This window comes from Heteronotia binoei, chromosome 21 (genome assembly GCF_032191835.1).
Source record: "Heteronotia binoei isolate CCM8104 ecotype False Entrance Well chromosome 21, APGP_CSIRO_Hbin_v1, whole genome shotgun sequence".
Taxonomy (NCBI): Eukaryota; Metazoa; Chordata; class Lepidosauria; order Squamata; family Gekkonidae; genus Heteronotia; species Heteronotia binoei.
In genome coordinates this window covers 14,626,776-14,697,702 of record NC_083243.1, presented here as the reverse complement: position 1 = coordinate 14,697,702, position 70,927 = coordinate 14,626,776, and the positions used below count along the sequence as shown (strand labels likewise).

Genomic DNA, 70,927 nt, shown 5'->3' with positions numbered 1-70,927 from the left:
CGGTAACTGGTAGGGAAACCACCAAGGAAGACTCTGCAGAGGAAGACAATGGAAAACCATGTCTGCTTCTCGCTTACTTTGGAAGTCCTTGCTGGAATCATTTATTTATTTACATTCTATTTCTGTCCCCGTGAAGAGCCCCGTGGCGCAGAGTGTTAAAGCTGCAGTACTGCAGTCCTAAGCTCTGCTCACGACCTGAGTTCCCCCGGAGGAAGCTGGGTTTTCAGGTAGCTGACTCCAGGTTGACTCAGCTTTCCATCCTTTCAAGGTCGGTCAAATGAGTACCCAGCTTGCTGGGGGGAAAGTGGAGAGCCAGTTTGGTGTAGTGGTTAAGTGTGTGGACTCTTATCTGGGAGAACTGGGTTTGATTCCCCCACTCCTCCACTTGCACCTGCTAGCGTGGCCTTTGGTCAGCCATAGCTCTGGCAGAGGTTGTCCTTGAAAGGGCAGCTGCTGTGAGAGCCCTCTCCAGTCCCACCCACCTCACAGGGTGTCTGTTGTGGGGGAGGAAGGGGAAGGAGATTGTGAGCCGCTCTGAGACTCTTCTGAGTGGAGGGCGGGATATAAATCCAATATCATCATCTTCTTCTTCTTCTTCTTCTTCTTCTTCTTCTTCTTCTTCTTCTTCTTCTTCTTCTTCTTCTTCATGACTAGGGAAGGCAATGGCAAACCACCCCGTTAAAAGTCTGCTGTGTAAACGTTGTGAAAGCAACGTCACCCCAGAGTCGGAAACGACTGGTGCTTGCACAGGGGACCTTTCCCCACTCCTCCACTTGCACCTGCTGGAATGGCCTTGGGTCAGTCATAGCTCTCGCAAGAGTTGTCCTTGAAAGGGCAGCTGCTATGAGAGCCCTCTCCAGACCCACCCACCTCACAGGGTGTCTGTTGTGGGGGAGGAAGGGAAAGGAGTTTGTGAGACACTCTGAGACTCTGTCCTTGAAAGGGCAGCTGCTGGGAGAGCCCTCTCCAGCCCCACCCACCTCATAGGGTGTCTGTTGTGGGGGAGGAAGGTAAAGGAGATTGTAGGCCGCTCTGAGACTCCTTGGAGTGGAGGGCGGGATATAAATCCAATATCTTCATCTACCTCCCAGGGTGTCTGTTGTGTGTGTGGGGGAAGGTAAAGGAGATTGTGAGCCGCTCTGAGACTCTTCAGAGTGGAGGGCGGGATATAAATCCAATATCTTCATCTTCTTCTTCATCTTCTTCCTATTTCTATGCTGCCGATTCTATGCAGACTCAAGGTGGCTAACAGCATAAAATACACAATAAACAATAAGCAGTATTAAAACAATCAAACAATCAAATAAATTGCAATAGTGCTACTTAGGCGGATCATATAACATTTTCCTTTCTCAGCGCATACAGATCCTAGGCAGTTAGTACTAAGGCGCGATAGAGGCAGATGTGGCGGCAGCCCTCTCCCATTAGATGTTATATGCCATCTGAAACAGTTCAGTCTTACAGGCCCTGAGGAACTGCGCTAAGTCCCGCAGGGCCTTGAAGGCTTCCGGGAGGATGTTCCAAAGTATTGGGGCCACAACCGAGAAGGCGCTTGCTCTGGTGGAATTAAGCCTAGCCTCTTTTAGCCCAGGGACAGCCAAAAGATTTTGGGAGCTTGATCGCAGTGCTGTCTGGGGAACATGTGGGGCAAGGCGGTTCTGCAGACAGGTAGGTCCTAGGCCGTATAGGGCTTTGAAGGTTAATACCAGGACCTTGAAACGGATTCGGTATGCAACAGGCAGCCAGTTGCAACTTGATGGCACTTATGTAAGTACACAAGCAGGATTCTGATTGGGCAGACTGCGACGCAGCAGCTGTGATCTTGCCATTTTAAAAAACAAGAAGCAACGGGGAGGGGAAAGACCCAGAAATCAGCTTCTTACTGGGGGGACATAAAAAGGCAACAAAATCAGACTTCCTCCTGTAGGTTACAAAGGGTTTTTGGTTTGTCAAACGGACCCCAAATGAGGATGTTTTAACCGTGGAGGAAACCTGAGAGCTGTATGCGTCCATCAAACAGATTATTATAGGTGAGAGAAAGAGAGACAGGAAGAGTCGAGCAACTTTAATCAGATGGAGAATCTCTTACACCCTTGAATTAGCACTCGAGCCATCTGTCAAGATGGGGGGGGGGGCAGACGGCATGTCCAGAGATGGTGGGGAGGCCTGCCAGGGGCAGGTTCAACTCTCATTTTCTAGACATAATTAATCTAATTAGGGTCTCCTGCTGAAGTGCACCGAGCTGGAGAGAGGGTTCAACAGATGTACTCAGCAGTCGAGAACTAAAACATCTTTGCAGGCATTACAAAGATCAAACCAGCCAGTTTATGGCCCCCAAGTTCCACAAGCACTGTTTTCTATCTTTAGGAGTCTCAAAGTGGCCTATAATTACATTCCCTTCCTTTCCCCAGAAAAGGCATTTTGTGGGACAGGTGGGGCTGAGAGAATTCTGGGGAAACTGTGACTGACCCAAGATCACCCAGCTGGCTGCATGTGGAGCAGGAGTGGAGAATCAAACCCAGTTCTCCAGATTGGAGTCTGCTGCTCTTAACCATGGGTGGCCAAACTGGCTTAAGAGCCACATAGAATAAATGTCAGATGTTTGGGAGCCACAAAACAACCCCCTAACCTTTCCCTGTGCTGGTCTTATAGGGACTGTTATTCCCAGCTTTTATTTTTAAAAGCTTTTGTTTTAGCATGGTTGTGTGTTGTAAAGTGCATACATGTGTATTTTTTCTTTCTGCACACAGAAAGTATTAAGAGCTTTAATAGAAGTGTGTGTGTGGTATTTGTTCATGTCTTGTGGCTCTCAAACATAAAATAAAAGCTGGGAATAACAGTCCCTATAAGACCAGCACAGGGAAAGGTTAGGGGGTTGTTTTGTGGCTCTTATGTTAAGCAAACTTGGCCACTCCTGTTTTAGAGGGTTTCAAATCTCCTGCATTCTTTTTTTAAAAGGAATGGGATTTTCCTGCAGATCTGGGGTTTCCCCAGCTTTGCAGAAACATCTTCCTATTCCATACCTGGCCCCTTTGTGTGGATTTTTTGATCCACACTCTGGGCCAAGCCTTGAACTAGATATGTTTTTAAATAGGGAGTTACATTATCTACATACACATGAAAAATTGGTGAGGATGACTGAATGATGGTATAGACTATACATTTTTTAAGCATGTACCAATGTTATTCAACTTAAAAACTTAGCATGGATTGGGTTTGAAACACAGAGCTAATTCTGAGGGGTGAATGCTGCAAAGGGTGATGTCTAGGGTTGCCAATCCCCAGGTGGGGGCAGGGGATCCCCCAGTTTGGAGGCCCTCCCCCAGCTTCAGGGTAATCAGAAAGTGGGGGTGGGGAATGTCTGCTGGGCTCTCCATTATTTCCTATGGAGACCGGTTCCCATAGGGTATAATGGAGAATTGATCCGTGGATATCTGGCACTGGGAAGGGGACTGTTTTTTGAGGTAGAGGTACCAGATTTTCAACGGCTCCGAATCGTGGGTTTTATACCGTCATCACCTGCGACTCCTTGAGCGCTTTCATCAGCGCTGCCTTCACACCATCCTCAACATCCACTGGAGTGACTTTGTGACCAACACTGAAGTCCTCAAGCGGGCGGAGGTTACAAGCATCGAGGCATTGCCGTTGAAGACGCAGCTGCGGTGGGCAGGGCATATCTCCAGGATGGAAAACCACCGCCTTCCCAAGATTGCCCTGTATGGCGAACTTTCCACCGGCCATCGAAATAGAGGGGCACCAAAGAAGAGGTACAAGGACTCCTTGAAGAAATCCCTTGGCACCTGTTGCATTAACCATCACCAGTGGTCCGACCTAGCCTCAGATCGCAAAGCATGGAGGCACACCACCCACCAGGCTGTCTCTTCCTTTGAGAACGCACGCATAGCTGGTCTTGAGGACAAAAGGAGATTGAGGAAGAATCGCACTGCTACAGCACCAACCCCAAATCTGACTTTTCCCTGCAGCCACTGTGGCCGGACCTGCCTGTCCCGCATTGGTCTTGTCAGCCACCAGCGAGCCTGCAGCAGACGTGGACTACTGCACCTTTCTTAAATCTTCGTTCGCGAAGTCAAGCCGAGAGAGAGAGACCAGATTTTCACATAGCATCCAGTGCCTCTCATCAAAATACCCTCCAAGTTTCAAAGGAAGTGGACCAGGGGGTTCAATTCTATGAGCCCCCAAAGAAGGTGCCCCTATCCTTCATTATTCCAAATGGAGGGAAGGCATTTAAAAGGTGTGCGGTCCCTTTCAATGTGATGGCCAGAACTCCCTTTGGAGTTCAATTGTGCTTGTCACACCCTTGCTCCTGGCTCCATCCCCAATGTCGCCTGGATCTCCCCCCCCCACCCCCCAAAAAAGCCCTACTCTTCCATTCCCTTTGACGCTCTGCAGCATTTTCCCCGGATTGGAAACATCATCTCTTTGTGTGAAAGCATGCGGAAAAAAAAACCCTGCTGTAGCTGTTGGTGCAAAGAACTGGGGGGAAATCTTCAACATCTACTATACGATTATGGAACCATCTAAACTGGCAGAACCAGCGCCAAACAAGTTTACTGCTGCCAGATTTATTCTATGTAATGAATTATGTATTTTAAATATCTTAACTTAATTAACTGGTTTTTATGTTTAATTTCTTTAATTGTTAAATTTTAAAGTTTTATCCTTTGTTAAATATGTGAAATGTTGTTAGCCGCCCTGAGCCGCCTAGGCGGGGAGGGCGGGATATAAATGTAAATATAAATAAATAAAATAAATAAATTTGTATCCCGCCCTTTGCCGGAGACTCAACGCAGTTTAACAGATGCCCCGGAGGCTTAAGAAGAGGGAGATAAAAGTCAACATTGAGATCAACGACATTAGCGTGGAGCCAGGAGAGACGGCGAGCCTTCATTTCCGTCTCTCTGATGTCTTTGGCGTGTTTCTCAAGGACTCTTCAGCTAAAAGCGCCTCGGGAATCGGGTTGCCAATCCCCAGTTGAGGGCAGGGGATCACCCAGTTTGGAGGCCCTCCCCCCGCTTCAGGGTCATCAGAAAGCGGGGGGAGGGGAGGGAAATGTCTGCTGGGCACTCCGTTATTCCCTATGGAGACTTATTCTCATAGGAAATAATGGAGAATTGATCTGCGGGTATCTGGGGCTCTGGGGGGGGGGGCGTCATTTGAGGTAGAGATACCAAATTTCCAGTACAGCATCCAGTCCCTTGCCCCAAAGTACCCCCCAAGTTTCAAAACGATTGGACCAGGGGGTCCAATTTTATGAGCCCCAAAAGAAGGTGCCCCTATCCTTCATTATTTCCTATGGAAGGAAGGCATTTTAAAAGGTGTGTGGTCCCTTTCAATGCGATGGACAGAACTCCCTTTGGAGTTCAATTATGCTTGTCACACTCTTGCTCCTGGCTCCGCCCTCAAAGTCTCCTGGCTCCACCCTCAAAGTCCTCAGATATTTCTTGAATTGGACTTGGGAAAGAAACACATGCCATGAAGATTCCATCTGAGCCTCCTCCAGAAGATACTTCCAAATTAACGGGGATTTTTTTATAGCAGGGACTCGTTTGCATATTAGGCCCCACACCCCTGATGTAGCCAATCCTCCTGGAGCTTCCAGTAGGCCCTGTACTTAGAGCCCTGTAAGGAATTCTAGCAGGACCTCCTTTGCATATTAGGCCACACCCCCTGATGTAGCCAATCCTCCTGGAGCTTCCAGTAGGCCCTGTACTGAGAGCCCTGTAAGGAATTCTAGCAGGACCTCCTTTGCCTACTAGGCCCCACACGCCTGATGTAGCCAATCCTCCTGAAGCTTCCAGTAGGCCCTGTATTGAGAGCCCTGTAAGGAATTCTAGCAGGACCTCCTTTGCATATTAGGCCCCACACGCCTGATGTAGCCAATTCTTCTGGAGCTTACAGTAGGCCCTGTTCTAAAAGCCCTGTAAGCTCTTGGAGGATTGGCTACATCAGGGAGTGTGTGGCCTAATAGGCAAAGGAGCTGAAAAAACATTGAGATCGAGCAAAGGAAGGCACCAGAACAAAACTGGAGCTTGGAATCGTACTAGGGTTGCCAAGTCCGATTCAAGAAATATCTGGGGACTTTGGGGGTAGAGCCAGGAGCAAGGGTGTGACCAGCATAACTGAACTCCAAGGGAGTTCTGGCCATCACATTTAAAGGGACAGCACACCTTTTTAAATGCCTCCCTTCCGAAGGAAATAATGAAGGATAGGGGCACCTTCTTTTGGGGCTCATAAAATTGGACCCCCTGGTCCAATCATTTCAAAACGTGGGGGCTATTTTGGGGAGAGGCACTAGATGCTAAACTGAAAATTTGGTGACTCTACCACAAAAAACAGCCCCTCCAGAGCCCCAGATACTCGCAGATCAATTCCCCAATATTCCCTATGGGAATCGTCCTCCATAGGGAATAACAGAGCGCCCAGTAGACATTTCCCTCCCCCTCCACTTTCTAAAGCGGGGGGAGGGCCTCCAAACCAGGGAATCCTCTGTCCCCTCCCTCTCTTATGCACACAAACACTTACTGGGTCTGGTTCCTGCACAACTTTACTTGCTCTGAAAACGAAAGCAAAACAAACGGAGGGTCTGTTTTCTGACAAAGCTGTTACTGACCCTTCCCATTAAGCGCTTCCTGTTTCCTGCTTCCGGCTCAGCTTTAAAGGCACACATTTTAAAAACAGACCTGTTTGGAGGTTTCTAAACCTCCCAGAGGTCTAGAGGTACATGGTGACTGTGGGGGCGGGGCCTGGGGATTGGGAAGCCTAAATCATGCAAAGTGCTACAGTTCTTTAAATAAAATCCCACTCCTCCCCGACCCCCCCCCCCCCAGGCTAGGTAATTGGTTCTAGGGCTTGTATTTACTGTTATGCAGGGGTGGGATTCTAGCAGGATCTCCTTTACATATTAGACTATACCCCGCTGATGTAGCCAATCCTCCAAGAGCTTACAAGGCTCTTTTTTTGTAAGCTCTTGGAGGATTGGCTACATCAGGGGTGTGTGGCCTAATAGGCAAAGGAGCTCCTGCTAGAAGTCCACCCCCGCTGATATGTTATTTTCCCTCCCCCCCCCCCTTCCTAAAAGGAGCTCAAAGCTGCAAATACGGTTCTTGCTTCTTCACAACAATCCTGTGGAGAAGGCTTGGTTGAGAGGGGTTCACCCACAATGCATTTTTAAGCAGAGTGGAAATTTGAGTTCAGTCTTCCCAGTTCTAGTTCAAGAATGTTATTGCTATCCTACACTGGCATGTTTCTAGGCAATTTTATAAGGAATGGGTTGATCCTGTGGAACTGCTCAACAGCATCCAACCCCAATGTTTCCAAAGCAACATAAAGAATTTTTTTTTTAATTTTACTTCATTTTTATCTAACCAGTGGAGATAGATCGAGCTGTATCTGAAAAAGTGAACAGTGACTTACAAAAGCACATCTCCCCCCATAAATTTTGTTACTTTTTATAGTGATACTGGACTCTTTTCTATTTCCAGCAGAGTACTTCAAAAGGCTTGCAGAGACAGATCTATTTATTCATTTGACAACAAAAGGCAGGCCTTTTTGTATTTAAAAAATCCCAGCAGGAACTCATTTGTATATTAGGCCACCCCCCTGAAACCAAGCCAGCCGGAACTGTATTTCTGCTCAAAAAAAGCCCTGACAAAGGAATCAAGACTGAAGGCCATGTAGCCTCTAGAGGCAAGTATGGTACAAAAAACCAGCAGGAACTCATTTGCGTATTAGGCCACATCCCATGATACCAGGCCAGCTGGAACTGCGTTCTTGCTTTAAAAAAAGCCCTAGGGATGGGAGACCACCAAGGAAGTTCAGGGCTGTTATGCAGAGGCAGGCAGTGGAAAACCACCTCTGAATCTCTTTTTCCCTAACCTGGATGGCTCAGGCTAGCCTGATCTCCTCAGACCCTGAAACGAAAGCAGGGTCAGCCCAGGTTATTATTTGGATGGGAGACCACCGAGGTAGTCCAGGGTGGCAACCAGGGGTGGAATTCTAGCAGGAGCTCCTTTGCACACACCGGTGATGTAGCCAATCCTCCAGGAGCTTTCAAGGCTCTTTTTTGTAAGCTCTTGGAGGATTGGCTACATCAGGAGGGTGTGGCCTAATATGCAAAGGAGCTCCTGCTAGAATTCTACCCCTGGTGGCACTGACAACACAGCCTTGAAAACCCTGTGTGGTCACCGTAAGTTGGCTGCAAGTTCACAGCACTCTCCACCACCATCACCACCACTGCGCTAGAAGGAACCCTTCTGAGTAGGTTAGTCTTAGCTCAGAGGTGGCCAAATTTGCTTAACATAAGAGCCACGTAGAATGAACATCAGATGTTTGAGAGCTAAAAATTGTGAACATCGGGTGTTTGAGAGTCACAAGATGGAAGGAAGGAATGGAGGGAGGGAGGCAAACAACGAGGGAGGGAGAGGTGGAAAGAAAGCAACTTTTAACTTTAAATGCATTTCAAGTATCCCAGCTGTTGGCTGCCTTCACTTGGCGAAGTGATGTAAAGATCCAAATGCCTTCTCTGAGCCAGCCAATGGGGTGTTGGGGGCTTCGAGAACCACACAACATGTGTGAAAGAGCCACCTGTAGCTCCTAAACCACAGTTTGGCCACCTGTGGTGTAGCTGTTCTCCAGGGAATCCTTCTGAGGGGAGACAGCCATTACCAGTTTCTTTCCAGAGAACCCTTTGTCTAAGGGAGTTTCCCAGCCAGGAAAGGCACCGTTCCTCCCGCTTCCCTCTTCACGACAACAAAGGTTCATCTCATGTCACACGCCCGAAGGGCGTTCTCAATTTTCCCTCAGAATTACCCCTGGATTCCTGTTCTTTTGCATTGCCAACGTTGGCATCTGCTGGCACCAAAGCTTGAGAGTGTCGAGTTCTAAGGGCTCCACTCAAACATTAGCCAGGGCGTTTTTCTTGAGGGAGCATTCCACCCCTGTGAACTGTGAGGAGTCAGACACAATTAAGCGACAGATAACATCAGCAGATTTCCTCAGATATTCCAGAAATGCCAAGTCAGGGATGAGATACCTTTTGGGACTGGGGTGGTGTGATTCACCTTTCTTTTATGGTGGGAGAGACCTCGGTGCGGTTACCCAAAAGGCAATTCCAGAAGCATTCCAATTATTTCAGATTCTTCAAAAACAAACAAACCCTGCCCCAAAGTCTCAGTCATCTAAAACACAATCATGTCCCAATTAGTAGGAGCCGGCCTTCAAAAGCTGCGAACTTATCAGGTATTCAAGGACAGAAGCTCTGGGACAACGGGCGGCTTGTTTGCCCCAGGCCTCTTTAGGAGACTGAGGGGGATTTGTCTGTCTTTGTGGAAGGATTTGGTGGGACGCTAAGAAATATTTGGCCAGGGGAGGCGGCTAGCTTGGTGAAGAGATGCTAGGGCAAACTGAGCTTGCGAAAGCTGCTCTAAGTCTTTGGGAAGTTTACTTAACTTCACCTCAGGAAAGACTGGGTATAAACCAGCGCAGGAAATGGAGCAGTGCTTAAAATCTTCTTCGCCTGTGGGTAAAAGCTGGCTCAGACATCATAATTGCATTCAAGAACGGCGAGTCCATGAGGTTTAATTCGCTTTCTTAGTACGTTAATTAACTCAGGTTGAATTCGGGGCCATTCCTATGTTTTGGAGGGACCCAAAGCCTCGTTTTGGGCAGGAGCTCACAGGAGCAGAGCTCCGGAACCTCTAAATTTTATTGTGCTCTTTCTCCCCCCCCCCCAAAAAAAAAACCTTGCTTCTGGGCTCCATTGTTCAAACCCCCTGTGAGAATTTTGCTGAACTCTAAGATTTGACAAACTTTCTAATATTTTTCTCCACAAAAAAAATGGGTAAATAGCCCAAACATATAAAGGAGACAGATATAAAGCAACAAATCTTCATCATGCCACTGTGGCCACGTAGGAGAAAGTAATATTCAAAGTATGATGGGAGTAAGGCTGGGAGAGCCAGTTTGGTGTAGTGGTTAAGTGTGCGGACTCTTAACTGGGAGAACTGGGTTTGATTCCCTACTCCTCCGCTTGCACCTGCTAGCATGACCTTGGGTCAGCCATAGCTCTGGCAGAGGTTGTCCTTGAAAGGGCAGCTGCTGTGAGAGCCCTCTCAGCCCCACCCACCTCACAGGGTGTCTGTTGTGGGGGAGGGAGATAAAGGCGATTGTGATCCGCTCTGAGACTCTGTCTTTGAAAGGGCAGCTGCTGGGAGAGCCCTCTCCAGCCCCACCCACCTCACAAGGTGTCTGTTGTGGGGGAGGAAGGTAAAGGAGACTGTGAGCCGCTCTGAGACTCTTCGGAGTGGAGGGCGGGATATAAATCCAATATCTTCTTCTTGTTATTATTATTATGACAATTTTGATTTCAAGAAGCCTTTTAAGGTAGATGCTGAGCTGATAGAATTTAGTACACCTTCCAGTGATGTCGGGTGTGTGGCATACACAAATAAGTTATGCAAATGAGGTGTGCTAATGAGCTCCAGCACCTCTTTTTCTACAAAAAAAGTATTGGGGCCCACCAACCCCTAATGGGTTACCCCTCCCGGAGCCTTCATGTCTGTGCTACCCCTCCCCCCCCCACACACACACATTTCTCCAGTGAACCAGTAGGAAATCCAGTGGCAATTCGTAAGCGATGGTAGTAGCGGAAGTTGGAAAGCTGAAAAAGGTACAGAAGAGAGCAACCAAGATGATGAGGTTGGAGCTAGGGTTGCCAATCCCCAGGTGGGGGCAGGGAATCCCCCGGTTTGGAGGCCCTCCCCCCCACTTTCGGGTCATCAGAAAGTAGGAGGTGGGAGGGAAATGTCTGCTGGGCGCTCCATTATTCCCTATGGAGAACGATTCCCATAGGGTATAATGCAGAATTGATCTGCGAGTATATGGGGCTTGGGGGGGCTGTTTTTTTAGTTAGAGGCACCATATTATCAGCATATCATTCAGGGCCTCTCCCCAAAATACCCTCCAAGTTTCAAAAGGATTGGACCATGGGGCCTAACTCTATGAGCCCCAAAAGAAGGTGCCCCATCCTCCATTCTTTCCAATGGAGGAAAGGCATTGAAAAGGTGTGCTGTCCCTTTAAATGTGATGACCAGAACTCCCTTTGGAGTTCAATCATGCTTGTCACACCCTTGCTCCTGGCTCCACCCCCAGTGTCTCCTGGCTCCACCCCCAAAGTCCCTAGATATTTCTTGAATTGGACTTGGCAACCCTAGTTGGAGCACTTCTCTATGAGGAAAGGCTAAAGAGCCTGGGACTTTTCAGTTTAGAAAAGAGATAACTAAGCCGGGGACATAATAGAGCAGGGGAGGTCAAACTTGCTTAATGTAAGAGCCACATAGAATAAAGGTCAGGGCTTTGAGAGCCACAAGACATGAACATCAGATGTTTGAGAGCTGCAAGAAAGGAAGGAAAGATGGCAGGCAAATAGAGGCAGTAGATTCTGGATGGAAAAGGAAATTCTGTTTTACACAGAGAGTGATTCAAATGTGGAATTCACTGCCGGGAGATGTTGTGATGGTCACAGGAATCAATAGCTTTAAAGGAGGTGTCATGACCCTGGGCCTAGGGAGGCCTGCAGGTCCCAGGGAAGCCTGCTTAGGAGTTACTGGGAAAAGCCTACATCTCCCAGGATCCCCTCTGTCCCTCTGATTTGGTAGCAAGGGTTTGGAGGGAAATAGGCCCAGAGAGGGGTGGGGCCTGGGAGGAGAAGATAAAAGGGCCAAGCCCAGGAAGTGGGTGTTCTTTCCCTGGAAGGCTTAGCTGGAGGCGGGCTGTTGCCTGGAGAGCTGGAAGCAAGGGAAAGGCCCTTACCCAAGGGGGTAAGCGTCGGTATCAGTTAGGGACTGTATAGATAGATGCGTTAGGGCATTTGCTTATTTTCCCTTCACCTCTTTTACTGTTTTATGCCCCATGTCATATTGCACTGACCTTTTAAAATAAACCATTTTCCCCCCTTGTTGTTAACTCTGCCTGGTCTTCACGCCCATTATTTGGCCTAAGCTAAGGGAGGCCTGGAAGGGCTTGGGAGGGTACTCTGGGCCTTTTCAAGGGAGACCTTAACCCAGAGTGGTGGCAGCCATTGGTAAGACCCCCCTGAGTCATGACAGGGCGATTAGATAGATTCATGGAGGGTAAGTTTGTCAATGGCTAGTAGCCACGGTGACTGGGGGGAACCTCCACATTCAAACGCACCAAACCTCTGAACCCCAGCTCCGGGAGGCAACATCAGGTGGAGGCCTCAACTGCTATGGCCTGTTGTTGGCCTTCAGAGGAACTGGTTGGCCAGTGTGTGAGACAGGATGCTGGACTAGATGGACCCCTGGTCTGATCCAGCAGGGCTCTTCTGATATTCTAATGTAGACCTCGGCCTCTCTGCCCTGTTGTTGTCAGACCCAGAGACAAGGAAAAGACAAGCAGAGTTCTTTATTTCAGCTTCATGGACATACACACGCGTTCTGACGAGCCCGCCAGTTCTCCCAGCTTATAAACCTTTGCCCTGACCGTTGTAATTCAAGCCAAAGCGTGCCAAGCTAAAGCGGGGGTTTTGTGCAGGGTTTCTATTAAGCTCTCATCCCTACAGGTGTCGTACCAGTTCTCGGGTCGCTTCTCCTGTTGGCGGCCTTGGTTACACAGCAACTAGCCAGCTCCCAGACATACCATTCTCCCTTCAGATAAGCAACGAGCAGCGACTACATCAAAGCAGCATAGCTAGCGCAAGCATAGTATTATATAGCTGGATACATATGGCAAGAGGAACAAGATGGAGTGATTCGAGAGTTATTGGCCCTCCAGAGGAACTGCTTCGCTGCGGTGTGAGACAGGATACTGGACTAGATGGACCACTGGTCTGATCCAACAGGGCTCATCTGATGTTCTTAAAGGGGGTCAATGATTACTTTCAGCAGATATTCTGTGAGAAGGCAGCCAAGAATTAGATTCTCATACCCAGGGCTTGTTTTGTAGCGGAAACTCCTTTACATATTAGGCCACACACCCATAATGTAGCCAATCCTCCAAGAGCTTACAGGGCTCTTCGTACAGGGCCTACCGTAAGCTCCAGGAGGATTGGCTACATCATGGAGGCGTGGCCTAATATGCAAAGGAGTTTCTGCTACAAAAAGCCCCACGGCTTCTCTCTAACCTAAGGCAGGGGTGGCCAATGATAGTTCTCCAGATGTTTTTTGCCTACAAATCCCATCAGCCCCAGCCAGCATGGCCAATGGCTGGGGCTGATGGGAGTTGTAGGGGGAAAAAAACAACTGGAGAGCTACCGTTGGCCACCCCTGCCCTAAGGCATCTCAAAGTGGCTTCCCTCCTTCTCCCCATAACAGATACCTTGCGAGGAAACTGGGGCTGAGAGAGCTCTGAGAGAACTGTGACTGATCCAAAGTCACCCAGCAGGCTTCCTGTGGAGGAGTGGGGAATCAAACCCAGCTCTCCAGATTAGAGTCCACCACTTTTAACCATTATGCCGTGCTGGCTCTCTTTTGCCTGTACGGGACAGTTGATAACACTTGGGGAGACAGGGAAGAAGCCTTTTGATTTAAGACACCGCAAATGAGGAGGATGACCCTCCCTCTCCTCAGCCTGGCACCATGATTCTGATCTGTATTGGGATTTCAGGTGGCTGCCATCTTTGTTTGATAAATTCTGTTATGTATGTGAGCCAATCTATAGATATCAATGGGGTTCCTGCCTGGCTCCTTGGCGCCTGAAGGACTGAGCTTGGGAACAACGGGCGGTAGGATCCAAATCCAAACTGCCCTGCTCCAATCACAGGCCCCCTGCTGGTTTGAATGACCCAATCACGTGCTTGCGCGGGAACACAGAGTTGTATATAGTTGGCCCCGCAGGCCCAGTTCTCCAGTCTTGTTAGTGCAGCCACCTACCAAGCAGTACTCGAGAGCTTGTTATCACTACCACCTCGCCTCATCCATGCATCGAACCCACTGTATTATATTCTCAAAACACAGGGGCTGGAAAGCAAGAAGAGAGTCACACTCTACTTATGAGTTTCCGGGAGAGCCAGTTTGGTGTAGTGGTTAAGTGTGCAGACTCTTATCTGGGAGAACCAGGTTTGATTCCTCACTCCTCCACTTGCAGCTGCTGGCATGGCCTTGGGTCAGCCGTAGCTCTGGCAGAGGTTGTCCTTAAAAGGGCAGCTGCTGGGAGAGCCCTCTCAACCCCACCCACCTCACAGGGTGTCTGTTGTGGGGGAGGAAGGTAAAGGAGATTGTAGGCCACTCTGAGATTCTGTCCTTGAAAGGGCAGCTGTTGTGAGAGTCCTCTCAGCCCCACCCACCTCACAGCGTGTCTGTTGTGGGGGAGGAAAGTAAAGGAGATTGTGAGCCGCTCTGAGACTCTGTCCTTGAAAGGGCAGCTGTTGTGAGAGTCCTCTCAGCCCCACCCACCTCACAGGGTGTCTGTTGTGGGGGAGGAAGGTAAAGGAGATTATGAGCCGCTCTGAGACTCTGTCCTTGAAAGGGCAGCTGTTGTGAGAGCCCTCTCAGCCCCACCCGCCTCACAGGGTGTCTTTTGTGGGGGAGGAAGGTAAAGGAGATTGTGAGCCGCTCTGAGACTCTGTCCTTGAAAGGGCAGCTGTTGTGAGAGTCCTCTCAGCCCCACCCACCTCACAGGGTGTCTGTTGTGGGGGAGGAAGGTAAAGGAGATTATGAGCCGCTCTGAGACTCTGTCCTTGAAAGGGCACCTGTTGTGAGAGCCCTCTCAGCCCCACCTGCCTCACAGGGTGTCTTTTGTGGGGGAGGAAGGTAAAGGAGATTATGAGCCGCTCTGAGACTCTGTCCTTGAAAGGGCAGCTGTTGTGAGAGCCCTCTCAGCCCCACCCACCTCACAGGGTGTCTGTTGTGGGGGAGGAAGGTAAAGGAGATTGTGAGCCGCTCTGAGACTGTGTCCTTGAAAGGGCAGCTGTTGTGAGTCCTCTCAGCCCCACCCACCTCACAGGGTGTCTTTTGTGGGGGAGGAAGGTAAAGGAGACTATGAGCCGCTCTGAGACTCTGTCCTTGAAAGGGCAGCTGTTGTGAGAGTCCTCTCAGCCCCACCCACCTCACAGGGTGTCTGTTGTGGGGGAGGAAGGGAAAGGAGATTGTGAGCCGCTCTGAGACTCTTCGGAGTGGAGGGCGGGATATAAATCCAATACCATCTTCTTCTTCTTCATCTTCAGAACTTTCTGTTTGGTCGCTCTTCCAAATAATATTGGCTACATGCAAGATGGCCTGGCCCAGCAAGAGAAGAGAGCCAGTGTGGTGTAGTGGTTAAGTGTCGGACTAGTATCTGGGAGACTCGGGTTCGAATCTCACTCATATCACGGAAGCTTACTGGGTGACCTCACGACGGTCATACCTTCCCAGCCTAACCTTATAGGATAAAATAGAGGATACGAGAATGATGTAAGCCACTTTGTGGTCATCTTTGAGGGAGAACAGTGGGGTATTAAATAATATAACAAATAATTCTGGCCAGTGATCCCTCTAAGCGGAGTTAGTGTGAGCTAGCTCACAGTTTTTTAGTCTCTGGCTCACACATTTTTGTCTTGGCTCAGGAAAAAATGACCCCAGAGCAAAGTAATGGATGCAGTAGCTCAAAATTTTATTGCCAGTAGCTCACAGCTTTATTCCAGTAGCTCACAAAGTAGAATTTTTGCTCACAAGACTCCACAGCTTAGAGAGAATCATGCCTCTGACCAGGGCTTTTGTTGTAGCAGGAACTCATTTGCATATTAGGCCACACACCTCCTGATGTAGCCGATCTGCCTACTTTAAGCTCCAGGAGCATTGGCTACATCAGGGTTGTGTGGCCTAATATGCAAAGGAGGTCCTGCTACCCAAAAAGCCCCGATTCCAACGTTCCCAAAAGAGCAGCAGTGTGATAAACTGAGACAGCCAAATATTAAAAGACCATTGTTTATTACAGCATATCAAGGCATTATATTAATTTACAAAGCGATATGGTTTTTATATAGAGAGATAGATATAAAACACAGCTGCTTACAATGTACAAATATTGGATACCGACAAATATTAACACAGTTTGACAATCATGCTCACACCATGCATATTTGTGGATTTTTTTGTTTAAGAAATTAGACAATAAAGTCAGAAATGTTTTAAATGTTTTTTTTTCCAGAGACCAAAAGAAATCAACCCAGATGATGGCCAGTATCGGGGCTTTTTTTGTAGCTGGAACTCCATTGCATATTAGGCCACACACCCCTGATGTAGCTAATCCTCCAAGAGTTTACAAAAAAAAAGAGCCATGTAAGCTCTTGGAGGATTGGCTGCATCAGGGGTGTGTGGCCTGATATGCAAAGGAGCTCCTGCTAGAATCCCACCTTACAGGGCTCTTTTTTGTAAACTCCTGGAGGATTGGCTACATCAGGTGGGTATGGCCTAATATGCAAAGAAGCTCCTGCTAGAATTCCACCGCTAGCCTACTGGTCAAACTGAAAGCGAAGCACCAGTAAGGCTGGCTCCAGACCAGCAGTTTCGGGCGCATGGGAGGCATCCCAAATCGGGCTGGTTCAAAAAGGAGCGGCCAAAACGCATTCAGACGCTCCCCCACAAAGCGCCTGTATCTCACATGGAAGACACCTTGGCGTGGTCAGATGGTTGTTGCACACCATGCCCATAGTGCGGCTTTGGGCTTCTTCTTGTTTCCTTACATTTTTAGTGGCCATGAGCTCATGTGCCTAGGGCAGTTTGAAAAAAACAAAGTGAGCTCCTAGAGTGGATTGACGGATTCACACTGCCAATCTGTCTCACTTGCGTCCTCCTGCATTCATATGCCTGGAAAGGCAGATGTTGTGCGGCAGAAGAGTTTGCTACCACTTCCTAAGTGGTAAAGAGCCCCGTGGCGCTGAGTGTTAAAGCTGCAGTACTGAACTCCTAAGCTCTGCTCACGACCTGTGTTCAATCCCCGGCGGAAGATGGGATTTCAGGTAGCCGGCTCCAGGTTGACTCAGCCTTCCATCCTTCCAAGGTCGGTAAAATGAGTCCCCAGCTTGCTGGGGGGAAAGCGTAGATGACTGGGGAAGGCAATGGCAACCCACCCCATTAAAAAAAAGTCTGCCGTGAAAACGTTGTGAAAGCAACGTCACCCCAGAGTCGGAAATGACTTGTGCTTGCACAGGGGAACTTTCCTTTTCTTTCCTACGTGGTAGTTTCTTTAGTCGCTTCAGAAACACCAGACAGTGTGAGTATGGGAGCCGGAAAGGCAGGTGTGCGTTTGGACTTGATTTTTTAATCCATCTGTGAGCCATCCCTGTGCCCACTTGGACCCAGCCTAAGAGTGGAAGATCAAGGCCTCTTTTGTACAGAGATAGTTATGCAGAAATTAATTCCCTGCACAAAGCCCTCTCATGATTTCTCAGACTGTAACAAAAGTCCATATAGTCAAAGCGATGGTATTCCCAGTAATGTATCTCTGTGAGAGTTGGGCCATAAGGAAGGCCGAGCGCAGAAGAATAGATGCTTTCGGACTACGATGCTGGAGAAGACTCTTGAGAGTCCCTTGGACGGCAAGAAGATCCAGTCCTAAGGGAAATCAACCCTGACTGTTCCCTGGAAGGTCAGATGCTGAAGCTGAAGCTCAAATACTTTGGCCACCAAATGAGAAGGGAGAACTCCCTGGAGAAGACTCTTGAGAGTCCCTCGGACTGCAAGAAGATCCAATCAGTCAGTCCTAAGGGAAATCATCCCAGACTGTTCCCTGGAAGGTCAGGTGCTGAAGCTCAAATACTTTGGCCACCAAATGAGAAGGGAGCCCTCACTGGAGAAGACCCTGATGCTGGGAAAGACAGAAGGCAAAAGAAGAAAGGGACGGAAAAAGATGAGATGGCTGAACAGAATTACTGATGTAACTAAAATGAATTTGAGTGGATTTAGGAGGATGGTGGAAGACAGGAGGGCCTGGGGTGACTTGGTCTATGGGGTCGTAAAGAGTCGTAAAAATCTAGCACATGAAGACATGGGAGAGAGAAGGCAGAGAAAGAAGTCCTTTTCTCTTTTCTTACAATATAAGAACTCTTGGGCACTCAGTGAAATTAATTAGTAGGCTTAGAACATATAAGAAGTCCTTCACCCAAAGGGTGATTAACACGTGGGATTCACTGCCACAGGAGGTGGTGGCGGCTACAAGCACAGCCAGCTTCAAGAGGGGATTGGATAAACATCTGGAGCAGAGGTCCATCGGTGGCTATTAGCCACAAGGTATGGATAGAACACTGTCTGGGGCATTGATGTTCTGTATTCTTGTTGCCTTGGAGGGCTGGAGTGGGAGGGCTTCTGGAGTTCTGTCCCCACTGGGGGACACCTGGGTTTTGGCCACTCTGTGACAAAGTGCTTGTCCAGACGGGCCGCTAGCCTGATCCAACATAGTTTCTGTAAAATTCTTAAAATTTGAACGTGTGGATGGCACTCACAGTGGAGAGCCAGTTTGGTGTAGTGGTTAAGTGTGCGGACTCTTATCTGGGAGAACCGGGTTTGATTCTCCACTCCTCCACTTGCACCTGCTAGCATGGCCTTGGGTCAGCCATAGCTCTGGCAGAGGTTGTCCTTGAAAGGGCAGCTGCTGTGAGAGCCCTCTCCAGCCCCACCCACCTCACAGGGTGTCTGTTGTGGGGGAGGAAGGTAAAGGAGATTGTGAGCCGCTCTGAGACTCTTCGGAGTGGAGGGCGGGATATAAATCCAATATCTTCATCTACCTCACAGGGTGTCTGTTGTGGGGGAGGAAGGTAAAGGAGATTGTGAGCCGCTCTGAGACTCTTCGGAGTGGAGGGCGGGATATAAATCCAATATCTTCTTCTTCTTGAATAAGAAAACTATAGTCACAATTCCTCTTCACGCGACAGAAGCGTAGAGAATGTTAATAAGCCGCCAACAAGCCCATCAAGGCAGCTGGAATCCTGCCTGTCAAACTTGCAAAAACAAAACCATATTTTACTTAGCTTCTAAAACTGGAATATATTAAGCAAAGCTGTGGTTACTTCTGTATTTGATTCGGGCCGCAAACGAGGGGGTTTTCTTTTGGAGGGAGGAGTATTAAATGACAGAGCTCTGTAATCCGGCGTTTAAGGGGTAGAACTATGTGCTCGCAGTTCGCTATACCGACGGCAAACAAAATCCATGGTTTGCAATTCATGGGACCCACCGGGGGTTCCTGTGTGCGGCGGCACAGACTTGAAACACTGATGGAAATACAAGCCCCGAGAATCTTTTTTCCAGGAAAAAGCCTTGCAAAAAAAAAAAGAGAGAAAAGGCGTTGAATTAAAAAAAAAATGGAGGGGGAGATCTTAAAAATCTGTAAGTGAAAAATGCAGAACTTTGCAACTGAAAACATGGAACTCAAATCCCAAATTCAAAAGCTGTGTAATTTTGTTTCTGTTCTATTTTCTAGCATCTGGGAGAAACCAAGCCCACATTCGCAGGTTTTCTTCCACAACCCCAAGAATTAACAAGATCTCTAGCACTGGTACCAGGGCTTTGTTTGCAGCAGGGACTCCTTTGCATATTAGGCCACACCTCCCTGATGTAGCCAATCCTCCTGGAGCTTACAGTAGAGCCTGTAAGAAGAGCCTTGTAAGCTTTTGGAGGATTGGCTACATCAGGAGGGTGTGGCCTAATATGCAAAGGAGCTCCTGCTATAAAAAAAGCCCTGATTGGTACCTTTCTTATCCAGTAGTGCTTATTCAAGGTATACCTACACTCAGGGCTTTTTTGTAGCAAGAACTCCTTTGCATACTAGGCTCCATCCCACTGATGCAGGCCAATCCTTCAAGAGCTTACAGTAGGCCCTGTACTAAGAGCCCTTAGAGGATTGGCTACATCAGGAGGGTGTGGCCTAATATGCCAAGGAGTTCCTGCTACAAAAAAAGCCCTGCCTACACTAATAAGATTAGTGCCAGAATTGTTAACTGGCCATAGCTCTGTGGCAGAATAGAGAGAAGCCTCCCAGAATACCCAGGTACAGTTCCCACCTAAAAGAACTTCTGGGGGCACTGCTGGGGAAGACCTCCCGCGGGGACCTTGGAATGCTGGGAAAGATGGGACCAATGCCCTGGCTCAATCAAAGGCAGTTTCACATGAGATCCTTAATAAGGGCTCTTGCTTTGGTAGACCATAAAGTTGTAACAAAAACCCCCCCAATAACAGTAGAGCAGGGATCCTTAGCCTTTTTGACTCTGTTGGCACTTATGGAATTCTGATATAAACCGGTTGGCGCAATCACAAAATGGCTGATGCAGAAGGTGGAGCCAATAACAAAATGGCTGCTACAGGAGGCAGAGCCATGCAAATATAGAAGCCCAAGTGCCTTTGTGAAGGGGGTAATTTAAATATATATACTGGGGGAAGGAAGGAGAGATAATAAAACAAATACCATGGTGACCGCTGCTGCAGCAACAACTTTAATCTGAACAGCCAACTGGAATTCTGATAGAAACCGGTTGGCACAACCACAAAATGGCTGCTGCAGAAGGTGGAGCCAATGACAAAATGGCTGCCCTAGGAGGTGGGGCCATGCAAATACAGAAGCCCAAGTAGTGTTGAGAAGGGGGTAATTTAAATATATATACGGGGAGAAGGAATGAGAGATAATAAAACGAATACCATGTTGGCTGCTGCTGCAGCGACAACTTTAATCTGAACAGCCAATTGGACTTCCAGTGACCAATCAGAAGAACTCCTGGGCAAGAGCCCCACCCACTTTCTAAAACACTTGGCAGACATCAGGTGTGAGCAGGCATCATGGCTGTTCTTTTGACTCTGGAAATCGCATGTTTCTACCTCCGGGAGTCAAGGTCAGCAAAGTTTTCTGCAGCAAAGTATGGTTCAGTGTCAAAGTCCGGATGTCTTTTAAACCATCCCCAACCTAAGTTTTATTGACCCTTTCTTGCAGAAACTATTACTATATATTTGAAGTTGTCACAGGTGAAGACTGGCGGTATTATTCCTTCGCTTAAGACTAGCACAGTGGTCTCCCTTTTCCCCCACTTGAAAGGCACTAGCATTCACCCACAAATTCGGAAGTCCAAGTCAAGTTGTTTAAGCATCACGGTAAGATTTAAATATGTGCATTTTAGAAGGAGAAAAAAAAACACACCCAACAACATAGGAAATTATTTACAAGAAGCACCTTGTTTTTTTTTAAGTAAGATGTACGCACGAGCGCATACACACTTGCTCGGGGTCCTGTCTGCATGGGAGCTTGGTTTTGGCATATCAGCAGACATGTGGAAGCGAGGGAAGCAGCACCAGAAACAAGGAGAGGATCTGCATAGATCAAGGTTTTTTTGTTAACCATTCTGCAAGGCGACATCGTTCGAGCGCAGGGGTGGCCAAGCTTGCTTAATAGAAGAGCCATATAGAATAAACATCCAGGGCCGGCTCTCCCACTAGGCAAACTAGGCATTTGCAGAGGGCGCCGGCAGGTCAGGGGCGCCAAAACAGGCAAATCCCTAGTTGCCTGCCTGCTTTCCCCTCCCTCCTGCCCAATTTTCAATGCCCAGGGAACCGGTGGCAAAGCACCAGCTCCCAGAGCTCTTTCAAGTCGCCCCTCCTCCCCCACCGATCAGCTGATCGGCAGGAAAAGCTGCGGGGAGACGCCACATAGGAGATGCCAGCCTTCCCGCACTTTCAGGAGCTTCGGCACTGGGGGGGGGGGAGTGGCAGCCGCCACTGCTTCCTCCCTGGATCATGTGGAGAGGAAGTGGCGGCCGCCGCTGCCCCAGTGCTAAAGGTTCCGAGAAGGTGGGAAGGTTGCATAGGAGACGCTGACGTCCCCACAGCTTTTCCCGCCGAATAGCTGATCGGCGAGGGAGGGGGGCAACTCGAAAGCGCCCCGGGAGCTGGCGCTTCACCACCGGTTCCCTGGGTGTTAAAATTGGGAGGGTGGGAGGGAGGCATCGTGGAGGGAGGCATCGGGGTGCGGCAGGGCAGTGGGCTTCCAGGTTGCCTGGGGCGCCACACGCCCTAGGGCCGGGCCTGTAAACATCAGATGTCTGAGAGCCACAACACATGAATATTCGATGTCTGAGAGAAAGGAAGGAAGCAAGCAAGCAAGGAACTTTTAACTTTAAGACGCATTCCCCAAACCAAGCCAGCTGGCGGCTTGGAGAATGCATTTTAAGTTAAAAGCGCCTCTAATTTTTAAAGCGATTTAAAGAAATAAATGCCTACTCCAAGGCAGCGGTGGGGACTTCAAGAGCCACACAACAGTTACGAATGAGCCTCAGTTTGGCCACCCCTGCTCAAGTGGTTGCTTATGGCAAGAGAGTCGCGTCCAGGCAACTAGAATGCAGCGAGCTTTTGTAAACTGGGGAAAGGTTAGTTTTTTCCTCTCTTTGCCCCTTATCATGTCACGAGTGACAAATGTTGCCAAGCTGTGCGGTCACACAGAATAGCGGATGTACTGTGAGCTAGTAACTTTTGCAGGAGAGGCCTCAGTCGCTCAGACTAGCCCAATCTTGGCAGAACCTGGAATCTAAGCAGGGCTGACCGCGGCCAGTACTTGCATGGAGAACACCAGGGAAGACCGGGGTTGCCACGCAGAGGCAGGCAATGGCAAGCCACCTGTGCTCATCTCTTGCTCTAAAAACCCTTTGGAGTAGAACTTCACAGGGTTGACGTGAGTTGGCTACGGCTCAACAACGCATTTTATTTAACTTGTGAAAGTTATTCCCCTGCAGGGCTTTTTTCATAGCAGGAGCTCCTTTGCATATTAGGCCACACACCCCTGATGGAGCCAATCCTCCGAGAGCTTAGAGGGCTCTTAGTACAGGGCCTACTGTAAGCTCTTGGAGAATTGGCTACATCAGGGGTGTGTGGCCTAATATGCAAAGGAGCAGGCTCGGCACAAGGGTTTGTAGCGCCCCAGGCCGAATCCTGTGCCCCCGCCCCCTCCTGTGTCTTCTCACGCGAACCCTCAGCCCAGCCTCCTCCCGCTTCAAAGACAGCTGGCAAAGAGGCCGTGTCCTCCTTTCTTCACAAGAAAGAAGGATGCGGCCTCTTTGTCAGCTCCCTTTGATGTTTGCCGGGGCCAGGGATGCTCAGGTTGGCAGGGAGGGGGTGCCTGACTGTTTCCCCCATCTCAGAACAGATTTCAGGTCTACAGAGGAGGTGCAGTTCCCACTTGGCCTTAGATCAGGGGTGGCCAACGGTAGCTCTCCAGATGTTTTTTGCCTACAACATAAGAACATAAGAGAAGCCATGCTGGATCAGGCCAATGGCCCATCCAGTCCAACACTCTGTGTCATACATAAGAACCTAAGAGAAGCCATGTTGGATCAGGCCAATGGCCCATTCAGTACAACACTCTGTGTCACACTTAAGAACAGAAGAGAAGCCATGTTGGATCAGGCCAATGGCCCATCCAGTCCAACACTCTGTGTCACACAGTGGCCAATATATGTGTGTGTGTATACAACTCCCATCAGCCCCACCCAGCATGGCCAATGGCTGGGGCTAATGGGAGTTGTAGGCAAAAAACATCTGGACAGCTACCATTGGCCACCCCTGCCTTAGATGGTACCCTCAATTAGGGCTCCAGTTCTGCCTGGTGTTACGAGCCTGTTGGGATCTCATTAGGGAAACAACTTCCATATCCTGCCCTGCTTCCGAACCTGAAGAACATCACCCCATAAACTTAGGACAATCTCCTGCGGACGAGCGCTCCTATCAGCCGAGGGGCACGCCAACCCACAAGCCAATTGATCTAGGACCAAAAGTTCCAGCTTGCAGTACTTGAACAGCTGCTCATCTGTCGGTGGGCATCTTTGTAGCTGGGCAAATATTTCAAGGCTGTGCGTGTGGATTGCTAAAAGAACAGCAGTGCAGAAAGATCCCAGAATTACCAGGAGATCAAGGCAAAGTTAATGTTGGAACTCGTGGGTTTGGTCCGTTTCAGAGGAGGGGGAGGTTGGAGGTTTTGACCCTCCTCCCAACCCCGGAAGACCAGTAAAGAACCCACTGCTCCAGCACCGTTGATGTGGGACACCTGAGAAGGTTGAAAACAGCATGAAAGAATCTCGCATTCCTCTCTCTTTGCAGATGAGGGGGCCCTGCTACAAAATCCCCCCAGATCCAGAAGCCCGCATCGCTTTTGTGGCTCCCTTGTCCCCAAGTGAGTGTGCCCATCAAAAATTTTGTGCCGATATATCATTCCACACATGTTCCCCACCCCTACGTCTGCACACTTGAAGCGTGCATTATTTGTTATTCCTGGGATGCACTTAGACAGTAGTCATGAGTTTGAGAGAGCCGGACCGAAAGCGGAGGATCTTCTTCTTCAGGTTATGAGAGGCCTTAATCTTCACAAAGGTTTTTGTTGCGTTATCGTGGAGCTCTGAAGCAGCGGTGACTGTCTGGATGGGGAGAGTTTGAACAAACTGGGACCAAATGAGGCCCCCGCTCTCGTCTGAGTCACTGGTCGTCGTGCTTTCGCCGACAAACTCAACCTCGCTCACGCTTGACTCGCTATCCCCAAAGCAGTTCGTGGTGTAATTACTCCTTTCGTCCTCACTGGTATCCACTACAGTGGAATGGAAAAGAGATTCACACTCAGCCGAATATTCCGAGTCACTAGCGACATAGGCGTAAGGGCTGGCATAGGGATGTGTAACTTGTGAGTAGACCCCAAGGCCTTCTCTCCGGTTTCTTTTGGCCCTCTTGAGGGCTTCTTCATAAGACACCTCCGCTGATAGTTTCCAGCGGCGATAGTCAGCTCGTTTGTGCTTAGGTTTGGCTACAACCGGTTCTCTGCTATACCCGTGGGGTCTTATTGTGGACTTAAGGACACCAGGGGGCCTACTCAGAAGGCTGGTGTCGGATGGCAAATGGACACTTTTCTTTCCCCTTGAGGTTGTCTTTTTCAGCTTTTTATTTGTATCCAGGTCATCAGGGAACCGGCATTTTTTGCCAGTGGGTTTGCCTTTCTCCCGCCCAGTCAGGGGACTGTTTTCCAGCACTGTGACAAGATGGGATCTGTGTTTCACCATGGAACTTTTTAGAATTTTGACACTCCTGGTGCCTTTGTGCAGCCTGACTGTTTGTGGTTGGGCGGGTACGAACCGGGCGTTCACCAGTAACCCTTCCTCCTGGCTCTGAGAGGATGACCCCTCGCTTTTGAAATCCAGCGAAGGCCTGGGCTCATGAGGAGGTGAAACAGAATGAATTGCTTGTCCCCCATTGTTTTTTAACGGTATCTTTTTGGGCATTTGGATGGCTTTGTTTTCCTTCAGGGATGCCATGTGCTGGCAAGGGCTTTCTTTAGTCGCAAAGGTTTGGGCTCTTTCCTTCGGCCCGTCACCCTTGCTAACCACAGGACACCGTATAGCCTCTTGAGGTTTGACAGTCCTGGATGAAGCGGGTTTGCTCTGAAGTTCATGGTTTGAATTTGGTGAGAAGGCCGAGGGTAATGGAATCTTTTTGGTCTCCAGGTGCTCGATGCTTGCTTCTCGCAAACGTTGTTTTGAGGGGGAAAAGGCGCCGTTATCCAACACGGGGGTGGCTGTGGTGGAACGTGGGAACACCTGGCTAGGATTCTTCACAGGGATTGCATTGTTATGGGCCGCGCCGGCCCCCTGCCGAGCACAAATGCTGCCGTGCCTCAAAATTCCTTTGGCGGGGTCTGCGTTCAGGTTCGTTCTCGGTTTGTTAGTCCTCACAGAAGGGATTTTTTTCTGCACGAGACTCAAGATGTATCCTTCCATTTTTTTGGCGGCCATTGGAAGGGATGTGGAATGAGAATTTGACAGGTGACAGGAAGCGCTGGTTTTTGTATCCGCTTCAGATCCAACACAGACCTCGCTGACATTGCCGATAGCCCTGTCTTCCTCTTCTTTTGGGGGGCTACTCGTTACTGGCAATAGAAACATGGGGCTCTGGACTGCGACGGCATGTAAGGGACTGGGGTACCGGTACACATCGTTCCCGTTTTTGGACACCAGGTCACATTGATATTTAGGGTGCACTTCTGCAACCACATCCAGGGAATTTGAATGTGGCGTGGAAAGAGAATGAGAGATATTCCCCACAGACTGGTCTTCGGGCTGACCGCCTTTGTTGTATTCCATCCACCCAATAAGATCTGAAATTCAGGGAGAAAAAAAATTCGTTAGCGAAAATTCTGACCTTACAGAAAGCCCAACGAATAGAATCGTTCTAAGAATCAGTTGCCTTGGGAAAGACAAGACAGAATTCTATACCATATCATGCCTCCTGCCCCACCACAGATTTTGTTCATCTTTAAGGTACTGTTGGGCTTTTGCTCTTTTCTGCTGCTACAAGACAAACTAATATGGCTATCCATCTTGATCTACACCACAGGGTTGTTGTGAGGACAAACTGAGGAGTGAGGAATTATGTCAACTATTTGGGTCCCTGCTGGGGTGAAAGGCAGGGCTTTTTTTGTAGCAAAACTCCTTTGCATAATAGGCTACACCCCCAATGTAGACAATCCTCCAAGAACTTATAGGACTCTCCTTACAGGGCTTACTGTAAGCTCTTGGGAGGATTGGCTACATCAGGGGTGTGTGGCCTAATATGCAAAGGAGTTCCTGCTAAAAAAAGGCCTGGGTATAAATAAAGTAAGTGAGTAAATAAAGAGGAGATAAAGTGAGTTAAGTAGCCACCCTCTGTTTGACGGGGGAAGAGGGGCAATGAGAAATCCAAATTGAACATAAGAACATAAGAGAAGCCATGTTGGATCAGACCAACAGCCCATCCAGCCCAACACTCTGTGTCACACAGTGGCCAAAAAACTCCAGGTGCCATCAGGAGGTCCATCAGTGGGGCCAGGACACTGGAAGCCCTCCCACTTTGGCCTCCCTCAAGCACCAAGAATACAGAGCATCACTGCCCCAGACAGAGAGTTCTAACAATACACTGTGGCTAACGGTTTCTGATGACTTCTGCTCCATATGTTTACCCAAATTGTCTCTGACCATGGGAAAAACTTGCCGAGGAACAGGAAACTGCACCCCTCCACGTTTGCTATCACACGGGGAGCACCACAAGTTCAGGAGACACTCCCCCCTCCAGCCCAGGTCCCTTCGGCCCAAAGCTGTTCAAGAACTCGGTTCGTGCCATACCTGCCGATTTGGGTCGGCCGTCTGAACTGCTCAAGGATGTATCCAAGGGGCTGCAGAAGCAGGCGCTGGAGGGACAGCTGGACAGACACTCGCTGAAAACAGAGTTGGACGAGTTGGAGAGGGACCCGGAAGCCCCGCCGTCGCTTAGCTCGTAAAACCCTGCGAGGAAGAGGGGGGAAAGAGAATAATGCTTTAGATGCTACTTCTGGCGAGCAATGGGAGAAATCCAGCAGGAGACACAAGTAGGCAGCACTGGGTTCACTGACAATGTTGGTGGAAAGTGAAGTCAAGTCGCAGCTGATTTATGGCAGCTCCATAAGGTTTTCAAGGCAGGAGACCTTCAGAGGTGGTTTGCCCCTGCCTGCCTTTACGTAGCAACCCTGGACTTCCTTGGTGGTCTACCACCCAAATTACTAACTATGGCTGACCCTGCTTCTCTTCTGAGGTCTGATGAGATCGGGCTAGCCTGATCAAGACAGGAGATGAGCAGAGGTGGTTTGCCATTGCCCACCTCTGCGTAGCAATCCTGCACTGCCTTGGTGGTCTCTTATCAGAAGTAGCTTGGGATGTGCAAGGGCACTCCCCACTCCTTCTTCTCCACCTCTCGCAACTCTGGTATTTCCCAGTTTCTAGGAACATAAGAGAAGCCATGTTGGATCAGGCCAGTGGCCCAACCAGTGCAATACTCTGGGTCACACAACGGCCAAAACCCAGGGGCTGTCACAACATTTACCAGCAAGGTCAGAACTTCAGAAACCCTCCCACTGTTGACTCCTCCAGGCACCAAGAATACAGAGCATATCATGGCCCCAGACGTAAGAGAAGCTATGCTGGATCAGCCCAATGGCCCATCCAGTCTAACACTCTGTCACACAGTGGCCAAAACCCAGGTGCCAGCAGGGGTATCCACCAATGGAGGCAGAACTCCAGAAGCCCTCCCACTGTTGCCTCCCCCCCCCCCAGCTCTAAGAACACAGAGCATCAATACCCCAGATATAAGAATATAAGATAAGCCATGATGGATCAAGCCAATGGCCCATCCAGTCCAACACTCTGTGTCACACAGTGGGCAAAACCCAGGTGCCCTCAGGAAATCTACTAGTGGGGCCAGAACTCCAGAAGCCCCCCCACTGTGGCCCCCCAAGCATCAAGGAGACAGAGGATTACTGCCCCAGACATAAGAACCTAAAAGAAGCCATGCTGGATCAGGTTAATGGCCCATCCAGTCCAACACTCTGTGTCACACAGTGGCCAAAACCCAGGTGCCTTCAGGAGGTCCACAAAGAAAAGGCCTGCATGGTAAACAAACAAAGTAATGGAAGCTGTAAAAGGTAAGAAGGATTTCTTTAAGCGGTGGAAAGCTAGTCCAAGTGAGATTAATAAAAGGCTGTGGCAAATCAAATGCAAGACTGTGATCAGGCAGGCAAAAAAGGCCTATGAGGAGCATATGGCAAAAAACATAAAGACTAACAATAAAAATGTCTTCAAATATATTAGCAGGAAACCAGCCAGGGAGGCAGTGGGGCCCTTGGAAAAGGATTACTGAAGGAGGATAGGGAAATGGCTGAGCAGCTGAATGCATTTTTTGCCTCCGTCTTCACTGTGGAAGATGAGAAGACGCTCCAGAACCACTAATTTTGGAAGGGGTGTTGAAAGACCTGAGTCAGATTGAGGTGACAAGAGAGGAGATCCTACAACTGACTGACAAATTAAAAACTAATAAGTCACCAGGTATGAATGGCATACATCCAAGAGTTCTGAAAGAACTCAAAAGTGAATGTGTGGATCTCCTGACAAAAATATGTAATCTTTCATTGAAATCTGCCTCTGTTCCTGTAATGTACTGAGTGACGAGACGTGTTGAAGGCAACATGCTTTATTAGCGAGTACATCACAAGGCAACGCGGGCCGCGTCCCGATTATATACATACCCTGGAACAACCCTCCATCTGGCCAGGTCCAATCCTGGCCCGTCAAACTTCCCGCCACAGATCTTGATTGGCGGAGCGTATTTGCGAGCTACATCCGGGGACCAGTGGGCTTCCTCTGGTCACCTCTGTAGCGTTCTCTGTGTTGTAACTTCAGGACTGAATTGCAAGACACAACAGTTCCTGAGGACTGGAAGGTAGCAAATGTCACCCCCATCTTTAAAAAGGGTTCCAGAGGAGATCCGGGAAATTACAGGCCAGTCAGTCTGACTTCAATACCGGGAAACTTGGTAGAAACCATTATCAAGGACAGATGAGTAGACACATTGATGATCATAAGTTATTGAGGAAGACTCAGCATGGGTTCTGTAAGGGAAGATCTTGCCTCACTAACCTGTTACATTTCTTTGAGGGGGTGAACAAACATGTGGACAAAGGAGACCCAACAGATGTTGTTTACCTTGACTTCCAGAAAACTTTTGATAAAGTTCCTCATCAAAGGCTCTTTAGTAAGCTCGAGAGTCATGGAGTAAAAAGACAGATCCTCTTGTGGATCAAAAACTGGCTAATGGATGGGCCATTGGCCTGATCCAACATGGCTTCTCTTATATTCTTACAAATGGGCAGTTTTCGCAGTGCAGGACAGTAAGCAGTGGGGTGCCACAGGGCTCAGTACTGGGTCCCATGCTCTTTAACTTGTTCATTAATGATTTGGAGTTGGGAGTAAGCAGTGAAGTGGCCAAGTTTGCAGATGACACTAAATTGTTCAGGGTGGTAAGAACCAGAGAGGATTGTGAGGCACTCCAAAGGGATCTGTTGAGGCTGGGTGAGTGGGCGTCAATGTAGCAGATGAGGTTCAATGTGGCCAACTGCAAAGTAATGCACATTGGAGCCAAGAATCCCAGCTACAAATACAAATTGATTGGGTGTGAACTGGCAGAGACTGACCAAGAGAGAGATCTTGGGGTCATGGCAGATAACTCGCTGAAAATGTCGAGGCAGTGTGTGATTGCAATAAAAAAGGCCAATGCCATGCTGGGAATTATTAGGAAGGGAATTGAAAACAAATCAGCCAGTATAATAACGCCCCTGTATAAATCGATGGTGCGGTCTCATTTGGAATACTGTGTCCAATTCTGGTCACTGCACCTCAAAAAGGATATTATAGCATTGGAAAAAGTCCAGAAAAGGGCAACTAGAATGATTAAAGAGTTGGAACATTTTCCCTATGAAGAAAGGTTAAAACGCTTGGGGCTCTTTAGCTTGGAGAAACGTCGATTGCGAGGTGACATGATAGAGGTTTACAAGATTATGCATGGGATGGAGAAAGTAGAGAAAGAAGTACTTTTCTCCCTTTCTCACAATACAAGAACTTGTGGGCATTCAATGGAATTGCTGAGCAGTCAGGTAAAAACAGATAAAAGGAAGTTCTTCACCCAAAGGGTGATTAACATGTGGAATTCACTGCCAGAGGAGGTGGCGGCGGCTACAAGCATAGCCAACTTCAAGAGGGGATTGGATAAACATATGGAGCAGAGGTCCATCAGTGGCTATTAGCCACAGCGTATTGTTGAAACTGTCTGGGGCAGTGATACTCTGTATTCTTGGTGCTTGGGGGGCGAGGCAAAGTGGAAGGGCTTCTAGCTCCACTTGTGAACCTCGTGATGGCACTTGGGTTTTGGGGTTTTTTGGCCACTGTGTGACACAGAGTGTTGGAATGGACGGGCTATTGACCTGATCCAACGTGGCTTCTCTTATGTTCTTATGTTCTCTTATGTTCAATTTTGGCAGGTCTGGAAAAAATGGAGATCTCTGAAGTGAATCAACTGTCAAATATTAAACGCCGCTGCATACCGAGCTGTCAGATACTAATTGCCACCAGATGTTAATGATCAAATTACTGTCAAATTTCGGCTGTCGTATCAGTTCTGGAAATCAAACGCCAATGGATGTCAGGCATTCGCTGAACAGTTAACGAACGTGCAAGGAATATCGGGTGGAACATGTGACATCAAAGTTTGTAGGGAATAATTTTTTGGGAAGCAAAAACCATTTCAGCTGCAGTTGAAATGAAGCAATTTCCAGCTCAACCATGCTGGAAGAAGCACAAGATGATACTGGATTTGATGATATTGGATTTATATCCCACCCTCCACTCCGAATCTCAGAATGGCTCACAATCTTCTTTAAATATTCCTCCCCCACAACAGACACCCTGTGAGGTGGGTGGGGCTGAGAGAGCTCTCCCAGAAGCTGCCCTTTCAAGGACAACTCCTACGAGAGCTATGGCTGACCCAAGGCCATTCCAGCAGCTGCAAGTGGAGGAGTGGGGAATCAAACCCAGTTCTCCCAGATAAGAGTCCGCACACTTAACCACTTTGCAGATCTTATCTGCAAAGGTCTCTTCGAGGACAATTCCAATCTTGTTTTCTGATAACGTTTGGACAAGAAACTCAGGGATGCATCTCCAGTGTGGATCAGGCACAGAAAGGGTATCATGTGCGGCTAATGTTCCAGATTCCATCTTCAGAACTGGCCACGCCTTCCATGCTCAGCTCCACGCCTAGATCTGCCATCAAAAGGAAAAGCTTGTTCCCAGGGTTTGTTTTGAAAAAAATAGGTGGTGGAGCTCATTAGCATAACTCGTTTGCATATGCCGCCGCCCCCCTCACCATCCAAAAGCAACTCAATGCAAGAAAGGAGAGCCCCAGGAGAGTGAGGCCTGCTTGGACTGGCTAGGTTTAGGTTTTATTAAATTTATACCCCGCTTTCCCCGCCAAGGCAGGCTCAGGGCGGCTTACAACAATAGAAATCCAGTCAGCCCAACCAGGCCTCACTCACCTGGGGCTCTCCTTGGCCGCCGCCCCCCCCGACCCCAAGTCAAAAGGCCAGCAAGCCACTTGCCACCCAAATTCACATAAGAAGTGAAGAAAGGGTGACATGGGCTTCTCCAGGGGTTAATGAGGGTTTATTTAATAATAAAATGTGACAAATAAAATAAAATGTGACTGACTGAGGGGGTGTGGCAAAATTCCTGGTGGATTGCTCTCCTAATCCAGAGATTGTTATGCAGCTGCAGCTACTATTCAATGGACATTGGTAGGTGGGGAGGAGGAGGGGGAACCCTCAGAAAGGTTCAGGAGCTGTGCTCCTGTGAGCTCCTGTTGAATCCGAGGCCTGCTTGTTCTTAATATAGATATCGTACATAGCATTTTGTAGGCCTCGTTTTGGGTAGGAAATCACAGTTTTATTGTGCTCTTTCTTTCTTACTCCCACCCCCCAAATAATTGTTTCTGGGCTCCATTGTTCATCCCCCTGTGAGAATTTTGCTGAACTAAGATTTGACAGACTTCCTAATATTTCCCCTCCCCCCCCCCACAAAACGGGAAAATAACCAAAATATATAAAGCAGACAGATGGAAATCTTCATCATGCCACTTTGGCCACATAGGAAAAAGTGATTTAAAAAGAATGAGGGGAGCAAGGTTTTATGAGGACAATTAGAATCAAGAAGCATTTTAAGGTAGATGCCGAGCTGATAGAATTGAGTACACCTTCCAGTGATGTCAGCGGGTGCGTGGCATATGCAAATGAGTTGTCCTAATGAGCTCCAGCACCTCTTTTTCTACAAAATGACCCCTGGCATTTTGCCAGCAATAACCAGAAGGCTTTTACATCCGGTCAGAGAAGTCCGGGACCGGCTTAAGCTCTTCGTATAAACACTTAAGCAGTACTGAGAGGTGAGTTCTTAACAACAATTAACAATACCTTAAAAATGATTGATTTAAGAAATTTAAGAATTATTTCCCATTCAATTTTGTGTCACATCTTGTTGTAATTGCCATGGTTTATTCCAGGATGCAAGATCTTGAGGAAAATAAAGATGTCGCAGAGGGCATTAACATTGAATTGTAACGAGAGGCTGATAACTATGAAGCATGCAGGAATACTGAATCCTGAGAAAGTTTTTTTGACAAAATGAGTTTATATCCGGGTGCTCATTGGACGGACCTTTCTTATAATATTGTAATGTACAAAAGAGAGCCAGTTTGGTGTAGTGGTTAAGTGTGCGGACTCTTTCTTTTCTGGGAAAACCTGGTTTGATTCCCCACTACTTCACTTGCACCTGCTGGAATGGCCTTGGGTCAGCCATAGCTCTGGCAGAGGTTGTCCTTGAAAGGGCAGCTGCAGTGAGAGCCCTCTCCAGCCCCACCCACCTCACAGGGTGTCTGGTGTGAGGGAGAAAGGTAAAGGAGATTGTGAGCCGCTCTGAGACTCTTCAGAGTGGAGGGCGGGATATAAATCCAATATCTTCATCTACCTCACAGGGTGCCTGTTGTGGGAAGGGGGGGAGTTAAAGGAGATTGTGAGCCGCTCTGAGACTCTTCGGCGTGAAGGGCGGGATATAAATCCAATATCTTCATCTACCTCACAGGGTGCCTGTTGTGGGGGAGGAAGGTAAAGGAGATTGTGAGCCGCTCTGAAACTCTTCAGAGTGGAGGGCGGGATATAGATCCAATATCTTCATCTACCTCACAGGGTGTCTGTTGTGGGGGAGGAAGGTAAAGTAGATTGTGAGCCGCTCTGAGACTCTTCGGAGTGGAGGGCGGGATATAAATCCAATATCTTCATCTACCTCACAGGGTGTCTGTTGTGGGGGAGGAAGGTAAAGGAGATTGTGAGCCGCTCTGAGACTCTTCAGAGTGGAGGGCGGGATATAGATCCAATATCTTCATCTACCTCACAGGGTGTCTGTTGTGGGGGAGGAAGGTAAAGTAGATTGTGAGCCGCTCTGAGACTCTTCGGAGTGGAGGGCGGGATATAAATCCAATATCTTCATCTACCTCACAGGGTGTCTGTTGTGGGGGAGGAAGGTAAAGGAGATTGTGAGCCGCTCTGAGACTCTTCAGAGTGGAGGGCGGGATATAGATCCAATATCTTCATCTACCTCACAGGGTGTCTGTTGTGGGGGAGGGAGGTAAAGGGGATTGTGAGCCGCTCTGGGACTCTTCGGAGTGAAGGGCGGGATATAAATCCAGTATCTTCATCTACCTCACAGGGTGTCTGTTGTGGGGGAGGGGAAGGTAAAGGAGATTGTGAGCTGCTCTGAGACTCTTCGGAGTGGAGGGCGGGATATAAATCTAATATCTTCATCTACCTCACAGGGTGTCTGTTGTGGGGGAGGGAGGTAAAGGAGATTGTGAGCCGCTCTGAGACTCTTCGGAGTGGAGGGCGGGATATAAATCCAATTTCTTCTTCTTCCCTCGATTGGAAACAATGAAGGATAGGGGCACCTTCTTTTGGGGCCTTCTGCAAGACTGAGATATGATGAATAAGTACGGTTTTTTATTTGCTGCCAATTTATCGCAACCCATTGGGTTTCCTAGGCAGGAGGCAAATACTGATGGGCCACCATTGCTGGCCTCTGTGCAGCAACCCTGGGCTTCCCTGGTGGTCTCCTATCCAAGTACAACCACCGGGGCTTTTTTGTAGCAGGAACTCCTTTGCATATTAGGTCACACCTTCCTGATGTAGCCAATCCTCTTAAGATTCTCCAGGGCTCTTCGTACAGGATCTACTGCACGCTCTTGGAGGATTGGCTGCATCAGGGGGTTGGAGCCTAGTATACAAAGGAGTTCCTGCTACAAAAAAAGCCCTGCTACCACTGTCAATCCTGTTTTCTTTTCTGAGAACCTAACAAGATTGGGCTAGCCTGGGCCATCCAGCTTGGATCTCCTTTAATGTTTTCCTTACTGGTGGAAAGTGCCATCGTTGCAGCCAACTTACCTCAGCCCCTTAGGTTTTGCAACAGGTGAACAGAGGTGCTTAGCCATTGCCTTCCTCTTGATAGCAATCCTGGACTTCTTTGGGGGCCTCTCATCCAAGTGTTAGCTTCCAAGATCCAATGATATTCTGTTCAGCTTCCAAGATCCAATGATATTCAGCTAGCCTGGACCATTTTGGTCAAGGCAACAGATGTTCAGAGATGGTTTGCCATTGCCTTCCTCTGCACAGCCACTCTGGGCTTCTTGGTGGCCTCCCATCCAAGTGCTATCCAGGACTGGACCTCCTTGGATTCCAAGATCTAAGGATATTCTGCTAGTCTGGACCATCTTGGTCAAGGCAAGAGATGTAATCTGACATTGCCTTCCTCTGCATAGGCACCCTGGGTTTCTTGGTGGCCTCCCATCCAAGTGCTATCCAGGGCTGAATCTGCTTAGCTTCCAAGATCTAATGATATTCTGCTAGCCAGGACTATCTTGGTCAAGACAAGAGATGTTCACAGGTAGTTTGCCATTGCCTGCCTCTGCATAGCAACCCTGAGCTTGTTTGGTGGCCTCCCATCCAAGTGTTAACTTCCAAGATCCAATGATATTCAGCTAGCATGGACCATTTTGGTCAAGGCAAGAGAAGTTCAGAGATGGTTTGAAAATGGCAGACTTTTTACACGATGGTTTGCCATCGCCTTCCCCAGTCCTCTACACTTTCCCCCCAGCAAACTGGGTACTCATTTGACCGACCTCGGAAGGATGGAAGGCTGAGTCAACCCGGAGCCGGCTACCTGAACCAGCTTCCTCTGGGATCGAACTCAGGTCACGAGCAGAGGGCTCCGACTGCAGTACTGCAGCGTTACCCCTCTGCGCCACGGGGCTCTTAGGACTGCATTACCGAGCTATAAAGCAACCAAAAGGAGCCTGATGAAGCCTCTCTGAAACGCCTACCTGAGCTTGGACGACTGTCCATCTCCAAGTGCTCGTCTGCCGTTTTTTCAACATCCAGTCTCAGGTCGCTGATTTGCTTGTCCAATTCTTGGAGCTGATTCAACAAGCCGGCATCCCTCTTTCTCAAGCAGTTCTACAAGAAAAACAAAAAGACGAAGCGTGGTCTTCAGGCACGATGCATCGTACAGGGTTGCAACAATTCATGGGAGTCTGCATATCACCACAAGCCAAACTACTTCTATGGGTCAATAAGATATTGGATTTATACCCCACCCTACATTCTGAGTCTCAGAGCTGCTTACAGTCTCCATTACCTTCCCTCCCCACTCCCCACAACAGACACCCTGTGAGGCGGGTGGGGCTGAGAGAGCTCTCCCAGAAGCTGCCTGTTCAAGGACAACTCTGCAAGAGCTATGGCTGATCCAAGGCCATTCCAGCAGCTGCATGTGGAGGAGGGGGGGGGATCAAACCTGGTTCTCCTAGATAAGAATACGCGCACAACCACTACACCAAACTGGGAAGCCCTTCCTGTTTTCTGCACCACCAAGGGATATAATCAAGGCCCTCTTATCACCCAAGTGATTAAAATGTGGAATTCACTGCCAGGGGATATTGTGACAGCCACAGACATTCATGGCTTTAAAAGGGGATTAGAAAGATTCATGGAGGAGATGTCTTATTAATGGCTACTAACCATGATGATTACAGAGAACTTATAAATGACAGTGCTGAGAAGAAATATTAAGGGAAGGCCTCAGCCTCCCTGCCCTGTTGTTGGCCCTCCAGAGGAACTGGCTGGCCACTGTGTGAGAAAGGATGCTGGACTAGATGGAACCCTGGTCTGATCCAGCAGGGCTCTTCTGATACTCTTATGTAGGCCTCAGCCTCTGTGCCCTATTGTTGGCCCTCCAGAGGAACTGGCTGGCCATTGTGTGAGACAGGAGGCTGGACTAGATGGACCACTGGTCTGATCCAGCAGGGCTCTTCTTAAATTCTTACAAGACACCTTTACACTGGAGGTTCCTCAGTAGCAGAATTTGGTTTCCAGTTGTTACTGATAACCATGGTTGTGGGCCCCTGATTATGAACGATTGCCCTTTCTCCCCTCCTACCACGTCACAACATCTGGTCTACACATATCTGCACAACAAAAAAATTAAACATCCTTCTACCAAAGAATCGAAAGCCTGCGCCAATAAGTGTCCAAACCTCTCTATGTAATCTATTTGCCTCATTTATTCTGGTTTTGCTGGGAAGACGACAAACCAGACACTGGAAACCTAACCACCAGAGTTGCAGCATCTGCCCCCATATGAGAAAATATGAGTTGCCCCCATATTTTCAAGTCTACTTTCTCCCACCAACTAGAAACTTTTATTTATTTATTTATTTATTTATTTAATTTTATTTTATTTATTTAGAATTTATATCCCGCCCTTCCCACGAATGGCTCAGGGCGGCTTCCAACAATAGATCCAACAATATCTAAACTGAAATTTGCACAAAGCCGAATCCTGCCCACCAGGACTATGTTCAATGATATCTCTGTGCTCAAGAACATAAGAGAAGCCATGTTGGATCAGGCCAATGGCCCATCCAGTCCAACAATCTGTGTCACATAAGAGAAGCCATGTTGGTTCAGGCCAATGGCCCATCCAGTCCAACACTCTGTGTCACACATAAGCACATAAGAGAAGCCATGTTGGATCAGGCCAATGGCCCATCCAGTCCAACACTCTGTGTCACACATAAGAACATAAGAGAAGCCATGTTGGATCAGGCCAGTGGCCCATCCAGTCCAACACTCTGTGTCACACGTAAGAACATAAGAGAAGCCATGTTGGATCAGGCCAATGGCCCATCCAGTCCAACACTCTGTGTCACACATAAGAACATAAGAGAAGCCATGTTGGATCAGGCTCATCCAGTCCAACACTCTGTGTCACACTTTGGCCAAAAAAAAGAAACCCAGATGCCATCAGGAGGTCCATCCGTGGGGCCAGAACTCCAGAAGCCCTCCCACTGATGCCCCTCCCAGGTACCAAGAATACAGAACATCACTTGCCCCAGACAGAGAGTTCTGACAATATGCTGTGGCTAATAGCCACTGATGGACCTCTGCTCCATATGTTTATCCAATCCCCTCTTGAAGCTAGCAATGCTTGTAGCCACCACAACCCTTCTGTGGCAGTGAATTCCATGTGTTAATCACCCTTTTGGTGAAGAAGGACTTCCTTTTATCTGTTCTAACCCGACTGCTCAGCAATTTCATTGAGTGCCCACAAATTCTTGTATTGTGAGAAAGGGAGAAAAAGACTTCTTTCTCCACTTTCTCTATCCCATGCATAATCTCGTAAACCTCTATCATGTTACCCGCTCAGTCGATGTTTCTCCAAGCTGAAGCGCTCCAAGTGTTTTAACCTTGTGCTTATGCAGAATCAAGTTTAGAAACTTCCCTGGGTTTACCGGTGAATGAATGACCTTCCAATGGAGGAGAACGGGGGTTCAGACCATTCAGTAATAAACCTCCCACCCCAGACCAGCCATTTTCTCTCAGTCCAAGCCTACCTCACAGGGTTGTTGTGAAGGTAAAATGGGAAGGAACAACCTGTGCCTCCTTGAATCCCACAGAGCGAGGGCAGAATCAGAACATAACAAAAAGCCCCTCCAAAAACACCTCATCCAAGCATTTAAGACTCAGAAATTAACCACCACGTTAAGCCGTGGCTTAGTTTGGACCTCAGTAGCAACTTACAACTGGGGTCTTATCAGCATGCCGTCCAAGGTAACAAGAATGGGATCGATACCATAAACGCCTGCACTGTAATCCCTTCTCTACTCCCAATTATCGCAATGCTTCACATTCCGGAAATAATGAGACGGCGTAAGCGGTTTTGCAAAGACACCTTCGATCCTTGATGTGAGGGGTTGCAAAGAACGAGTTTAAAAGAAGCTCATTAACCCGAGGTTGGGGTAATAAGTTTGCCGGCTGGATCTTATAATTACATCTATCCATCAGTCCCCCACTGTATAAAGCTTTTTAACATATAGACACACAGAGAAAAGAGAGTGTAGTATTTTTATTTATTTTATTCTATTTGTAGCCTGCTCTTCTTCCCATAGAATAGCAGTAGTAGTAGTAGTAGCAGTGCATACATACATATACACATGTGCACACACACTACTAGTGTTCTACAGGCAGGGTGGGCTATAAATAGAATAAATAGATATTTAGACAGACGGATGGATGGATGGATGGACGGACGGACGGATGGATAGTTGGATACAGACAGGCACTACTACTGTTCTACAGGCAGGGTGGGCTATAAATAGAATAAATAAATATATAGATGGATGGATAGACGGATGGAGATGGATGGATAGATGGATATATTTGGATAGATGGATGGATGGATGGATGGATGGACGGACGGACAGACAGACAGACAGATAGAGACAGACAGACAGACACAGACACTACTACTGCTCTATAGGAAGGGCGGGCTATAAATAGAATAAATAAATACTAGATGGATAGATGAGAGAGAGAGAGAGAGAGAGAGAGAGAGAGAGAGAGAGAGAGAGAGAGAGACAGAAAAAGACACTACTACTGTTTTACAGGAAGGGTGGGCTATAAATAGAATAAATAAATAAATAAATAAATAAATACTAGATAGACAGACAGACAGACAGACTTTTTTTTCTTCGGCTTTGTCTCTCGTGCTGTTTTGGCTGCGTCTCGTTTGATACAGGATCACAACTTGGAATAGGAGTGACAGGAAATTCGTTAAATTCGTGCACTGGTTAGAATTGCTGAAGGATTGTTTTGTACAGGGCTTTTTTTGTGGCAGGAGCTCCTTTACATATGAGGCCACGTCCCCCTGATGTAGCCAATCCTCCTGGAGCTTACAGGACTCTTAGTACAGGGCCTACTGGGAGCTCCAGGAGGATTGGCTACATCAGGGGTGTGTGGCCTAATATGCAAAGGAGGTCCTGCTAGAATTCCTTACAGGGCTCTCAGTACAGGGCCTACTGGAAGCTCCAGGAGGATTGGCTGCATCAGGGGGTGTGGCCTAATATGCAAAGGTGGTCCTGCTAGAATTCCTTACAGGGCTCTCAGTACAGGACCTACTGGAAGCTCCAGGAGGATTGGCTGCATCAGGGTGTGTGGCCTAATATGCAAATGAGGTCCTGCTAGAATTCCTTACAGGGCTCTTCGTACAGGGCCTACTGAAAGCTCCAGGAGGATTGGCTGCATCAGGGGGTGTGGCCTAATATGCAAAGGAGGTCTTGCTAGAATTCCTTACAGGGCTCTCAGTACAGGGCCTACTGGAAGCTCCAGGAGGATTGGCTGCATCAGGGGTGTGTGGCCTAATAGGCAAAGGAGTCCTGCTAGAATTCCTTACAGGGCTCTCAGTACAGGGCCTACTGGAAGCTCCAGGAGGATTGGCTGCATCAGGGGTGTGTGGCCTAATATGCAAAGGAGGTCCTGCTAGAATTCCTTACAGGGCTCTCAGTACAGGGCCTACTGGAAGCTCCAGGAGGATTGGCTGCATCAGGGGTGTGTGGCCTAATAGGCAAAGGAGGTCCTGCTAGAATTCCTTACAGGGCTCTAAGTACAAGGCCTACTGGAAGCTCCAGGAGGATTGGCTGCATCAGGGGTGTGTGGCCTAATAGGCAAAGGAGGTCCTGCTAGAATTCCTTACAGGGCTCTTCGTACAGGGCCTACTGGAAGCTCCAGGAGGATTGGCTGCATCAGGGGGTGTGGCCTAATATGCAAAGGAGGTCCTGCTAGAATTCCTTACAGGGCTCTCAGTACAGGGCCTACTGGAAGCTCCAGGAGGATTGGCTACATCAGGGGGGCGTGGCCTAATATGCAAAGGAGCTCCCGCTAAAAAACCCAACAAAAACAAACGCTGGTTTTGTACGACCAAGCTGAGCCTGCAGCCGTGACCAGCCTCGCTACGAACAGGAACAACCATATTTTGAGGGGACATGACGGAGCCGCTTCAGAAGTGTGCAAGTATAACTGTACCCCCGAGGCAGGTCATTAGAAGACCAACAAGTAGGGAGGGGGTTCTAGCACCATTACCGGAGAGCATCAAGACGTGGCAAAGGAGGCATCAGGGCAATTATTGTGGAGCTGCACAAACATGTAACTATGGAGTCGTCACACACAGAATGACATCACTGGGCAGCGCCAGGCACTATTAACCACTAACCGCCTGTTAGCTGCTTGGTGCTACGGCAACAGTTCGGGTCCCTCCACCGTCCGGCGAGGGCACCATATCCCCCTAGTGGCGATCAATGGCAGTACAGTCACAGGCCTTTGGCAGCCATCTTGGAACACGTTTTCTAGATTTATATAGTACGGTCCCACACATCGAACAGGTTGCCCACTCTCGCCTCCAAAACTCCCTTGCAGATGAGGGCAGAAGAGTTGCCAACAGAACGCTTAACAAGAGGGGAAAGCGACGGGGGAAAAAAATCTGGAGAACTGGCAACCTTTCCACGTCGCAGAAAGCTCCCCAAATACCCCCTTTCCACCTTAGAACTGCCTAGGAGAGTCACAGCAGGGAAACCACTCAACTCCTTGATTATATTACAAGCCAACCTGTCCCTCCCCGCTAGGGTTGCCAATCTCCAGGTGGGGGCAGGGGATCCCCTGGATTGGAGGCCCTCCCCCCGCTCCAGGGTCATCAGAGAGCGGGGGGTGGGGGAATGTCTGCTGGGCACTCCATTGTTCCCTATGGAGATTTATTCCCATAGGAAATAATGGAGAATTGATTCGCTGGGGCTCGGGGGGGCTGTTTTTTGAGGGAGAGGCACCAAATTTTCAGTATAGCATCCAGTGCCTCTCCCCAGAAGGCCCCCCAAAATTTCAAAAAGATTGAACCAGGGGGTCCAATTCTATGAGCCCCCAAAGATGGTGCCCCTATCCATTATTTCCAATGGCAGGAAAGCATTTAAAAGGTGTGTGGTCCCTTTAAATGGGTGGCAGGAACTCCCTTTGGAGTTCAAGTCTGCTTGTCACACCCTTGCTCCTGGCTCCGCCCCCAAAGTCTCCTGGCTCCATCCCCAAAGTCCCCAAATATTTCTTGTATTGGATTTGGCAACTCTACTCCCCGCAGCCTCTGTGGTGTAAGAGTTGAAGTGTTGACCAAAGAACTGGGGTGGCCAGGTTTGAATTTCCATTTTGTGGGCCATTTGTGTACTCTCCACTTAACCTACCTCACACAGGGCTGTGGTGAAGATAAAATGCTAACGTCATTCAGCATCTGAAATTGCACCACTCTCAAACATACAAGGACAGATGGGCTCATATCTCAGCTGTATCTGAAGAAGCAAGCGGTGACACACAAAATCTCCTTCCCAGCAGGGCTCTTTTTGTAGCAGGAGCTGCTTTGCATATTAGGCCACGCCCCTCTGATGTGGCCAATCATCCAAGAGCTAAGAGGGCTCTTAGTACAGGACATACTGTAAGCTCCAGGAGGATTGGCTACATCGGGGGGCGTGGCCTAATATGCAGAGGAGCTCCCCTACAAATAGAGCCCTGCTCCCTGTCAAGCATGGAAAAATTCCACTAGTAATTAATTGTTTTAGGGTCCTCCATAAAGCTGGCCTGTGAAGTATCATGGGGGACCAAAGCCTATTAACTCTGTTGTTCTTTCCCCCTCCCCCTTCTAGCTTTATTGCTTGTGAAGCAGAGTAGAGAGAAACGAAACTAACTTGAGAAAGAGTAATCAGCACCTTCCCATACATTCCTGTTAGGGAGTATGGCACATCTGGGGAAAGCAAGGACGGAGTACTGATAATGCTGTGCGAATGTAGACATTTATGATAGTTTATGTGTGAGAGCGCATCCCTCGCCCCCACCTTTTGGAATCCTTTTGATGTATGCCTTAAAAGTATTGTATCAATGTATCTTTAGCATCACTCTCAAAACCTGTTCCAGGAGATAGTATCAGTCTATCAATAAACGAAGTTTTGTATCAAACTTGACTCGTCATTGAAACCGCATGCTTGACACTCCCCGCCACAAATTTTGCTAGTCTTTAAGGCGCTCCTGGACTCTCGGTCTTTCAGTTGTTTCAGCGTGCTGGTCGTTACAATATCGGTTTTATTCCCTCTTTCATTCCTCTTTCCCAGTGTTATTATAAGAAATTACTCCTCTTGTTCCTAGGACTTGGTTCTTGTTCTCTCCCCCACCTGGACTGAGTCATAAGAACATAAGAGAAGCCATGTTGGATCAGGCCAACGGCCCATCCAGTCCAACACTCTGTGCCACACATAAGAACATAAGAGAAGCCATGTTGGATCAGGCCAATGGCCCATCCAGTCCAACACTCTGTGTCACATAAGAACATAAGAGAAGCCATGTTGGATCAGGCCAATGGCCCATCCAGTCCAACATGCTGTGTCACACAATGACCAAAACCCAGGTGCCTTCAGGAGGTGCACCAGTGGGGCCAAAACTCCAGAAGCCCTCCCATTGTTACCCCTCCCAAGCATCAAGAAGACAGAGTATAAGGGAAGCCATGTTGGATCAGGCCAATGGCCCATCCAGTCCAACACTCTCTGTCACACAGTGGCCAAAAAACCCAGGGGCCATCGGGAGGCCCACTAATGGGACCAGGACACTAGCAGCCCTCCCACTGTGACACCCCTGCCCAAACACCAAGGATACAGAGCATAGCTGCCCCAGACATAAGAACAGAAGAGTAACCATGTTGGATCAGGCCAATGGCCCATCCAGTCCAACGCTCTGTGTCACACAGTGGTCAAAGAAACCAGGCGCCATCAGGAGGTCCACCAGTGGGCCCAGGACACCAGAAGCCCTCCCACTGTTGCCCCCCCAAGCACCAAGAATACAAAGCATCACTGCCCCAGACAGAGTTTCATCAATACACTGTGGCTAATACCAACTGATAGACCTCTGCTCCATATGTTGAACATATGAACCAGACCCTTGGTCTATCAAAGTCAGTATTGTCTTCTCAGACTGGCAGCGGCTCTCCAGGGTCTCAAGCGGAGGTTTTTCACACCTCTTTGCCTGGACCCTTTTTGGGAGATGCCGGGGATTGAACCTGGGACCTTCTGCTTCCCAAGCAGATGCTCTACCACTGAGCCACCGTCCCTCCCTGATGTTGATCCAATCCATCTCCTATTGGGTCTTCCTCTTTTCCCACTGCCTTCAACTTTTCCTAGTATGATTGCCTTTTCCAGTGGTTCCTGTCTCCTCATAATGTGCTGGCAGAGGGGCAGATTTTGCTGATTCCTTCCCCAGATGTTCTACACTCCCCGACAGGAATGTATCCTCCCCTGCAGGGGTCGTTTTGTAGAAACATAGGTGGTGCTCATTAGCATATCTCATTAGCATATGCCACCACCACCCCCAGCCAAAAGCAACCTGATACAAGAAAGGAGAGCCCCGGGAGAGCAAGGCCTGTTTGGGCTGCCTACAGATCCAGCCAGTCCAAGGAGGCCTCGCTCACCTGGAGCTCCCTTTGGCCGCCCACCACCCACAGTCAAAAGGCCAGGAAGTCACCCACCATCCAAAATCGCATAAGAAGCGGAGAAAGGGTGGTTTGGGCTTCCCCTGGGGTTAAAGGGCTGCTGGGGGTGAGCCAAAGCCGCTGGTGGCTGGCTGGCTGCCCTAAATCCTAATCCAGGGATTGTTAAACAGCTGCACCTACTATTGGGTTTGTTTCTAGCAGGAGTTCCTCTGCATATTAGGCCATGCCCCCTGATGTAGCCAATCCTCCAAGAGCTTAGAGGGCTCTTAGTACAGGGCCTCCTGTAAGCTACATCAGGTCGGCGTGCAGGACAAAGTAGGCGGGAAGGAGGAAGGGGGCCATCAGAAATGTTCAGGAGCTGTGCTCCTGTGAGCTCCTGCTGAATTCAAGACCTGCTCCCCAGTTCCACCAACGGGACTGTTTCTCAGAGCTCTGAACCCCAGGAACAGAACTTGGGGCGGGGGGGGGGGGCGCTCAGAGGGCTACCACTCAAAGGGGAGGCAGGAAAGTCCCGTTCTACAAGTGTCGCTCGGCTCACAGTACTTTGGATCTCGCCCAAGATTCTTTTTGCATTCTTGCCTCGCGAAAGAAGGGATCAAAATTCATAAGGAATGGAAGCCGACGCAAAAACGTGATAAAGCGGCGGCAGAAGAGAAAAAAAAAAAGATTTTGAAACTACCAAACACAGAGATGGCTTCTTGATCCCAGAAAAAGCAAGAATCGTAGAGTTGGAAGCAGGGCCGGCTCACCCATTAGGCAAGCTAGGTGGTTGTCTACGGCACCGGCAGGGCGGGGCGCCAAATTCTGCCTTCCTCCTTCTCCCTGCTAGGCAAACGCCTAGTTTGCCTGCTCCCCAGCCTCCTCCCCCCTCCCTCCCCCACCAGGTCTAGTTCAACGGCTGGAACCAGTGGCCAGGAGTCATGCTCCGGGGCTATCTAAAGGTGCTCCCCCACCGCCACCGATCCACTAGAGGAGGCAGTGGTGGCGGTGCCCTTTCAGGTTTCGTAGTCCTTCCCGCTGCTGCTGGCCTGCCCGGGCACTGACAGCACATCGATCAGCTGATCAGTTTACCCGCCAATCAGCTGAGCGGTGTGTGGGGGGGGTGCCTTTAGAAATAGACCTGGTGGGGGAGGGAGGAAGAGAAGAAGAATTGCAGATTTATACCCCGCCCTTCTCTTTGAATCAGAGACTCAGAGCGGCTTACAATCTCCTTTATCTTCCTCCCGCAAACAGACACCCTGTGAGGTGGGTGGGGCCAGCAGCTGCCCTTTCAAGGACAACTCCTGCAAGAGCTATGGCTGACCCAAGGCCCTTCCAGCAGGTGCATGTGGAGGAGTGGGGAATCGAACCCGGTTCTCCCAGGTAAGAGTCCACACACTTAACCACTACACCAAACTGGCTCTCAAACTGGGAGGAGGAGGAGGTACGAGGGGATATTTGAGGGAAGGAAGGAAGGAAGATAAATGGGGAGGAGAGAGGGAGACATGGAAAGAAAGCGACTTTAACTTTAAATGCATTCTCCAAGCCGCTGGCTGGCTTGGCTTGGAGAAGTGATTTAAAGAGACAAACACCTTCTCCAAGCTGGCTGATGGCACTGGGGGCTTCACCCGGTGCCCCAGGCAACCACCAAGTTTGCCTTTGTCCCCCGCCCCCTGCCGCTACCCCTGCCCGCCGCCCCTCCATTCCCTTCCCTCCCTTTGCCTCTCCTCCGCGGCTCCGCACCTCCCCGCCACGGTTCCGCGCCTGCCTCCCCGCCACGCCTCCCCTCCCTTCGGACCCTTTCCCAGCCCGGCGTCTCAATTTCAACGCCAGAATTTCAACGCCCCACCCCCCCCGCCGCCTGAACACTCAAATTGTGGGTAAAACCGCGCCGCGGGGCCAGGCTGCACTCGCCACCTCTCTGGAACAGCGTCCTGAAAGGGGGTCACCCCTGTTCATGACAACACACAGGCATGTGGGCAAGCAGTGCCACATGACAAGCCTCTCCCAGAGATTTCCCCCTGGCCTCGTTCATGCAACTGGTGCTTGCCGACAGGACTTAAACGGTACCACCCCGTGTGCATGTGACTGTGTTCACACCAAGAATCTCACAATCTAAAGACAACAGAGGAAGAAGAGGAAGAGAGAAGTGGACAGATATAAGAAGCATATTAAGATTTTTATAAAAACATCAGAAGAGCCTTCTGAACCATACCAGTGGTCAATCTGGTCCAGCCTCCTGCCTCACCCAGTGGCCAACCAGTTCCTCTGGAGGGCCAACAACAGGGCAGAGAGGCTGAGGCCATCATTAGAGCATAAGAAGAGCCCTGCTGGATCAGACCAGTGGTCCAACCAGGCCAGCATCCTCACACAGTGGCCAAGCAGTTCCTCTGGAGGGCCAACAACAAGGGAATAGAGGGGGAGGCTTTCATTAGAACATAAGAAGAACCTTGCTGGATCAGACCAGTGGTCCATCTAGTCCAGCATCCTGCCTCACACAGTGGCCAACCAGTTCCTCTGGAGGGCCAACAACAGGGCATAAAGGCTGAGGCCTTCATAAGCACATCAGAAGAACCCTGCTGGATTAGACCAGTGGCCCATCTAGTCTAGCCTCCTGTCTCACAGAGTGGCTAACCAATTCCTCTGGAGGGCCAACAGCAGGGCAGAGAAGCTGAGGCCGTCATTAGAACACAAGAAGAGCCCTACTAGATTAGACCAGTGTTCCATCCAGGCCAACATCCTCACAGTGGCCAACCAGTTCCTCTGGAGGGCCAACAACAAGGGAATAGAGGGGGAGGCCTTCATTAGAACATAAGAAGAACCTTGCTGGATCAGACCAGGGGTCCATCTAGTCCAACATCCTGTCCCACACAGTGGCCAGCCAGTTTCTCTGGAGGGCCAACAACAAGGGAATAGAGGTGGAGGCCTTCATTAGAACATAAAAAGAACCCTGCTAGATTAGACCAGGGGTCCATCTAGTCCAGCATCCTGTCTCCACAGTGGCCAGCCAGTTCCTCTGGAGGGCCAACTACAGGGTTTAGAGGCTGAGTCCTTCAGAAGAGCCCTGCTGGATCAGACCAGTGGTCTAGTCAGCATCCTGTCTCGCACAGCAGTCAACCCGAACCTCTGGATGGCAAACAACAGGGCACAGAGACCGAGGCCTTCTCCTTATGTTGCCTCCTGGCTCTAGGATTCAGAGGATTAGGGCCTCTGAATGTTGAGAGGCGCTTCAGACACCTCAGCTAGTAGCCATTGATAGACTTGTCCTCCGTTAATCTATCCAATCCCCTTTTCGAACTGTTTATTCTTGGGGGCATTGCTACATCCTCTGGAAGGAATTAATGTGGAATTCACTGCCACAGGAGGTGGTGGCAGCTACAAGCAGAGCCAGCATCAAGAGGGGATTGGATAAAAATATGGAGCAGAGGTCCATCAGTGGCTATTAGCCGCAGCATTTTATTGCAACTGTCTGGGACAGTGATGCTCTGTATTCTTGGTGCTTTGGGGGGGGGGGGGCAAAGTGGAAGGGCTTCTAGCCCCATGTGAACCTCCTGATGGCACTTGGGGGTTTTTTGGCCACTGTGTGACACGGAGTGTTGGACAGGATGGGCCATTGGCCTGATCCAACATGGCTTCTCTTATGTGTGACACAGAGTGTTGGACTGGATGGGCCATTGGCCTGATCCAACATGGCTTCTCTTATGTTCTTATGTGTGACACAGAGTGTTGGACTGGTTGGGCTATTGGCCTGATCCAACATGCCTTCTCTTATATTCTTATGTGTGACACGGAGTGTTGGACTGGATGGGCCATTAGCCTGATCCAACATGGCTTCTCTTATGTTCTTATGTGTGACACAGAGTGTTGGACTGGATGGGCCATTGGCCTGATCCAACATGGCTTCTCTTATGTTCTTATGTGTGACACAGAGTGTTGGACTGGATGGGCTATTGGCCTGATCCAACATGCCTTCTCTTATATTCTTATGTGTGACACGGAGTGTTGGACTGGATGGGCCATTAGCCTGATCCAACATGGCTTCTCTTATGTTCTTATGTGTGACACAGAGTGTTGGACTGGATGGGCCATTGGCCTGATCCAACATGGCTTCTCTTATGTTCTTATGTGTGACTCAGAGTGTTGGACTGGATGGGCCATTGGCCTGATCCAACATGCCTTCTCTTATGTTCTTATGTGTGACACAGAGTGTTGGACTGGAAGAGCCATTGGCCTGATCCAACATGGCTTCTCTTATGTGTGACTCAGAGTGTTGGACTGGATGGGCTATTGGCCTGATCCAACATGCCTTCTCTTATATTCTTATGTGTGACACGGAGTGTTGGACTGGATGGGCCATTGGCCTGATCCAACATGGCTTCTCTTATGTTCTTATGAATTCAGCAGGAGCTCACAGGAGCACAGCTCCTGAACCTATCTGACGGTTCCCCCTCTTCCTCCCCACCTACCTTGTCCATTGAATAGTAGGTGCAGCTGCATAACAATTATTGGATTAGGAGAGCGGGCAGCCAGCCAGCCAGCCACCAGGGGCTTTGCCATGCCCCCCAGCAGCCCTCATTAACCCCTGGAGAAGCCCGCGCCACCCTTTCTCTACTTCTTATGTGATTTTGGAAAGTGGGTGGCTTGCTGGCCTTCTGACTGCGGGAGGGGGTGTGGCCAAGGAGAGCTCCAGGTGAGCAAGGCCTGCTTGGGCTGGCTGGATCTCTAGCCAGTCCAAGCAGGCCTCGCTCACCCGGGGCTCTCCTTGCTTGCAACGGATTGCTTTTGGCTGGTGGGGGGGCATATGCTAATGAGTTACGCTAATGAGCTCCACCACCTATTTTTCTACAAAACCACCCCTGTTCGCTACCCAAAGGAGTCCCAGAGTGGCTTACAACCTCCTTTCCTTTCCCTTCCCCACAACAGACACCCTGCGGGGTAGGTGGGGCTGAGAGAGCTCTCCCAGAACTGCCCTCGAGCAGAACAGCTTTGAGAGAACTTGCGTGCCGAGTCAAAACAGCAATCAGTGTACAAATAGTACTGTAAATGCAAAATAATCATCGGCATAAAACAACACTTTAGAAAGACAACAGAATAGCTGTATTGCACAAAGCCAAAGTTAAACAAACTATCTACACGCCGCCCCAAAGAGTCCGTCCACAAACGATAGCTTCCGTTGTTCCACAGTTTTCTGTCTCTTGAAGGACCAACAGCTCTGTTGCAGTGAAGATACGACACTTTGTTTGTTTCACTGATGTTTATACACTGTGGCTCACTGGAAATATTGCATACTCATAAGAGAAAGCAGAGGGAGGCTTCGAAACTGCCAGCAAGTTCTAAACGCGGCGAATTCTCTCCTCCTCTTTTGGATTTATTTTGCCTTGAACGTTCCGTCTCTTTTCTACGTAACTGAAGTCTTTGTGACTCAAAAGAAGATGGACTTTCTTATCTATAGAACATATGAAGCTGCCTTCTACTGAATCAGACCCTCAGTCCATCAAAGTCAGTCTTGTCTACTCAGACTGGCAGCGGCTCTCCAGGGTCTCAAGCTGAGGTTTTTAACGCCTACTTGCCTGGACCCTTTTTAGTTGGAGATGCCGGGGATTGAACCTGGGGCCTTCTGCTTCCCAAGCAGATGCTCTACCACTGAGCCACCGTCCCTCCCCTGCTCTCCAGGGTCTCAAGTTGAGGTTTTTCACGCCTACTTGCCTGGACCCTTTTTAGTTGGAGATGCCGGGGATTGAACCTGGGGCCTTCTGCTTCCCAAGCAGATGCTCTGCCACTGAGCCACCGTCCCTCTCCAAGCTGCGGCTTGGAATTTAAAGTGGGACTGTTGGTCCTTTATGACAGTGGCCCCCAACCCCTGGACTGTGGACCGGTCCCGGTCCGCAGCCTGTTAGCCACCGGGCCATGAGTTGTATAATTATTCCATTATATATTACAATGTAGTAATAATAAGACGACAACATTGGATTTACATCCTGCCCTCCAAATCTCAGAGCGGCTCACAATCTTTTTTATCTTCCTCCCCCACAACGGACACCCTGTGAGGTGGGTGGGGTTGAGAGAGCTCTGACAGAAGCTGCCCTTTCAAGGAAACTCCTAGGAGAGCTATGGCTTAACCCAAGGCCATTCCAGCAGCTGTAAGTGGAGGAGTGGGAAATCACGCCCGGTTCTCTCAGATAAGTGTCCACACATTTAACCACCGCACCAAAAGAAAGTGCACAATTGTATCATCCCGAAACCATTGCCCCTCCCCACTCCGGTCTGTGGGAAAATTGTCTTCCACAAAACCAGTCCCTGATGCCAAAAAGATTGGGGAACGCTGCTTTAAGAGACAGAAACCTGTGGAACAACGGAGGCTATCGTTTGTGGACGGACTCTTTGCAGCTGCGTGTCTATCATTTGTTTAACCTTGACTTCCTGCAATATAGATATATTTTGTTATCTTTCTCAAGTGTTGTTTTACTCCAGTGACTATTTTGCATTGAGAGAATTTGTGGCTTGCCCAAAGTCACTTCAGCAGGGGACTGAACCGGGTGTGTGCATGTGTGTGTGTGTGTGCGCGCGCACGCGTGATCTTCTGTGTTCTAAGCAGATGCTCTGCCACTGAGCTAGAGCACCTTTCCTTGGCCGGGTTCGGCCGTTCCCCGCAGGACTCCGCCGATCATCTTAACTAAGGAAGACAGACCCAAACACCCAGCTATGGGACGAGCCAGATGTAGACTTCAGAAGCCAAGCTGAGATGCGTTCAGAGAAGTCACAGTGGGTCAGAGAGGTATAAACTAGTAAAGGTAGTCCCCTGTGCAAGCACCAGTCGTTTCCGGCTCTGGGGTGACGTTGCTTTCACAACGTTTTCGCGGCAGACTTTTGACGGGGTGCTTTGCCATTGCCTTCCCCAGTCATCTACACTTTCCCCCCAGCAAGCTGGGGACTCATTTGACCGACCTCGGAAGGATGGAAGGTTGAGTCAACCTCGAGCTGGCTACCTGAAACCAGCTTCCGCAGGGATCGAACTCAGGTCGTGAGCGGACAGTTCAGACTGCAGTACTGCAGCTTTACCACTCTGCGCCACAGGGCTCTTTCTAGGTATAAACAGGGCTCAAAAAGATCAAGAGAGCGAGAGAGAGGGAGACAAGGTGTTTTGCTGACAAGGAATGTATTAACTATGGCGTTCCCGCTATTATGTGTGAAAATTAGAGAAAGCTAGGAATTCTGGATTGACACGGATGACGATTGTATAATTTTGGGCACTACTGGACGTAGAAAATCGCACATAATATACAAGATTGGCCCCCAGAAGAGGGATTAAGAGATTCAAAACGGCTTACTAAACAGACCGGTTCTCTGTTGGACCTTTTTCTCAAATATAGCACTGGAATATAATATAAGGACAGTCACAGTAGGAGCATTGTGTAACTAATGAGCTTTTAACTTTCTGCATGCCTGATACATTTTGTATTGATGATCTTCTTTTTGTGTGTTGATACTATATATTCATTATAGTACAGTCAGAATTGTGTTTTTACATGGAGAGTTTTATCTTTGTCGTGCGACTGAGAAAGCCTGGCAAAGCAAGTTCCCCCCCCCCAACGGAGGAGCCTCAGCCAATGGAGAAAATAGAGGCTTTGCTCTGTAGCTCCTGTGCGATTGAGCAAGCCTGGCAAAGCAAATTGTGATGCAGAAGGAAGCAAACGACGGCCCCCAGGTCTGATTCAGCCCCCAGGCCGCATGTTTGACATCCCTGATCTAGATAAATTACTTGTTCCTACGGCTGCCTTGAGATTACTTTTTACCAAAGACTGCTGCAACTCGCATGCTGCAGTGAACAAGGCTGCAGTTGCTGAGCCCGCAAAGGAGCTTTCTGCGCTCCGCCCCTTTCCCGCCCCCTCCAGCTCACATGTGCAAAACAGAAGACCAAACAGACACACCACGTTGTACTTGGGGTGATGAAATGTCCCGACACCCATTGGCTGCATTAATCTGACAGCTCAGAACGTAGACGTCCCAGCTGCTCCAGGAACACAGCCGTTGGAATAACTGCAATCCAGATTCCGTGAGGGAAGGGACTGCTGTCCATTTGGTTGGATCTAAAACCTCACGCAGGCCTTGAGGGACAGAAACGGCTTTATGGGGCAGGCTTTGGACCCCAAAAAGCTGCCTGTTGCTTCTTTTAGGAGCCACTTCACTGCAGAGGGGAGCATGAGGGTCAAACCCGCAGATTCGGGGGGCTAAATAGATTTCTTCAAACCAATTCACTGGCTACCGAGGCCTTTCTTCTCCGGTTCTTCCGCTGCTGTTGCGGTACCTCACAATACCCAGACCTTCTGCCAAGGACTCTGGCCATGTTTTCTGTTACTATCTCACACTGACCCACAACACTTGCCAGCCACCCGCTGACCCATGGCTCCTTTCTCCACATGTTTTAGTTCTGCCCACACCAATGACCCCAAACCACCTACAGTACAGAGTAAAGCAGATCAGAAAGAGATGCTTTGCCACCCGAGCTCTCTTGGGGCACCAAACTGGTGAAGGACATCAACTTGAGGGGGCACTGAAGGGCACAGTTTGCCCCTGGCACTGCAACCTAAGCCAACACTTGAACACACGAAGCTGCCTTATACTAGACCAGGGGTGGCCAAACTGGGGCTCGGGAGCCACACGTGTCTTTTTCCCACATCTCGTGTGGCTCTTGAAGCCCCCACTACCACGTCGGCCAACTTGGAAAGGGCATTTCTCTTTAATAACTTCTCCAAGCCAAGCCAGCTGGCAACTTGTAGAAAGCATTTAAAGTTGCTTTTCCCCCCACCTCCACCTATTTGTCTGCCTGCCTTCCCTCCTTCCTGTCTCGAGGCTCTCAAACATCTGATGTTCTTGTCTTGCAGCTCTCAGACACTTGGCATCTATTCTATGTCAGGGGTGGCCAACGGTAGCTCTCCAGATGTTGTTTTCCTACAACTCACATCAGCCCCAGCCATCGGCCATGCTGGCTGGGGCTGATGGGAGTTGTAGGCAAAAAAGGAACACCTGGAGAGCTACCGTTGGCCACCCCTGTTATGTGGTTCTTACATTTAAAAAGGTTGGCCACCCCTGGCCTGCCAAGGTCAGTCTTATCTAAGACGGGCAGCGGCTCTCCAGGGTCTCAGGCTGAGGTCTTTCCCATCACTGACTGTTTTGTCATTTTTTAGCTGGAGATGGTGGGGACTGAACCTGAGGCCTTCTGTATGCCAAGCAGGGGCTCTTTCCCAGAGCCAAGGCTCCTCCCCCATCAGTCATTTAGAGAGGCTGGACTTGGCTGGCACTGGGATGCCAACCTCCAGGTGAGACCTGGGGAGCCCCTAGCATTACAGATCATCTCCATACAGAGATCAGTTCTCCTAGTGGAGGGTAGACTCTGTAGCATTACCTCCCACTGGGGTAGTGGTTAAGTGCACAGACTCTTATCTGGGAGAACCATGTTGGACTCCCCACTCCTCCACTTGCAGCTGCTGGAATGGCCTCGGGTCAGCCATAGCTCTGGCAGAGGTTGTCCTTGAAAGGGCAGCTGCTGGGAGAGCCCTCTCAGCCCCACTCACCTCACAGGGTGTCTGTTGTGGGGGAGGAAGGGAAAGGAGATTGTAGGCGGCTCTGAGACTCTGTCCTTGAAAGGGCAGCTGCTGTGAGAGCCCTCTCCAGCCCCACCCACCTCACAGGGTGTCTGTTGTGGGGGAGGAAGGGAAAGGAGATTGTAGGCCGCTCTGAGACTGTCCTTGAAAGGGCAGCTGCTGTGAGAGCCCTCTCCAGCCCCACCCACCTCACAGGGTGTCTGTTGTGGGGGAAGAAGGGAAAGGAGATTGTAGGCAGCTCTGAGACTCTGTCCTTGAAAGGGCAGCTGCTGTGAGAGCCCTCTCCAGCCTCACCCACCTCACAGGGTGTCTGTTGCGGGGGAGGAAGGGAAAGGAGATTGTGAGCCACTCTGAGATTCAGAGTAATAATAATAATAATAATAAATTTTATTTATATCCCGTCCTCCCTGCCGAGGCAGGCTCAGGGCGGCTATAAGTATAGAGCGGGATATAAATCCAATGTCTTCTTCTCTGTCCTCCCCAGGCTCCACCCCCAAATCTCCAGGAGTTTCCCAAACCGGATCTGGCAACCCGACACTGCCACACCTCCACTGCCTGAAGTCCTACTATCCACCTGTCCCTATTTTCTCCCCTGCCTTTTCTCCGGGGGCTTCGGCTGATATACATGATACGCCCCTTCCTCATGTTCTCCTCACATCAACCCTTCGAGGTAGGCTGGGGCAGAGGCAACGAGCATAAGAGAGAGAAACGGGCTGGCCCAAAGTCATCCGGCCAGCTTGAGGCCCGAGCAGGGACTCGAACTCAGGTTTCCCCAGTCCCCACCCGACTGTTCCACCCTGCAGAGCAGGGGTGGCCAAACTTGCTTAACGTAAGAGCCGCAGAGAATAAACATCAGATGTTTGAGACCCACAAGACATGAACATCAGATGTAGGTAGGTAGGTAGGTAGGAAGGGAGGGAGGGAGGAAGGAGAGAGGGAAGGAGGGAGGAAGGAAGGGAGGAAGGAAGGGACAAAGGAAAGGAAAGGAAAGAAGGAAGGGAGAGAGAGAGAGAGAGAGAGAGAGAGAGAGAGAGAAAGAAAGAAAGAAAGAAAGAAAGAAAGAAAGAAAGAAAGAAAGAAAGAAAGAAAGAAAGAAAGAAAGAAAGAAAGAAAGAAAGAAAGAAAGAAAGAAAGAAAGAAAGAAAGAAAGAAAAGGAGGAAGGGAGGGGGGAAGGAAGGAAGGGAGGTAAGTAGGTAGGTAGGTAGATGGAGAAGGAGAGAGGCAGAAAGAAAGCAACTTTGAACTTTAACCCCTTAAACTTGACTTGGAGAAGTTATTTAAAGAGAGGGAGAGGGGGAAAGAAAGCAACTTTGTGCATTCTCCAAGTCACCAGCTTCACTTGGAGAAATTATTTAAAGAGAGAAATGCCTTCTCCAAGCTGGCTGATGGAGTGGGGGGGTGGGGGCTTCGAAAGCCACGAAATACGTGAAAGAGCCACAATGGGCTCCCGAGCCACAGTTTGGCCACCCCTGCTGTGGAGACATCCCCCCCCCCTTTGCTTTTTATTGCAGCTCCCTCTTCTGTAGAAGCCCTGCCATAAAGACAGGCACAAAGGCCCTCTGTGATGGAGGGGCCGATCCAGGGACTGGGGCTGCGGGTGGGGGGGGGGAGAGACAAAACCGCAAGGCCCTTCCCTGCAGTGAGCTCCCGCAAGCCCCTCCGGCTCGAGCCCCACAGGAATGCAGTCAACTGGGCCAGGGGAGCATCGGCTCCTCAGCGGCACAACCATCTGGCTTCATGTTTTCGCTCTGCCCAGAGGTTCTTCGCCTCTCTTACCTGCCCCCAAAGAAAGATTTTCTCGCCCGATGGACTGAGAATCACCCCAGGGTCATAAGAATATCAGAGAAGCCATGTTGGATCAGGCCAACGGCCCATCCAGTCCCACGCTCTGTGTCACACAGGGGCCAAATAGACCCTCAAGTGCCATCATTCCTGTTCAATGGGGGGGATTTATGCGGGGGAAGTTCCTGTGAAGCAGCACCCCACTGCAACGCCGGAACACAAAATGCAAGCCCGTTTCCACTGCAATCCTCTGCTCGCCCACCTGGGAGCAGACAAAGCCAGGCTTACACCAAAGTAAAAGCGCCCCAGGTCCCCGACACCTCTCCTTCTTTGGGCACCTGGAAATCAACTGCAGTTCTGGACCGCTCCTCTGGTTTTCTATTCCAGGACGGCGGATGGGAATCCAAGAAGAGACGCACACACACAGGCTCTTCACGACATCCGCAACCCGCAGCTGAGCGCCAGAGGCCTGGGCTTGCTTTCTCAGGTCTCCCTGCCAAAGGGGCACACACACACACACACACACACACACACACACACACACACGCCAGCTTTGCCAAAAACAAAACACTGACCTCCTCACCCAAGCACCCAGTTTGCCAAAATGAGCTGGGGGGGGGGGGTCGCCAATGCAAAGAAGTCAAGGCTAAGCTGGAACGCTGGAGGGGGAGGGGGTGCAACAGAGATGCCATGGGATTTTGCTTTTCGGAGAGGGGGGGGTTGAAGAAGCAATTCTTTCCGGTGGCTTTGGATGCCCAGCGAGAGACAGACAGACACACAGACACAAATACTCATTTGGTAGCTGCAGTAATTAATCAGGATATTGAAGAGGCTGCTATTGTTATCTTGCCCAATAGGATGGAATTGGGGGGGGGAGGAGAGGGAGACTGGCCGGGAGATGTCCTGCCCCCAATTTTTTTTTTTTGGGGGGGGGGTTTAAATGCAATCCAGAGTAGTTCTCTACAGCAGGGGTAGCCAACGGTAGCTCTCCAGATGTGTTTTTGCCTACAACTCCCGTCAGCCCCAGCCAGCATGGCCAACGGCTGGGGCCGATGGGAGGTGTAGGCAGAAAAAAACATCTGGAGAGCTACCGTCGGCCACCCCTGCTCTACAATATCAACAGCAGGGTAGGGGGTCCAAAGAAACTGGTTGGTTTGGACCTTTCGAATGAATGGGGGGGGGGGGTTGCTGTTTAAGAGACTGCAGCGCCCCCCACCCCAGACACACAGCACGGGGACGGTAAGAGGCAGGGGTCCCTAAGCCCCTCTCTCCCAGTCCCCTATATTGACCTTTAGCACCCCCCCCCAACACCTCTTGTCTGCCCTTTTTCCTTCTTCCGAACCTCTCCAGACTCTCTTTGCTTTCTTGGGGAGGAGGGGGGCAGGAAAGCCGACGCGCCCCCCCCCCAATTCCATTGTGTCCTTGGCAGATGGGGAGGGGGGGAAGACTTGTCAAATCCGGCACCTTCTCAGACCCCCCCCCCCCAAGCCTTTATTCTCAGTCTATGCGAGGGGGGGGGTGTCAGACATCTAGACCCCCCCCCCTATACACTGCGAGGTCTCTCGGTCCCCCCCCCACCCCCGCGCAGCCTCGACCCGAATTAACCTGGCAGGATGGCTGCTCCAGAGGGACCCCTTTACGCCCCCCTCCCCTGCAAAGGGCCACGATCCGCAGGACAAAAGAGGAGCGGTGCGGGAAAAGCACTCTGCACCCGCTCAGAGGCACTCTCCGGGGTCCGAAGAGGAAGCGAAGGGTTCCACCCCGGCAGTGCCGCCCGCCCGTCCCGGCTCTCACCAGCTGCCTCCTCAAAAGCAAGATGTTCTCCTCCAGGAACTTCTCCTCCAAGCTGCGCGGCGGGGCGGCTCCGGCTCCCTCGGCCTGCGGCGGCTCCCCGGCGGGCGAAGCCCCCAGCAGCAGCCGCCGGACGCGCAGCTCCTGGCGCTGGCGGAGGAACTGCAGCTCGGCCAGCCCGGCCAAGGTGGCCTCCAGGCGCTCCCGGGTGCGCAGCCGCTCCGCCTCCGCCTCGCTCCTGCCGCCGCCGCCGCCGTCCCTGGGCCAGCGCGCCTCGGCCTCCCGTCCCCAAACGCGGCCGCTCTCCTCTTTCTCCTGCTGCGGCGCAGGCGGCGGCTCCGAGCTCGCCTTCATCCCCGAGGCCCGCCCGGGGCAAGGCAGGGCGCGGCTGGCCCCGAAGCGCCCCGCGCTCGATTGGCAGCGCTCAGCGGCGCCTGGAAGCGGCCCGGCAGCGGCACAGCCGGCGCTCCAGCGGCGCCACCATCCCCTGCCCGCGCGGCGCCTCCGCCTCCTTCTGCGCCCCTCGCCGGCTGCCTCTCGCCTGCCCCGCCGCGGCTCCGCCCCTCGGCCTCTGCAGACGCCCCCCCGCCCCCCGTCCCCGCCTCCTCCTTCCCCGCCTCTCCCTGGCAGAAGCCGGCCGCCTGGCGCGCGCGTAAAAACGCACTGCGAAGGAGCTGCCCGAGCACGGCCTGGAGGAGATCTCCTGGGATGGCAGATCCTCCAGGGGGAGCCTGGAGGGGAGGTCTCCCCGGAACGACAGCAGGATCTCCAAGGCTGCGGAGATCAGCTCCTCCGGAGAAGGTGGCTCTTTTGGAGGGTGCTCCTTGGGAGGGAAGAGCCCCCCCGTGGCGCAGCGTGGTAAAGCTGCAGCGCCGCGGTCCGAAGCTCCGCTCACTGGCCTGGGCTCGATCCCGGCGGAAGCTGGGTTTTCAGGTAGCCGCCTCGAGGTTGACTCAGCCTTCCGAGGTCTGTAAAAGGAGGACCCAGCTAGCTGGTGATGGGGGGGGGGGGGGGTGGAGTGTAGATGACCGGGGAAGGCAGTGGCAAGGTAAAATGTGCAAGCGCGTCGTTTCCGACTCTGGGGTGACGTTGCTTTCATAAAGTTTTCACGACAGGCTTTTTTTATGGGGTGGTTTTGCCATTGCCTTCTCCGGTCATCTGCGCCACGGGGCTCTTAGGCAGTGGCAAACCACCCCGTAAAAAAGTCTGCCGTGAAAACGTGAAAGCAAGGTCACCCCAGAGTCAGAAACGTCTGATGCTTGCACAGGGGACTACCTTGACCTTTGGAGGGAACCATTTTCTCCAAGGGAACTGATGTGCTCCACTGTCATTCCAGGAGATCTGTATGGCATTGTACCCTACTGAGGTCCCTTCCCATCCCCTCCCAATCTCCAGGAATTCCCCCACCTGGAGCTGGCAACCCTATCTCAAGCACAGCTTTGCCATCCGGGCCCAGGGAGCTCCCATCAACATGAAGGGGCTAGGCCAAAGCCTGTGTTGAGGTGGTCGGGCCTTCTGTTCCAAGGAGCTTCCTCGGTCCAAGCCGCGCAAGGACCCCAAGAGTTAGGTTCAGAGGACTTAACTGTGTTAGCCTGTTTCTGGAAAAATAGCAAAGAGCACCTTTAAGACATCATATTTTATTGTAGCATAAGCTTTTGAGGAACACAGCTATCTTCGTCAGATGCATCTGACAAAGAGAATCATGTATGAACATATGAAGCTGCCTTCTACTGAATCAGACCCCCAGTCCATCAAAGTCAGTACTGGCTACTCAGACTGGCAGCGGCTCTCCAGGGTCTAAAGCTGACCCTTTTTAGTTGGAGAGGCCAGGGACTGAACCTGGGACCTTCTGCTTACCAAGCAGATGCTCTACCACAGAGCCACACCCACACCCATAGAAACATAGAGTTGGAAGGGACCTCCAGGGTCATCTAGTCCAGCCCCCTGCACAATGCAGGAAACTCACAAATACCTCCTCCTAATTTCACAGGATCTTCATTGCTGTCAGATGGCCATCTAGTCTCTGTCTGAAAACCTCCAAGGAAGGAGAGCCCACCACCTCCCGAGGAAGCCTGTTCCACTGAGAAACCGCTCTAAACTCACAAATACCTCCCCCTAAATTCATAGGATCTTCATTGCTGTCCTATGGCCATCTAGCCTCTGTCTGAAAGCCTCCAAGGAAGAAGAGCCCACCACCTCCCGAGGAAGCCTGTCCCACTGAGGAACCAGTCTAACAGTCAGGAAGTTCTTCCTAATGTTGAGCCAGAAACTCTTTTGATTTAATTTCAACCCAAGAGAGCTGTGTTTCCCCAAAGCTTACGTTATGGCTTAAAGGTGCTACTGGACGCTTTGCTATTTTTCCTGGGAAGTAGGTTTAAGCTGAGCGACTGGTCCAAAGCTCCAAGGCGGAGAACAAATTTGAACTGGAACCTCTTCCCCATCCCCCCACCCCTAACCCTGCTCGTTTTGTTTTCCTTTATAAGATTAGAATTCTGCATAACTACATTTTTGGCTTGTACTGCATGCATTCCTCAGCCCCTGGACCCTGCTATTTATAGTCCTTTTCGCAGAGTGTTAGAGCTGCAGTACTGCAGTCCTAAGCTCTGCTCACGACCTGAGTTCGATCTCAGCGGAAGCTGGTTTCAGGTAGTCAGTTCGAGGTTGACTCAGCCTTCTATCCTTCTGAGGTCAGTAAAATGAGTGCCCAGCTTGCTGGGAAGAAAGTGTAGATGGCTGGGGAAGGCAATGGCAAACCACCCCGTAAAAAGTCTGCCGTGAAAACGTGAAAGCGACGTCACCCCGGAGTCAAAAATAACTGGTGCTTGCACAGCGGACTACCTTTACCTTTTTTTTAAGGACGGATGCAGACGCAGAGGGGGATTCCGCATCATTGGTGCCAAAAATGGAGAAATGTGGCTTCCTCCTTTGTGTGCCTGCAGAAAGAGAGGGGAGGGGGGGGGACTGAAGGAAGTTGTTTCCCCTAAAAGTGCAATCTGCGCATCAAAGGGTTCAATAAACAGGAAGATGCTTAGTGACTGCCCATCTATCTGCAACTCTCTGGTCACTTGCTTCTTGGAGGCTGAGGTACAGGGACATTGCAGTTGGTTCTTCCAACTGCAGGGACGGTGGCTCAGGGGAGGGACGGTGGCTCAGTGGTAGAGCATCTGCTTGGCAAGCAGAAGGTCCCAGGTTCAATCCCCGGCATCTCCAACTCAAAAGGGTCCAGGCAAATAGGCGTGAAAATCTCAGCTTGAGACCCTGGAGAGCCGCTGCCAGTCTGAGTAGACAATACTGACTTTGACGGACCGAGGGTCTGATTCAGTATAAGGCAGCTTCATATGTTCAGATGTTCAACACAAACCACTTCTGAATATCTCTTGCCATAGGACAGCTATAGCCTTAGATTGCCATGGGCTGCCATAGATCAGCTGTGACCAGACCTAATTTTGGACCAGACCTAATTTTAGAGTGGAACCTCTAAATTTTATTGTGCTCTTTCTTTCTTACCACCCCCACCTCCAAATCCTTGCTTTTGGGGGCTCCAAACCCCCTGTGAGAATTTTGTTGAACTTTTGACAAACTGTCTAGTATTTTCCCCCTACAAAAAATGGGGAAATAACCAAAACATAGAAAGCAGACAGATGGAAATCTTCCTCATGCCACTGGGGCCATATTTTTGTTGTCATTCAGTCGCACAGTCGAATCCGGCTCTTTGCGACCCCGTGGACAAAGTCACGCCAGGCCCTCCTGTCTTCTACCATCCTCTGAAGTCGGCTCAAATTCAAGAAAGTAATTTTAAAAGTATGATGGGAGTGAAGGATTTATGACGACAAATATAATTCAAGAAGCATTTTAAGGCAGATGCTGAGCTGATATAATTTCTGGTGATGGTATGTGGCATATGCAAATGAGTTGTGCTATTGAGTTCCAAGACCTCTTTTTCTACAAAATGACCCCTGAGAAGAAGAAGAAGAGAGAAGAGATTTATACCCCGCCCTTCACTTGAAGTCTCAGAGTGGCTTACAGTCTCCTTTCCCTTCCTCTCCCCACAACAGACACCCTGTGAGGCAGGCAGGGCTGAAAGCTGGGAGAGAACTGCTCTCGAGGGGACAGCTCGGAGAGAACTGGGACTAACCCAAGGTCACACCAGCAGCTGTGTGTGGAGGAGTGGCTTCTTGTATCCTGGCCCCACTGATGGACCTCCTGATGGCACCTGGTTTTTTTGGCCACTGTGTGACACAGTATTGGGCTGGATGGGCCATTGGCCTAATCCAACATGGCTTCTCTTATGTTCTTATGTCTGGGGCAGTGATGCTCTGTATTCTTGGTGCTTGTGGGGGGCACAGTGGGAGGGCTTCTAGCCCCACTGGTGGACCTCCTGATGGCACCTGGGTTTTTTTGGTTACTGTGTGACACAGAGTGTTCGACTGGATGGGCCATTGGCCCGATCCAACATGGCTTCTCTTATGTTCTTATATCTGGGGCAGTGAAGCTCTGTATTCTTGGTGCTTTTGTGGGGGCACAGTGGAAGGGCTTCTAGTGTCCTGGCCCCACTGATGGACCTCCTGATGGCACCTAGGGGTTTTTTTTGGCCACTGTGTGACACAGAATGTTGGACTGGGTGGGCCATTGGCCTGATTCAACATGGCTTCTCTTATGTTCTTATGTCTTGGGCAGTAATGCTCTGTATTCTTGGTGCTTGGGAGGGGGGGCACAGTGGGAGGGCTTCTAGTGTCCTGGCCCCACTGATGGACCTCCTGATGGCACCTGAGTTTTTTTGGCCACTGTGTGACACAGAGTGTCGGACTGGATGGGCCATTGGCTTGATCCAACATGGCTTCTCTTATGTTAAACGCTGTTCACCCAGTTTAGAATCTGCACTCATAACCACTTCATCCCTCTGGATATAATATCACAAGGTACTTGATTGATTTAATGCGGAGATGTATAAAGTACTCCAGTGTTCAAAGGTGCAATGAAGTTCCTAAGCAGACTAAAGTACTGAGTACAGACTAAAGTACTCAGACTAAAGTCTTGGGGCCAAGACTTTGTGCTTTTGCTGGTTTTCATTGCTTGGGTTTTAGTCCTGGAAGGGAAGAATGGAAGGGAGCCCCTCTGAGCAAATGCAAGGAACATCTCCTTCTCAACCAACCTGCTAATGGGCAAAACTGATAACCGCCATATTCATGCCTTCTCTGTGGTGGCCCCCCACCTTGTGGAAAGGCCAGCCTGAGTAGGTCAGGAAGGTTCCCCCTCTCCTGACTTTCCACAGACTGTGCAAAATGGAGGGCTTTTCTGCACAGGTAAATAGGACAATACTGTAATGAAATGGTCATGAAGTTGCATTGCTCTGTTGTTGGTTCAGCAGGGCTCTTCTGATGTTCTTATGAAGGCCTCAGCCTCCATTGGCCCTCCAGAGGAACTGGTTGGTTACTGTGTGAGAGAGGATGCTGGACTAGAGGGACCCTCACTGGTCTGATCCAGCAGGGCTGTTCTTATGAAGGCCTAGGCCTTTATTCCCAAAGGGTGATTAACAGATGGAATTCACTGCCACAGAAGGTGGTAGCAGCTACAAGCACAGACAGCTTCAAGAGGGGATTAAATCAACATCTGGAGCAGAGGTCCATCAGTGGCTATTAGCCCCAAAGTATAAATGGAAATCTCTGTCTGGGGCAGTGATGCTCTTTATTCTTGGTGCTTGGGGGGGGGGCAGCAGTGGGAGGGCTTCTAGTGTTCTGGCCCCACTGGTGGACCTGCTGATAGCATTTATTTTTGTTTTGCCACTGTGTGACACAGACTGTTGGACTGGATAAGCCACTGACCTGATCCGACATGGCTTCTCTTGTTCTTATGCCCTGTTGTTTCCAGAGAAACTGGCTGGCCACTGTATGAGACAGGATGCTGGACTAGGTGGACTACTGGTCTGATCCAGCAGGGCTTTTTTGATGTTCTAAGTTCCTCCACAACGATCGGGTTTCTTGGCAATGGATCCACACTGGTGCTAAATAGGAGCTGATCCAATTGTTCAACAACAGGGAAACTGACACAGTGGTTACAATGTGGAATTCTTCTCCAAAGCTCTTTAATTTGCTTCTTCTTCTCCTCCTCCTCTTCCTCCTTCTCCTCCTTCTTCTCCTTTTCCTCCTCCTTCTTCTCCTTTTCCTCCTTCTCCTTCTTTTCCTCCTCCTCCTCCTTCTACTTTTCCTTCTCCTCCTTCTCCTTTTTCTCCTTCTCCTTCTTCTTCTCCTCCTTCCAATCCCATGACAACTGATGCCAGGGAAAGCAGTTTCCCAGGGAGGGGACCCCCCAGGAGGTGACAAAGGGATCGGCAGGGAAAGTCCTTTGAACCTGGGGCTACCCCAAATTGCAGAGGGCCGGGATCAAAGCGCCCGCTTCCAAGGCTGCCCCTGTCGTCCTGGCCAGGCAGCCACGATGAAGCAAATGTTCTGCGGTCTGTAAGCTAATTACAGTCTGGGCTGGGCCAGGAGGTTTCCAAGGGGATGCGGTGACGGGAGACAAGGAATAGCTGGCTTTGAAGAGGGGAGGGGGAATGGAAAGGGACGTTGGAGCCTTGTATAGGGTTGCCAACTGTGGGTTGGGAAACTCCTAGAGGCTTGGGGGCATCGTCTGGGGAAGGCGGGGGTTGGTAGCCCTCTAAGTTTTTTGGGGGGGCAAACTTGCATAACATAAGAGAAACCTGGAACAAATGTCAGATGTTTGAGAGCTGTAACACATGGAAGATGTTTGAGAGCCACAAGACAGGAAGGAAGGGAGGCAAGGGAAGAAGGTAGAGAGAGGAAGGAATGGAGAGAGGGAGGGAGGAAGGGAAGGAAGGGAGCGGAGGAAGGAAGGAAGGGAGCAAAGGGAGGGAGGGAGGAAAGGAAAGGAGGAAGGGAGGTAAGGAAGGGAACAAAGGGAAGGAAGAAAGGGAGGGGAGGGAGGGAAGGAAGAAAGGGAGGAAGGGTAGGGAGGAAGGAATGGAGAGAGGGAGGGAGGGACCGAGGAAGGAAGGGAGCCAAGGGAGGGAAGGAAGGGAGGCAGGGAAGAGAGGGAGGAAGTGAGGGAGCAAAGGGAGGATGGGAAGGGAGGGAGGAATGGAGAGAGGGAAGGAGGGACGGAGGTAGGGAGGGAAGGAAGAAAGGGAGGGAGGAATGGAGAGAGGGAAGGAGGGACGGAGGAAGGAAGGGAGCAAAGGGAGGGAGGAATGGAGAGAGGGAGGGAGGGGGAAGGAAGGGAGAGAGGGAAGGAAGGGAGCAAAGGGAAGGGAGGGAGGGAAGAGAGTGAGGAAGGGGAGGGAGGGAGGGGGAGGAAAGGGAGGGGGGAGGGAAGAGAGAGAAGGAAGGAGGGAACGTAGGGAAAGGAAGGGAGGGAAAAGAGAGAGGGACACTGCATCCATATATTAGTATATTTATTCTTTGGTGCAAGTTTGTTTGACGTCCTCCAGGTGGTGGCCTGCAGATCTCCCGCTATTACAGCTGCTGTCCAGGTGACCGTGGTCAGTTCACGTGGAGAAAAGGGCCTCTTCAGGAGGTGGACTCTCTGGCGTCGAAGTCCCTCCCCTCTCCAAACCCCGCCTTCCTCCATCTCTACCCCCCCCCCCCAGGTCTCCAGGTATTTCCCAAGCAGGGGCTGGCGACCCTATTTCTCCCGTTGGGACCCCCAAGCAGCTTCCATCCTCCTCCTCCCCCCCTCCATTTTATCCTCACACCAACCCTGCGGGGTAGGTTTGGATGAGAGTGTGTGACTGACACAAGTAGGGCCAGCCCTAGACTGCCTGACACCCTAGGCAGGGTAATTTCTGCCACCCTCCCCACCACACTGATAATGTCACTGAGTCTCATGGGGGCGTGGCCAATTTGGCACCCTCAGAAGTCTGCGGCCCTAGGCAATGGCCTTGCTTGCCTATTGGCAGGGCCAACCCAGGGCCCAAGGTCCCCAGCAACCTGCGACGGCAGAGGGAGGATTCGAACCTTCTCCTTGGTCCCTAGTCCAACATTCTAACCACTGCACCCCTCCCCGGCGGAACTCAAACGTCCTTATTACCCCGTTCCGGGCCAAAATGCCTCTGGAACACCCTGAAACTGGCCGGAACGGGCATCAAACAACCTGGGCTGCCACAAAAAAACACTGGCATGCATCACAGACATTCCAGAACAATATTCTAGAACAGAAAAAGTGGAACTCGCACGTCCTTATTACCCCGTTTCGGGCCAAAATGCCTCCGGAACACCCGGAACAGGCCCGAATGGACCAAGAGCTTCCCCCGTCATCTACACTTCCCCCCCAGCAAGCTGGAGACTCATTTTACTGACCCTGGAAGGATGGAAGGCTGAGTCAACTTGGAGCCGGCTACCTGAAAACCCAGCTCCCGCCGGGGATCGAACTCAGGTCGTGAGCAGAGCTCAGGACTGCAGCTTTAACACTCTGCACCACGGGGCTCTTTTCTAACACAGAGACTTCACTATAATATGTAGCATACCCTAAGTTTCACTCCTGCTTCTCTGTTGGCTAAAGTGAACCCTTACACATTGTGTTTCACTTCAGCTCAAACATCAAAACCGTTTCCCTCAGTGCTGGCAGGGGGTGTGGCCTAATATGCAAATTGGTTCTGGCTGGACGTTTCCCACAAGCAAGCCCCGCGTGAGACAACGGCGACACCAGGGATGTGTGGCCTAATATGCAAATGAGTTCCTGCTGGGCTTTTTCTGCAAAAGAACCCTGGAGGCGTTTGTGAGTTTCCTGCGTTGTGCAGGGGGTTGGACGCAATGGCCCTGAATGTCCTTTCCAACTCTACCATTCTAGGGTACGGCCACCCAACGTGGGACTTGAATTTCCTGCCCACACCCTGTTACCCTGTTTCCCTACACGGGAAGACTACAGAAAAAGGAAAAGAACAAACACAAAGAAAGTTGGGGGGGGGCACGGGTTGGGGTCTAGCAATCCAGAATGATATTGCTGCGGATTTCTGATTTGCCTCTTTCTCGTCCCCACCCCGCCCTGTTGGAATCTCGCGAGCGAGCAGCTGATCGAGGAAACGGGAGACCTGAGCTGGCATCTGCGCTCGGGGCTGTTTTATGAGGACCAGATGTGGAGCCCCGGAGAAAACTCTCTGCACAACACCCTCCCCCCACCCCCACCCTGAGCCACTCAGTGTTACGGAATGCGTTGCATTTCAGAGCCCCAAAAATAGCTTTCGGAGACATTGGTGAGCAAATGAATCCCTTAATCAGGGCTTCTTTTGTTAGAAGGAACTCCTTTGCATATTAGGCCACACACCTCCTGATGTAGCTAATCTTCCAAGAGCTTACAGGGCTCTCCTTGCAGGGCCTACCATAAACTCCAGGAGGATTGGCTACATCAGGGGGCGTGGCCTAATATGCAAAGGAGTTCCTGCTACAAAAAAAAGCCCTGCCCTTAATATTGGTGGAGGTGGAAAGTGCTATCAAGTTGGCGCTGAATTACAGCAACCCGCTAAGGGCAGGGGAGGTCAAACTTGCTTAATGCAAGAGCCACAGAGAATAAGTGTCAGATGTATGAGAGCTGCAAAATGTGAGCATCGGATGAGGAAGGAAGGAAGGAAAATAGAGAGGGGAGGGTGAGGTGGAAAGAAAGCAGCTTTAATTGCATTTTCCAAGCCGCCAGATTGGGCTGACAAGATTGGGCTAGCCTGTGCCATCCAGGTCAAGACATTGCTGTGGAATATTATTTGTTGTTCCCTGGCTCACCAAGATGGAGGGCATTCCCACCACCATTCCTATCCACAGCAGGGAGGAAAGAGGGGGAGTATGTAGCAGGGGCCCCCTCATACCATGTATGTGTCCCACACCTGCAAATGGGTGGAATTCTAGCAGGACCTCCTTTGCATATTAGGCCACACACCCCTGATGTAGCCAATCCTCCAAGAGCTTACAAGGCTCTTTTTTGTAAGCTCTTGAAGGATTGGCTACCTCAGGGGTGTGTGGCCTAATATGCAAAGGAGCTGCTGCTAGAATTCCACCCCTGCCTGCAAATATCCATATGGGGAAATATTAGTGTTCCTTCTGGCTTGTACCCAAGGTTGGGCAAGAACTCTATGCTGGTGGAAGCCATTTTTAACATAGAGTTATTGTCCAAATATCAGAGTGTCGTTGCGATGGCAAACTGTGATGACATCACTTCTGGGGCACTTTGGAAGTGACATTGTCCAAGCAGCCTACTCCATGCTGGGAATTTGGAGGCCCTGAAACCAGGGAATTCCTGCCCCCTGTGAGAGCTTGGGAAGCCCAGGGCCTTTTTTGCATATTAGGCCACACCCCGTGATGTAGCCAATCCTCACGGAGCTCACCATAGGCCCTGTAAGAAGAGCCCCGTAAGCTCTTGTTGGATTGGCTGCAACAGGGGTGTGTGGCCTAATATGCAAAGGAGTTCCTGATGCAATAAAAGCCCCGGAGAAGCCTATTCACTTGCACAATGTGATCTGGCAGCCATTTTGTGAGGCAGGAGAGCCAGTTTGGTGCAGTGGTGAAGTGTGCGGACTCTTATCTGAGAGAACCGGGTTTGATTCCCCACTCCTCCACTTGCACCTGCTAGCATGGCCTTGGGTCAGCCATAGCTCTGGCAGAGGTTGTCCTTGAAAGGGCGGCTGCTGTGAGAGCCCTCTCCAGCACCACCCACCTCACAGGGTGTCTGTTGTGGGGGAGGAAGGTAAAGGAGATTGTGAGCCGCTCTGAGACTCCAGTATCTTCTTCTTTTCCCAAATAACTTCTGCTGCTGCTACTCTCTGGACGAAAGACTCTCAGCGGTTCTCAGCTTCTGAACGTTATCGTCATTCATAATGCATTCTTCAATTTCGTATCTTTTTATAGAGGCATTAGTTTTTCATATCTATCCATTATGGGCGTAGCAGAAGCCGATCCTTTTACAGAATGACGAGAATCCATTTGTCTGTACCCCGTCTTCCCTGCCAGGAAATCCACAGTGATGTGCACGCTTCCCTCTGTGAACACACACGCACACAAACTTTTACCCTGAAAGGTACTCGTAACCAGAGCTGGCGTGTCCATGAGGCAATATTAGGCAACTGCCTGGGGCACTGACTAGGGTTGCCAAGTCCAATTCAGGAAAAATCTGGGGACTTTGGGGGTGGAGCCAGGAGTCTTTGGGGGTGGAGCCAGGAGACATTGGGGTGGAGCCAGAAGCAAGGGTGTTAAAAGCATAATTGGACTCTGTGACGGAACCGGCCCGATTCTGCCTTCAGGCCCGGTCCCGTCAGCTCCCTATTGAGTCGCCAACTCCTGGAGGGAGCTATTTTTCCTCCTGCCCCTTGGGCTCGCTGCCACCACCTGCTCAGTCTCAGGGTTCCGATTGAGAGGAACAGGACTCCCAATCCCCCTCTCCGTCTATGAGGCTAGGCCTCCAGGTCCTCTGCCACCCTGCACTTGGGTTTCACAGAGACCTCAGCGCTTCTTTGGGGCACCCCTGGAGGATTGGCACCTTATCCAGCTGCATGCCTTCCCCCTTCCCCGGGGCCCCCTTCTCAACACAGCGTGGTCTAAAGCGGTCTGGGGATCTAGGTGGTACAGAGATTGACTGCCAGTATTTAAAACAGAAAAAACATTTATTTAAAAGAGAAAAATATAGGGGAAGAAAAGCAAAACAAAAACAGTTGCCTTTAAAAAGTTAACACAGCCCAGCACAGCACAGCAAACAGCATAACAAAGAAAAGTTGATTATAAACGCATCCGGTTGGCCCTGATCTAAACATGCCCTGCCCTTTTTGAATTACTTACTTAGTCTTACTGCCTGGATCCTCCCAGGCAGGAGCCCACAGGCAAGCAGCCTCCCTTCCCGAGCGCCTGCTGCAAACTGAGAAACTCTTCCTGCCTAGCACATGGCAAGAACAACAGCCCTTCCTGCCTCTCTAGGAGACTTTCCCCCTAGCGTTGTTGGTTTGGCTCTGGAAGGGAGGGGGGGAGTGAGGGGAAGGCTACAAAGCCGGCTGAATGGATTTACTGATCCCTGCCTTTTTGGATGAAGCACCAACACTCCCAGATGGCGTTTCTCCACACGTCCCCCTCCTTAAATTCTGAGCCGGAGGGGTTGCCTCCTACAGAGGTGACCCCGTAGCAGAATCCAAACAAACAAGGAGAAACCCATTAACCAAAACATTACACAAACATTCAGGTATTTCTCCAATAATACACAAAGTCCAGCACCCTAGGTGCCCATGTCCCTTCTGGACAAAACGTTACATGGCTGCATGCAGCAGGAATGTCCAGTCTTTAAGATGTACTCCTCCATCTCCCAGGACCACCTCTGGAGTTTGGTGCTCTCCCTCCGTTGCTGCTGTGGCTGGGGTGAGTGGCCCATCAAAGGAGCAAATTCCTGGCCCCACATCTGAAGTCGGAAACTGCCCAGTTCCCACAAAGTTGCTTCTTTATCCCTCATTGGTGGAATGTTCCCTCTGTACACTCTGACCTCCCAGAAAACCACCTCTGGAGCTCCAAACAATTGCTGTCCCAGCTTCTTTTTGTCTCCTTCCTTCCTACCTATATGCACCACCATGGACCTCGCAGAGAATGGCTGTGGTACATTCACCTGCACCACTTGAACTGCCTTTCCCATTTTCTCCGTAGCCACCACATAAGTAGCATCGCCTAGGTCATCCACAATCACATGGGGTCCCTCCCATTCCACTTTCCATTCACCAATATGAAGTGGCAGGAAATCCATCACCCTATCCCCTGTCTCAACTTCTGAGAACTCCACTTCCTGGTCCCTTGCCAACTCACACAGTGGTTCCAGCCTCGGGTCACTTTGAACCTCAGATAGGAACATTTCTGGCTCCCCCAGACTTCCTATCATCTGTTCCTTCAAGCCACCCCTAGTCCCACTGTTTCCAGAACACTCCGCCAAAGTTTGATCTGGGTTCTCCGCCCCCTCAGTTGGTTTTTCAGTGTCAACCAACTGAGCTCCTTCCTGCCTGGAAGGGTCCACAGCATCCTGCTGCTCTTGCAGAAATTGGCACCCCTCTTCCCATTGGGCACACCCTCCTGCAGGGTTTGAAACAGGCTGGTCCTCCCCCTCCCTGGTTGGTGGTGAGGTGGCTTCCCTAAAGTTGCCTTCCTCCCCCCACCTTCCCCTGAGGGTTTGGCTTGGGTTCTCCGTCCCCTCGGTTGGTTTTTCAGCACTACCAAACTGACCCCCTTCCTGCCTGGAAGGTCCCACAGCTTCCCAGGATTCCTGTCTGCCCTGCTTTAAGACGACCTGTTTTGAGAGCGTCTCGGACGATCCCACTTCCTGATCCACAGCTACTTGGTGAACCGGTTCCCACCTAAGGCCGCTCCGGACCCCCTTCTGGAACCGCTCCCGTTCCCCCAAGCCTTCAGCTATGTGCTCCTCTGAGCCCACATTAGCCTTGCTGCTCTCAGAACCTCCTGTGAAATCTCCACCCTCCACCTCGGTCTCTTCAGGATGCACATCCTTTACGCTAGACAGGTTCCCTTCCTC

General features: G+C 50.3%; 1 protein-coding gene across 1 annotated transcript; it reads right to left on the bottom strand.

Moving 5' to 3' along the window:
• Positions 1-23,819: 23,819 nt before the first annotated feature.
• On the bottom strand, positions 23,820-57,793 carry DACT1 (dishevelled binding antagonist of beta catenin 1). The gene is made up of 4 exons (XM_060261508.1): positions 57,443-57,793; positions 35,769-35,901; positions 27,119-27,277; positions 23,820-26,115 (listed from the first exon to the last, which is right to left on the bottom strand). The coding sequence occupies exons 1-4, from the start codon at positions 57,791-57,793 to the stop codon at positions 24,260-24,262; spliced, it is 2,499 nt and encodes an 832-aa protein (XP_060117491.1). The 3' UTR covers positions 23,820-24,259.
• Positions 57,794-70,927: the final 13,134 nt, after the last annotated feature.

Excerpts from the sequence above, each read along its gene's own strand:
- DACT1 (XM_060261508.1), bottom strand. The coding sequence starts at position 57,793 with ATGAAGGCGAGCTCGGAGCCGCCGCCTGCGCCGCAGCAGGAGAAAGAG. Across the intron at positions 35,902-57,442 it reads TGCTTTTGAGGAGGCAGCTG|AACTGCTTGAGAAAGAGGGA; the intron begins GTGAGAGCCGGG and ends TTTTTCTTGTAG. Across the intron at positions 26,116-27,118 it reads CGGCCGACCCAAATCGGCAG|ATCTTATTGGGTGGATGGAA; the intron begins GTATGGCACGAA and ends CCTGAATTTCAG.